Here is a 72089-nt window from a genome sequence, read left to right as displayed (position 1 = left end):
CAGACCTATTTTTGTATTCATATGAAGCAGAATTTATTCAAAAACGTCTACATGAGAAGAAGAAAACCTCATTTAGATGTATCGACGACGCATTATTAATTAATAAGTTACTTCCATTCATATGCCAATTCGATATATCCCAGGGAACTTGACATAAGAGACACCACAAAGTCTGACACATCTGTTTCATATTTGGATATTTTCTAGAAAAAGACCTTAATGGTAACTTAACAGCAAAACTTTATGATATACGTGATGACTTCATCTTTTCTATCATCATCTTCCCATACGTATGTAGCAATATGCCCTTATCACCTGCATATGGGGTTTATGCCTCCCAGTTTGTTCGATACACAAAGCATGCTCTACGTACGATCAATTTTAAAATCTTACAAAATCAAATACAATCTTATATTAAGTAAAATGTTGACTGAGTTTTCATACTAATTGTTAGCTAGGCCATAATTTACACACTGAAATTTCGACAAATTTTTACGTTTACCCGATCATGACAAGGAGCACACGGTGGGTGTGGCCGTTCGGCTGGGGATGTTCACTCCTCCATGGCACCTGATCCCACCTCTGATGTTTAAGAGGTCTGTGTTTGCTCTGCTCCTGATTTGTTTTGTTTAAATGGACTTTTGAGCTTAAATACTGTTCGTTATCACCTTATTTTTCATTCAGTCGATTTTAACCGTTCTCGTTATTCAAATATATAGTCAATTTTAACTGTTCTCGTTATTCAAATATACCAGTCGATAAATAACCAAACTCATTATTCTAATAATTTTATTAATAATTAACTATACTTGTAATTCTAGTATTCCAGTCGATGATCTATCTTTTTCGTTATTCTAATATCCCAGACGATAATTTAGAGGCTGTGCACGGTGTTGGTTCACATTAATGTTAAAATAATGATATTGAAGCCATAACGTTATTTTGACGTTTTAAACGTTATTTATTTTACTTTATTCATAATTTTAATTTTATCAAAATAGAAAAAAATCAAATCACAAAAAATTCGATGTTTAAATCTTCTACTGGAAATATAAAATTTATTAGAATAAATTTAGTCAATCAATATTAAGATTTATAGTAAGGAATTAACAAAGGCATTCAATTCAGAGGATCTCAGTTATCCTCAGGCATATCTTTGAATTCCCTATCTGTCTTTTTTTGTAACTTTGAACACTGACTTGCAGTCTCTTTCGAGTAGCTTTCTCTTTCAACCGTTTCTTCCTCATGTTTGCCTTGGGTCATTCCAAGTTTTCTATTTCTAGCGTCTGCATGTGCCTTGCAATTGGTTTTTTTCACACCCAGATCACAGAAAGCACTCAGAATCAGAAGTCCTTTTATGAAACTTTTTGAATTTTGTCATTTTTTTCCTAGAATATGCCAAATTAAGTAATATAGATAGCATTCACTACCTTGATTTTGCAAAGGAATTATGCTGTCATTATTATTACGACCGGTTTATAGTGCATAGTAAATAAAGTCTTATCAAAATAAATAATAGCTAAAATATTTGTAGGTTTTTCAGAAGAGAATTTTTAGAATTATTTAATACTTCAATTAAAACTATTTTGTTCTAATTTTCTAGCAAATTTACTAGCTATCTAATATTTGAGTCTATAATAAACCCTTCTCATTATTCTCATATTCCACTCGATAATGAAACATTCTCGTTACTGTAATCGAATATTCCCATCGATCGCGATAGTTACCTTACTCATTATTCCAATATTCTAGTGTATAATCAAACACACTCGTTATTCTAATATTCCAGTTATAAATAAACATATTCTAATTCTATTCTATTCTAATGTTCCGGTCTATAGTTAATCATATTCGTTATTCTAAATTTCGGTTGATAACTTACTATATTCAGTAATCTGATATTTCAGTCGATAATACACCGTACTCGTTATTCGAATATTTCACTCTATAATTAACTATGCTGCTATTCTAACATTCCAGTCGACAATTGACTGTACTGGTTTATCTAATATTCGTTATGATAATCGATAAATAATCGTTCTCGTTATTTTGATATATCAGTCGATTACATGCCGTACTCTTTATTCAAATATTCCATACTAACCATACTCTTTAGTCTAATATTCCAGTGTATAATTTACTAAACTCCTTCTTCTTATATTCCAGTCGATAATGAAATGTTCTCATTATTCTGATATTTCATTCAATAATTAGCCTTGATTTTTTAGTAGATAATTTACCATACTTGTTGTCCCCCGCTTCGCGAAAGAGAGGGGATATTAAATCTCATTCGTCTGTCAGTCTGTCTATCACAAAAATTTAACCTTGGCCATAACTTTTGAATGAGAAAAGATAGGGCTTTTATATTTCACATGTCAATTACCTGTGACAAAGAAAACAGTTACAATATGCCATAAATAGTAGCATCCCATCCACTAAGACACCGAAAGCGGGGGACCACACTTCTTTGAATTTGCTTGTTATTCTAATATTCTAGTCGATAATTTACCGAATTCGTTATTCTTATATTCACATTCCATAATTAACCGTATTCATTATTCTAATATCCAAGTCAATAATTAACCATTTTCTTTAATTTCCAATTGAAAACAGTCAATGAAAAAAGTCTCGCCGAGCATTATTTAATGAAAAGTCCTATTTCTAATTTGAACATTTGTGACTGCAAATAGTTGTTTATATGTAATACAACATAGTACAAGATAACATTTGAATCATATCGTATATACATGTAAAACATGAATGCCATAGTACGCAATAACCTTTTCTGATATAACTGATGCGACTGGCAAGCATAAGAGATAGTACATTTTCTGTAAGTAAAAATAGAACTTTTCAGTTGCCAAACCATAATTGTATCTTATCTTTTCATTGTATAAAATGTTTTGTTTTCTACATATCAAAAAACTGAAATTGAAACTAAAAATATAGTGAAAAACATGCAATCAAAATGTGATATCTCTCAAGAACGTGTGACTAAGCGTGCCGCAGCTGTCAGTGTCAAGTTCATAGTTCCAAAATCTGAAGCTCTCAGTGACTGTTTTTTTTTCTACAATTTATATGCAATATGCTTAAATACTCCGGGGTCAGATTTCATCCATAAAAGTTCGATATCTTTGGTTTGGCCTAGATACCTTTCGAAAATAGTACAAAATCTGATTTGGGCAAAAAATAAAAACGTGCCTCACTTTGTCAATTAAGTTGAACTTTGGTTGAATAAAATGAAATAAACCTTTGGTAATTGCATGTCATTTTAGTTTTCATGTCACAATGGCCATTTGAGTGTAATCTTTACTGTTTTATCTACCAAAGGGTGAAGGGTTAATAAGTAAAATTAATATAAAACATGAAAGTGAAAGTGAATCTTTTTTAAAATACAAATTAACTTATCGAGAAGCAGATTGATAATTTTGCGATTTTTTACCTATACTTTTTTCTTCTTAATGCTGTGTACATCAATGGTGTTTAATACATGTAGTTCTTTCGAAGTTTCAATGGTATCCACGCTATCAATTATTACAGAAGAAAATTTTAAAATTCGCTCAAATCTTTTAATCTCAAATTATTACTCACTGGTAATTCAATAAATACATCTGTTCTCTGATTTTTCAATGAAATTTTTGAAACTGTTGTCATGCCCTGTTCAACGTGTTCCCAGTTGGGTTCTTTATCGCGTGTAGCAGGGCTTTAATTATGACTTATTCTACTGCTAATAGAGATGTAAGGTTATGGAGACAATATTACTGCGGCATGAATCTCTACCTATCCCTAAGCCCCTCACCCCAATCATCAGAAACAGCGCTGTACTTATGGGACTCGTTTATATTCGAGATTCACGAAGAACACAAATTTAAATCGCATTATTACAGAAGCCACTATGACATGTGAAGGAATAATTTAATTGATCGCGCGGGCTTTTCTTCATCAGATGCCTCGTTTGAGATAAACTCTTATTACCGAGTCGGTCCGCTAAAATGCCGTCATGAAAACCGAATTAGAGAGAGTGAATGATATTTCTCTTACTCCTCAGGCTAGTTAGTGTTATAAGATTATGCAAGGCTTCATCCATCATTGTCCGATTTGCCCAGGATACAGACTTTTAAGGTCTGTGTCTGTATAATTCCTCGTATCCAGTCCTCCTTTCTTATCTCAGTTGTACGTAGACTGATTTATTTTGGCACTTACTTACAGAAAGACCCGTTATCATATGATGTATATATAACTACTGTGGTCCAAATAATGGAACACATCCAAGGTTTATATAATCTATCACACCCCTCAGTCAAAGACATGGTGTTATTAATTTGAATTAATTGATAGCACGTTTTCAATGCATAATGGGGTGGCAGCCATGAAGTTTGAAATCTTCGTTTCTTCGTACCAGAGATGCTAATAAGCAAAACTGGTTAAAATTAAGGTAAGGAAATTTCTGAGAAAAGATGTTTATACTACTCGTAAAAGATCACTATTGGGTGATGTGAAGACGCAGGTATTATCAACCCCTATATCAACCCCTATAGATTCCCACCTAATTTTACACTTTTAAACGAACAACTAAAGAAAATTAGATTTTCAATCAATTATTTCTAGTTTTTGGTCAAACAGTTAGTCGAGTATTCAATTAGCTGGACTTATTAAGGATGGTATCGATGTATCGTACCACTATAGTAATGATCGAAATAGCTATTAACGAAGGACTGACCTTACCACAAACCACTAATGTTACCATCCACCCTCTTGGTCACAGGGCCTTGCCCCCCCCCCCCCCCCCCAACGATTTTGCATTTATCATTATGTGGTGTGCATTTGTCATTATGTGATGTGCTTTTATCATTATGTTATGTTCATTTGTCATTATGCGGAGTGCATTTGATGTCTGAAGTGTTCTTTCTTCATTATTTGACCGTTCACGGTAGCTCAGTCGGTAGAGTGCTCGCCCCGTGATCCGGAGGTCGTGGGTTCAAATCGCGGCCGCGACTGACCTAAGTCGATCAAAGATGGGTAGCTTTGCCATGCGCTCGGCACTTTGAAGTGAAAGTTGCGGTCCTTCGGATGAGACCTTAAAAACCTAGGTCCCGTGTCACGGCAGGCGTTGGCACGATAAAGATCCCTCACTGCTTAATGGCCCTGAGTGCCGGGTAAAGGTCAAAATTTGAAGCCCAGTTCACCGGTAAATGGTGACGTCTCTATATAGGGTGAGTTAACCATGCATCGGACACATGGCTCTAAATTCGCTCTTGAGTACATCTGGGAGGACAAATAAAGAATTCTGTAGACACGTTTTTTCTTAGATTTCTTCATGTGTATTTGAGGTTTTGACTCTAAATAGGACAAAAAAATGTTTGAATAGATAATCAAGTCAAAAATAAATATTTTATTAATGTTTGAAATATGTGTCACGTAACACATGACAGACATATAACGTAACATGACAGACGTATGATAAAACTTGACATGATTAAATTACATTTCTGATGCTTAACAATACAAATAATCTGTAAAAAATAAAATTAAACAATTCCTTAAACAATGCAAAAACAATTTTCATTCTTACGTAGAAGAAAAAAGATTTTAAAGCTACTTTTGATGCACAAACTGATGATCGTAACACTGACAGACTCCTTTACTTAGCCAGCCAAATAAACCATAAACTTTCATAATTTTATCAAAAAGATAATGTTGCCGTAAGAAATGGACATTATTCAAATTTTGATTCCTTATAGATTTTAAATTTGAATTTTTAAAAAATAAATCTCTGCTATACGCTTTGTAACATACAAAATTTCCACCATGTCTGTCATGTTACGATATTTCTTGAGCAATACTTGTTTGAAATGAGCCAATAAAATTTATCATTCAAAGCTTATCTTTTATTCTTGGAAATTATAATACACAAGACATTATTATTTATGAAAATACTAATGAAATTTTAAAAAATAAATTATTTCATATAGATCAAACCTATATCGTAACATGTACGGATGCACGTAACCCTGACAGACTCGTTTTTAAAACTGCAAGAAAACAACTACAAAATTGTATTGTTTAAGTTATAAAGACAAATTTTGCCTTATGATACACTAATATTCTTAAATAAAAATACTTTTTGGTTTAATTCACTGAACGTATAAATCTGAATGCACCCGTTTGTTTCACGTAACATGAACAGACGTTCGTTTTGTCCGTCACCGTTACGATAGTATTCAGGCAATGTCTGTCAATTGGTGCGTTATGTAAGAAATGTCAAATTTTAAGTGTTTATGTAGTGATGAAGAGCGTGCAAGTTCATATTTAAAAAAAAATCCAAAATACACCTACCAGCTGACAATATTTGATGATATGTGTTTAAAATCTAGGATAAAGACAACTTATATTTTCATGAACGTAACATACTTTGTGTAACGTAACACTTGACAGACAAACGTTCGTGGCTTCTCGGGCTCTCTCTGTAGCTCTTCTTATCGAAATGTAAACACATTTGCATAGAACACTGGAGAAAATTTAAATATTTATAACCTTTAAGTCAAATGTATAAGAAGAAGCATCTCCGAGCTCCATTCTTAAAATAGAACGTAACGTCCACTTGCCATGACAGACACAGGAAGCATCCCACAGATTTGTTAATTTCTAAGCACACGTGCTTCTCTGTTGAATCTGCGATCACTTAATTGATAAACAGGTAAATTTTCTATCAGTAGACAAGAAAGATAAAATAGTTTGCATAAACAATGGCCCATTTTATAACAATGTACCCGGTGTATTGAGTCTGACAGACGTTACGTTCAAAATATGAGAAGAAATAAATTCCTATTTTTCTTCTATTTTAGACATAATGTGCATTAAAATACTTTTGTATGTTAATTTTATCCTTCCTAAACAGTAGTGAATGAAGATATTCTGTGTACAAGGTATTATCGCCGTATATTTGACTTTTATTTTTACATGGTTGAAAATGTCCCCCTACACATTCTAGTGGAATTATGAAATTCATTTCAAGAAAAAAAAGTAAGTTGATGAAAAAATCTGCTTATTTTATCTTTTTTATATATTTGCAATATACTTTTCAATATAAAACATTTCTTATTTCAATTTTTTAAATAATTTATTTTATATTCCTCTTGTTAAAATCATAGGTCAAGATGTACTCAAGAGCGAATTTAGAGCCACATACCTTGCTTCGAACAACTTTAAGCAATAAACTTTCATTGAACCTGAGTCTCTCCGTGTTTTTACTTGTTTCTGTCTTGAAGGTGAAGAATTAAACTTTTTAATGATGTCGATTTTTATTTTCATGTTGTGATAAAAATACCACAAGAATGGCCTTGAAATTACGTCATATTTTGCATCATCAAAGGGGTGTAACCAGATTTTTACGATGTTGCAATTTTTAGAGTTGTCGTTCTTTTAAATAGACGTCAACGGAACGGGTCGGACCTTGGTAAAATTTGCCAATGATTGATAATATTACAGAAATTTTTCAAAAATTTTACTTCAATGTTTGTATAATATATTTTAGAGTTGTTTTTAACTAGTATATTTATTTCACCGTACGTTGGACACAAATTAACCATGCATCGGACACTTTCCGATGCATGGGTAATCACTTCTATTTTCATGTAAAACCCAAATGACAGCTGTTTTTTACGGAAATAGAAAATAGAAACTCTAAATTTTCAGTGAAAATACAAATTATCGATATATGACGACTAGAAGTATACTCAATTTATTTCTTTCAACTAGCTGATTATAACCCACGAGACAAAGGCGCGAGTTCCATATTACTAGCATTGTAAAGCCTTTCTAAGGCGATGTGATGCAACTAAAATCTCTTCATATTTGTGGATCGAAATAGTCATTCAAATTTAATTAGAAGATTAATTTTTAAATAAAAGATAAAAATGTTTCGATATCACTAATTTTAAAGCACCGAGATCAAGGTATGATATTTTTCTGGTTTAAATATCGTATGTCCGATGCATGGTGAATATTGTCCGATCCATGGTGAATTCTGACTTATTTCGAAAAAATCGTTTCTTAATTATATTTTCTCAATAAAAAGGGCACGATTGTGTCAAAAATTTATATTTTAACCACATACTACATGTTAGCTCCATTTTGATAATGTTCGGTCGGTAGCGATATCGCTAGAACTTGCTGAAGTGCGAGGGTGTCCGATGCATGGTGAATTCACCCTAAGTGAAAAATTCTCGAATGGGACGTAAAACAACATACAATCAATCAATCTTTATTATTTGATGTGCATATTTCATTAGATCATGTATTTCAATAGCCATTACCTATACATATCATAATGATAAAAACACATCACAGAATGACAAAAGTACACCACATAGTCACATAATGATAAAAGCACACCACATAATGACAAAAGCACACTACATAATGACAAAAGCACATCACATAATGACAAAAGTACACCACATAGTCACATAATGACAAAAGCACACCACATAATGATAAAAGCACACCACATAATGACAAAAACACATCACATAATGACAAAAGTACACCACATAGTCAGATAATTATAAAAACACATCAAAGAATGACAAAAGTACACCACAAAGTCACATAATAATAAAAAACACATCACATAATGACAAAAGACCACCACATAGTCACATAATGATAAAAGCACACCACATAGTCACATAATGATAAAAACATATCACATAATGACAAAAGTACACCACATAGTCACATAAAGCACACCACATTAATGACAAAAGCACGCCACATAATGACAAAAGCACATCATATAATGACAAAAGCACTTCACATAATGACAAAAGCACATCACATAATGATAAAAGCACAACACGTAATGAAAAAAGCACACCACATTATGATAAAAGCACATCATATAGTGATAAATGCACACCACATAATGACAAAAGCACACCACATAATAAAAAAGCACATAATGATAAATGCACACCACACAATGACAAAAGCACACCACAAAATGACAAAAGCACACCACATAATGATAAAAGCATAGTACATAATGACAAAAGCACATTACATAATGACAAAAGCACATCATGTAATTTTAAAAGTACATCACATAGTGATAAATTTTATTTTACCATGATACGACAGTCCAGGCATTCCATACATACTTAAGGAAGATCTATACAATTCCATTCACACTATCTTCTTTCTCAAACTCCTCTTGTATTTTAAGCATAACCAATTAATCTTTTGGAATACGATAGATGGTGTCATGTAAAAGTGCAATAAGATTTCTAAATTTTCAGTTTTACCTTGTGGGCCGAATGGGGGTCAATAATTACATTTTTTCCTACAAAAACCTGGTTCTCATACGTTTTACGCAGTAGCCAGATCATCTTTTGAAAGATGATTTGTGATGTCCTGTAAATGTGCAACAAGGTTTCGGAATTTTCGTTTTCACCTTAGGGGTCAAACGGGGGTTGTAAAATTTTTTTTTTTTATCATTTTACAAAAACCTGGTTCCCAGAACTCTTCATACATTTTACACAGTAGCCATATCATTTTTTGCAAGATGATTGGAGGTGTCCTGCAGATGTGCAATAAGGTTTTGGAATTTTAATTTTCACTCTTGAGCCGAATTGGGGTCGAAAAAAATGTTTTCAAGTCCCATTTTGAACCGACGTCTTTTTTTCTTTTCTTTTCTTTTTTTTTTTTGGACAGAAAACATTTTTTAAACTCCCTCTTTTAAATTCAGAATTTACTTCATTAAATTCTTTAATCTTAGACTGGAATTTATTATTCGAAATACATGTGTACTAACATAAGAGGCCAATGATCATTTGCTCATCTGTACATTTCATGCTCAATTTGATAAATATATACATATTTTATGTAAATTATAGAATATCTTTTGTGGCTTAAAGCTGAACACGACTCGTAAATAGGCATACGCCATTTTCAATATTATATCTACGATACATCAACACCAGGGTATACTCTTCGCATTCGTTACACCTGACTGCTTTATTGTCACAGGAATCGGCGTGGAATGGCGACCCGTGTTCGTGCTGGTTATCTTGCATTACCTTTGTTTACATTTTATTGTAGTTACATGTACCTGTGTTTGTTTGTATAATGCACTGACCTGTACAACTATAATTGTAAGTTTCTTTTGTATCTACTTTCCAGCATTAGACGAGGTATTACAGTTATTTTTGTCACTACCGAGTGCTGTATAGCATACGTCCGTCTACACCGGTGTCGACTTATTATACTGAACAGTGTCCAAGTCAGGCCCTTTATATAGGGGTCCTCAGATATAGCGAGAATCCGAACAAAAATGGCGGACACATTGCTTTTACGAATCATGTTCAGCTTTAAGATAAAAAAGGAGTTATTCATAATGTTATTATGGTTTTCTTTTGCATGAAAATTGTTTTTATGCCCCCCGTATCGAAGATTTGGGGATATATAGTTTTTGCCCTGTCCGTCCGTCAGTCTGTCTTTTTGTCTGTTTGTCCGCAAAAACTTTAACCTTGCCTATAACTTTTGATTGTTTGGAGCTATGGCTTTCATATTTCAGTTGTATATTCCTTGTAACAAGACCTTTCTTGGGGTACCACCATATTTGACCTTTTGACCTTGACCTTGGAGTTTGACCCAGTTTTGCAAAATTTTACCAAATTTTAACCTTGGCCATAACTTTTCAACGGTTGGTGCTAGGGCTTTCATACTTCACATGTGTAATCCTTGTGACAAAACCTTCCTTTGGATACCAACATCTTTGACCCTTTGACCTTGGAGTTTGACCTACTTTTGAAAAACTTTAACCTTGGTCATAACTTTTCAACGGTTGGTGCTAGGGCTTTCATACTTCACACGTGTAATCCTTGTGACAAAACCTTCCTTTGGATACCAACATCTTTGACCCTTTGACCTTGGAGTTTGACCTACTTTTGAAAAAACTTTAACCTTGGTCATAACTTTTCAACGGTTGGTGCTAGGGCTTCCATACTTCACATGTGTAATACTTGTGACAAGACCTTCCTTTGGATACCAACATCTTTGACCCTTTGACCTTGGAGTTTGACCTACTTTTGAAAAACTTTAACCTTGGTCATAACTTTTGTATGATTGGTGCTGCGGCTTTCATATTTCACCTGTGTATTTCTTGGGAGAAGGCCTTTCATTGGGCACCATTAATTTTGACCATTTGACCTTGATGTTTGACATACTTTTAAAAAAAAAAGTTAACCTTTTCCATATCTATTCAATGCTTGCTTCTAGGGTTTTCATATTTCACAGGTATATTCCTCGAGACAAGACCTTACTTTGGGTACCAACATATATGATTTGCATTTGAGAAAGTTTAACCTTTGCTATAGGTTGCCATACGGGGGCATCAGTGTTTCACAAACACATCTTGTTTTTTCTGAATTGTTTTGCAGATTAAATTAATCAAATTTATTTTGTTTTCCTCTTTTGTGAATTTATATGAAAGGTTGAACTGTGTATTAGGTAAATACCCATAAGTTGTTTCAAATGTATATCCGGATATCCCAGAATCCTCAGTAGGAAGCGTTAATGAACCGCAGGACAGCAGTAAGAGTAAAAATTTGCTATTCATTCATGCACCTTTTGATTTGATATGGCTTAAAAAATTACGAACTTGATGCAGTGTTTTATTTTGTTTCAGTTTCTATATGAACTTCATACCTTTTTGAAGCAACAACAAAAAAATCGTATTTGTTTTTCAAATGAATTTTTACTTCATCAGAAGACATATAAATGTCTGAATTATTAAACCAGGGAGGCAGTATACAACAAGCATATCAAAACATTGACAACATTCTGCACTTAAAGATCACTGATAGATCAGGAATGAAAAGATATATATAAATGGCGAAAAAACACCACAGCGACCCATTGTTGTCCATAATTTCCGTTAGTCAACAAAGAGTATAAAATATAGCCCCTCGTTTTACTCGGGTTGCCGATATTCACAATAAAATGTGTATGAACAAACAGATTAGATATACACGAACATAGTCCCTGGATGACATTATGGCAATACTAGGCATGTAATGATGTTGTTTGACACAAGTCACTGGCCCAGCGAACATGGATTCGTCACCCCCAGCCGCCGGCCTGGACACTGACGGATCTTATCAGAAATGAGTGGCTGCAAAAAAAAAGTAATTTAGCGTTACAGACGAACAAATGGCGGTCTGATGATACTAGGATATTGTCAACGGATGACACAGTGTCAATGAATTGTATATTATCATTCTGTACATCTGCAGGAAAAGCGTTATAAATTGACTCTTATGTGGTGATTATTGCAATAGCGAATGATGAACATGCAAACAATATGATATATATGTTGTGTGAAAACTTCTATAACAAGATTATTTGATTTCAAAATACATGCAATTAGATCACTGAATGTTTTGTGTACTTGTCGCTTCTGAATTTATTCCTGGAAACAAGTGGTTTTACTGTAGTTCATTTATCGGAAACAATCGTCGGTCTAAAAATTTCCATTTTCAATCTTTAAAGCAGAACAATAAAAGGTTTCAAAAGCCTTTACAAGTAAAATGTGGTAGCTTGTTCTGACTGTAGTCCAAGTATTTTATAAAATGTATTAAGGTTGTAATATTTTGCCAGATCCATTGTAGCTTTAGGCGGAAATAAAGAACAATTTACGCTTTGCTAATATCTATGTAAAACTTGTCTAGAGAGAGAAGAAATAACAATAATTTACATTTCTCTTCTTTGTGCAGAGGGATTTCGACCATCTCAGAAGGGTTTATAAGCTCTAAGTGGCTGTGTTGGCTTGTCCGATTGGTTGGCCTTTCGGGAGTTTCCTCGGGTAAATCCATGACACTTTCGTAGTTACGGACAGAATGCGGTCCCAAGTCCTCTTTCATCTCCATGACAACCGCAGATTTTTGTACCGTAGCGTACTGATCCTCCACGAAATCCTCAGTACCAAAATGGAAATCCCCTGTCGTCTGCGGGTAAGAGGAATTATCACAATCACAAACGGAAAAAACAATTCTATAATTAAATTCTGTCAACTTTTAAGTTATTGCCTAACCAATGTCACAAATGCGTAAGAAAATACTAGTAATGAGAGTCATTTCAGGTCTGTAGAACTGGAGGAGGGGGGGGGGGGCTTTTCTATGTAGTTTGAATATGAATTTTTTTTAAAGGCTGTTTGCCCCCCCCCCTTTTTTGGGTTGAAGTAAGGTCGTAGTCTGGTAAATTTTAGCATAAAAAAATAACGGAAATGTTAGAGAAAGTTCTATGTCCCATCACTACCCCTACCCACCAAAATAGGATTTTTGAATTTCGTCATTTTCTTGTCCAATTCTTTTGGAGGCTTGCCCTCCCCCTTTCCTTCCTTTTTGAAAAACGTTGCTACGAGTCTGCTTGTAAATATATGAAAAGCACTATATAAAACTAAATGGGAAATGACCCATTTCAGAAAGTGAATATAGGCATCAAAGAAGGGAATATATTTGTTCATCATGTATTAATTTGCAATTTTAAACGTGGTTACTTTCTACTTTCATTTGAAAAGCGTGGGTCTGGATTACGAAGTGCAAGATCTTTTTATTCCAAATTAAACTTGACGCAAACATACCGTGTAAGTTCCAAAATGTCCGTCCAAATTTCTGAAAAGAAAAAAATGGTTGATATTATAAATTTTGATTATGTTAAGGTATGTAGATAAGTACAGGGAAAAAACATAAGTTGATTTTGCTCACCCGTTTTGCTGTTGCGGTGGTTGCTGTTCTGTTGCAGCTACAAAACCAGGAAGGAGAAGCAACATTTAGCGAGCAACTGGAAAAGGAAAGACAACCCTTGCTGAATTTACTTTTATTTGAAAAGCTGGCCTTTGGATACTTACCCCTCCAGGTGTTGGGGAGTTTGGGTCGGAGTTTCTGTTGGGCTTGCAGCTGCATCTGTTTTTCCTGTTCTTTAGACATGGTGCCTTTAATGCTGTGGGGGCGCTGCTTTATGTACGTTATTCTTGGAGACTTATCAATTCCTCGCTTTTTATAGTATTTTCTCAAGAAATCAGCCCTGAAATTATTAAATATTCTACATTTTGCTTTTGTATGCGCATTTTTTTTAGACTGAACATTTTACATTTTTCGTTGAGTTATTTAGATTTTGGAGGATTGAAAATGAACACTCGATTATTTACATCTGTTTAGAATTTAAAAACAAATACATTCTAAAATAAAACAACACATCAGATAAAAGTTACTGATATTTTACGTGGTCGATTATAAAGACAAGACAAACTATTATTTTGGATATGTGTTAGTAAGAAAATTCTACATGTATTTGAATGAATCAAAATACTTCTGCCAAAGAATCTGCTCATTATACTTGAAAACCAGGCTCACAGCTGGCTTAAAGGGCGTACATATTGCATTAAAATGGTCTGTTTCAGCATGTTCTAATCATTAGGGTTACAAAGGAAAAAAAATTCTACTTTTGGAAATACACTTTAAGATTATAAACAGCAACTGTAAATTAATTCAAAATGACTACATTATGGTAACAAATCAGGAGCATGTCGGCAAGGATATGGAAATGGATTTTAAAAAAATTATGCAATTTCCAGGGAGACAGAAAATTTTCTTTTTATATGTTAATTAATCTAATCAACAAGTGAATGAAAAAAAAAAAACGAAATCTGGAGATTCGTAACAAAGATGAATTGATGTTTGGAAGACAGATGCTTAATATGCAGTAAGTGTGTTACTTATGTCATCACAATCGGTTTGCATAAATTTTATTTTTTATTTTTTTTGTTTTATTTTGATATATCCACAGTACTTAATCTGGTTGATGAAAACGTACAAGACTGCACACTTACCACACGGTGAAAAAGATAGCGACGATAAGCCTGAATACTTAGTACATAGTGAAGAAGATAGCTACGATAAGCCTGAACACTTACTACACAGTGATGAAGATAGCGACGATAAGCCTTAAAACTTACCACACGGGGAAGAAGATAGCGACGATACGTCTGAACACTTACTACACAGTGAAGAAGATAGCGACGATAAGCCTGAACACTTACCACACGGGGAAGAAGATAGCGACGATACGCCTGAACACTTACTACACAGTGAAGAGGATAGCGACGATAAGCCTGAACACTTACCACACGGGGAAGAAGATAGCAACGATAAGTCTGAACACTTACTACACAGTGAAGAAGATAGCGACGATAAGCCTGAACACTTACCACACGGTGAAGAAGATAGCGACGATAAGCCTGAACACTTACCACACGGTGAAGAAGATAGCGACGATAAGCTTGAACACTTACCATACGGTGAATAAGATAGCGACGATAATGACGACGATAAACAGTGCCACTGCGCATACTGAGGAAACCACGAGTCCCGTCACTGTATAGGAATCTCCATGGCATTCTGATAGGGGACACGATTAAAAAAAGTAGAGTATGAGTGTTGTCCCAGTATTATGTTATAAAAATAAATAATCACACCAGGCAGACAATATTTTTGTCAAAATGCAAATACTCCGAAATTATGAACATTAAGGATGCAGGAAACCTTAAGAAGGCTGGGTGGTTGTGGCCATTTTCAGACTATATTGATCTCCTTTAGAAGAAGAGCTCCATATCGAGATATACAAAAATGATCAAATTTTAAAACTAAAATTTATGAAATTTTTCTTTGCCAAATGAAAGTTGACAACTTAAGATACGAGGGGCATTTGAAAAGTTCTGAGAACTGTTTGATAAAAATTTAACCGTTTAACAGAAATTACTGAATATGATATCATTGGACAGATCACAAAAATATACACATACGGTGACATCACTTTGTAATTTTTATTACGTAATAACTCCGAAAATGACGTCAGAATCTCGAATGTCTAGCATAATGACCATAAAAATGACGTAACAAGAGACTCAATTTCAATGAAGTAAAATTTTAAAGTCAACTTTTGTTCATTACTCGGATGCACGCTAACGGACACAACTGACAGTTGGAAAAATGTTTACATAGACTACAGTCTATTATATGGAGTTATATTCAGGAGCTCCTATAGTTCTAAGGTGGTTTAAGCGTGTGTCAAACATAGCATGTTATTATCGAATCTCGCGCAAAATATTTGGTAAAAAAGACGCTGCTGTATGTAAATGACAAAGTTTACAATCACAGGAGAATAGTGGACGGTGTTACAGAATTTGCTGGCATTAATTCGTCAGATGTTTTAACCAATTTTGCGGGAACGATTAAAAATCAAGAGAGGTTAAGCTAAGGCGTCCTATATTTTCTCGTAAAAACCAAAATGGCGCCGGTGTAGTTCTAACCCCACCGTAACTCGATATGTTCGAAAATTTTAAATCATGGAAAATAAATAAGATTGTATATGGCAATGAAACTCAGATTTATATTTTTGAGTCGAAAGTCAAAAGCAATAGTGAGTTTTGGATCGCCGAAGTTGAAATAATGTGAAAAAATGCGCACAGAAACAAGTCCGGGGGAAGACTTTCGTGCGTCTAATTCGTAAACAGCAAGAGTCTTGATACTCAAGATACATTTGTGGAAAACTGCATTGTTACACTTCGGTTTTATATAGAATATCTTTATTTAATATAGTGGAGAGCTATATAATAGATCGAAAATCCAGCTATATCATATAAATAAAAATCTTTTGTGGATGCCTAAGATAACATTACCGTGCTTATTAACCAAGCAAAAAAAATAAAATATTGAATTGCTGATTTACCGTACCATTGTTACAGCCATGCAAATTTTCTTTAAAATATCTTTTCAAAGAAGCCTTTGACAAAAAATATTCGATGTTCTCATGCGGACAAAAAACGCGACTTTTCAGTATGCTAAACATTCGAGATTCTGACGTCATTTTTGGAGTTATTACGTCATAAATATAAGAAAATGACGTTGATATAAGCGCAAATTTTCCAGCTCTTTTAAATGGCATCAAACTTATTAACTTCCGCGAAATGGTTAATATTTTAGCAAGCAGTTCTCAGAGCTTTTCAAAAGCCCCTCGTATCATACCTAAAAAATTAAGTTATATCCGATGGTTAATTTGTTGACCCCCCAGCCTCTTTAAGAATCTAAACATTTCAAATGTATATTGTGACACAAGAGCTTTTTATTTATTTAGCTCTTATCCCCAAAAAAAGAAACATTATATAAAAGTTCATTAGTCTGCTCTGAAAAAAAAATACAAACATTTGTATATTACATGGCCGTAAGAACCGGGGGAGGGGGGGGGGCACGGGGGGGGGGGCGGCCCCCCTCCCCCAATATTTTGCCGATATATAGATAACTATAGTAAACATAGATACTATATACTTGTGCCCCCTCAATAAAATCGCCTGATGACCTTTTTTTTTGCTTGTCAAGGAATTTTAGGAATTTTGGGTGGTTGATGACCTGTTTTTTTTTTTTTTTTTTTTTTTTTTTTTTTTTTTGCTTGTTGGGAAATTTTTGGTAGTGCCACCTCAACTGAAAATGTATGACTGTGCCCCCCCTCCCCCCCCCCAAAAAAAAAAAACTGAAATTGCTTCCTACGGGCCTGTATTATATAGTCGTATGCCATTAAGAAGGCTGGGTGGTTGTGGCCATTTTCAGACTATATTGATCTCCTTTAGAAGAAGAGCTCCACATCAAGATATACAAAAATGATCAAATTTTAAAACTAAAATTTATGAAATTTTTCTTTGCCAAATGAAAGTTGACAACTTAAGATATCATACCTAAAAAATTAAGTATTATCCGATGGTTAATTTGTTGACCCCCAGCCTCCTTAAGTTAGGAGAAAATGAGCAAAAAATGAACTAAAATATCATTACCTACAATGTCATTTACATACGGAGAAAATGAATAAAAAAGTATTATTAAGAACAAGGTCATTGTGATAGTCTTGAGAATTGTTAGTTATACATAACCACACTTTAAAATTAACAGGTCTTTTTTGAAAACCATGAATAAAATTGTTATTATATTGAGTGATTAACATTTACATGTAACTTGTTTATACCAAGTACCTGTAGTCTACGTGTTGCAGACTGAGTCTAGTAGTTAACAGCTATACATAGGTCAATCAATATATAAAACATTTACTTAAGTAAATAAAAAAAAAAATACTGGAAAACCCCAAGCACCGACAGACACTTAAATTACTGGTCAATGCGTACCAACATATGTTTTCTACGGGAAATTAATCAATATAAAAATTCATTCCTATTTATTCGGGACCCTATAGCTCTAGGCATAAAGGATTAATGGGGTTTTTTTTTCTCTTTTTCGTAGTGTTTGGTTTCTTTACATTTCTGAAGTTTTGTTTAGTGACGTGTTTTATAAGAAAACACGAACCGCCATGAAAATTGTCGGGGGTCATGAGAAATCCTTTAAAGAACAGTCTGTTTGAAATTTAATACGGTTCATTGTGAAGTTTATATTGTCTGGTCGAATTAATATAGAGAATATAGTCCAAATGTATCATTTTTATAACCATAAAATTGTGAAGTTTATATTGTCTGGTTGAATTAATATAAAGAATTTAGTCATAATGTTTTAATAATAATTTTTACAATCACATAATTGTTCTAACATATTTCTAAAATTAAATATAAAAAGTGTATTGTCTTCGATGTAAATTTTGTCTGGTTGTAACACATTTACGGCTGTGTAGACCTCTACACCTTATTCGTGTAATTATAGCTTGTATTTTTGACCATTACCTGCTAATTACTTCCTTGACTGACTTTGTCTATACCAACCCTCCACTACACAAGCCTGGACCACTTGACACTTGAAGTAGTCATTAATTAATACACAGAAACACGTGTGTGTATATTGTCTGAACAAGAAACAAACCTTCAATTGATTATGCAACAGCTGATCCAAACAAAATATATAATTTGATCGCATATGCCTTAAATTTAGAGCTGTAATTCGATTTCTGAGTATGAGTATTAAATCATCGATATACCACAAAAAACTTGTTCAAATGTTTTTAAGTCAATAAAAAAAATTGTATAATGTTTAGAAACTCAGTTTACGGTTAAGAAAAATTATTAGTTGCATATTAAGTCAAATTTATAACTTCTTTGTACATTATTTGATTATTATATTCTTAAAAAGTGCACATTTAACATTTAGAGATTGGTGGTTAAAAAGTACAATGTCTCTTCCTCTTTAAAGGCGTGGCTCGATAGTATGTCAGTCAATATTCATATTTAAAGTTTAAGAGACAAAGATAAACCGCACGTACCTCTAACAAGGTAAATAAGAAGAAAAAGGACGGACCATAAATAAGTCTCCATAGCTCTCCGGACCAGGTAATGATGACCATATAGTCCTACACCGGGTGTTACAAACAATCCAAGTTCTGTTTTAATTAAACATCCTGTATCCGTGCGAAATCTGAGACAAAAACGATACACGAAACCAGGGCGAAATTAGCCATATATCGTCACAGCTATGCATGAATGAATTGTTTCCACAATTATATCATTAATGCAATGATGGCATAAGAAAAGGCAATTTAATAAGACCGTAAAGTCTTTCCAAGGTCGTAGAAGAAGGAGGAGGGAGAAATTGTTCTGGAAATGGACTGCAATGTAAATGTACATCGAACTGTACAGGTTACCTAGAGCTTGTCCTTGCCGTAGTGCCTGCAAGTGTTTGGTTTCTTTTGTAATATATCGTTACAAATTTGTGAATCAGTCAACACACGTAATTATCTCGCTTGTATTACCAGTTAAAAACTGAAACAAAATTTTATTTATTAAAAGAACAAGCATTTAAAAAATCGCAGTGACAGGTATCAAACTTTATTACCTGTTACGCTCTGCAAGATTCATAGGAGGATCCAATGGGGTGGCTGCCCCCTTTTAATTAGCCTTCTTCTTTGGTCAAATTTACAAGGTATGAACCCACAGAATATCTCAAATCTCTTTTCAGGAGAGGAAAAATGGGTTTTAACGGCAATTAAATTTACCCGTATTAATAAAGTCACTTATCCATAATATATTATAGTAGAATCTCTCCCAAACTCCACCATCAAAGCGCATGGAATAGTTGTGGGTGTGAGTGGAACCACTTGCTTGTATTTTTTAAAGTTGTTTGATGTATTTAGTGCCAATTTTTTCATTAAAGCAAAATAACACAAAGAGTTTAATAATAGTATTTTTTACCAATGGTAAGAAATGTAACACGCATCAAACGATCAAAGATCAGGGTGGGTTTAAACTTTACACCTAACTTGAAACTTTGGGGATCAGCTCTGTGGCTACTGAGCTACTCGCTTTTACGGGGGATCTGACTGGAACAAGGATTGTTATAGTTTTGAATTTATTTTTTAAATTGCAAAACTTTAATGTAACATGTTTTAAAACGCCTTAATTGTTGCATATTAGTCATTACCACTATGGTGGCCGGATAAAGGACATGACTTATATTGAATAAGCAACCTCTTGTATTTACACTTGAATAGATGAAGACGCTTGTCTGTCGGTAAAGTGAAATAACCAGTTACTTTTACGTACAACCTTATTATCTCTATAACGTCACATAAAGTAATTCCAATCTGTGTAATAAACATAGATAATCAGAGATTACAGAGCCACCTCAACAAATGTTGTCTTTAAGTAAAGCAAAGTCCCATACTAATAATCTAGTGTTGTGCATCCCTAGATGTAAGATTCATGCAGTTTTGGTCCGATAAGGCTTGCAGTTACTTGGGAATGGACTTACCTAAAACTCATCCAGAAAATGTAAGTCATATCCAGCATCTGAAGCAAGTTTGAGAGTGTTCATCCTGTGATGCATCATCCATGCAAGTTTGGTTCAGATAGCCCTTATAGTTTACTTTAACCTGGTCACTCATCTGGAAAATGTCAGTCAGATACAGCACCCGAAGCAAGCCTGCTAGCATGCATCTTTAGATGTATCATCCATGCAAGTTTGGTCAACATATGGCTTAAAGTTAATTGGAAATGAGACCTGCTCTAAAAACTTTAACCTGGTCACTCAACCGGAAAATGTAAGTCAGATCCAGCATCCAAAGCAAATCCAGTAGTGTGCATCTTTAGATGTATTATCCATGCAAGTTTGGTCAATATTATTGTTACTTGGAAATGAGACCTGCTCCAAGAACTTTAACCTGCTCCAAGAACTTTAATCTGCTCCAAGAACTTTAACCTGCTCCAAAAAAACAAAACAATAACCTGATCATTCTTCAGCTGAAATTGCAGCATCTGAAACCTTGACTGGTACAATGAAATATACTAGAAGCATCCTCCAGGCATCTCTGATTAATATAGGACATAGAAGTACTCGAAAAGAAATTTGCTCCAAAAACTTTAACCTGGGACGCCGAGAGTATTACATAAGCTCCCCAAACTTTGTTGAGGTGAGCTAAAAATGATATGATTAAACCATTACCCTTACAAAGTGACATAAAACTACAAAACATTAAGTACATGTAGTGTTACCAACTGTTCAAAACAAGATGTATATTTGTGAAATTCCTGAATATACTCTTTGTGAAATTATGTGGGATTGTATTCATGGTGCTGGACAGAAAGTTGTTTTTCATTGAAAATATCGAATTTGTCAAGAGTCAAAGGCTTGATACGCCGCCGCTATCCAGAACCCGGCTGCGTTGCAAAACAACCGCGCTTACATATTCATAAAAGTAGGACCGATGGAACAAAACATCTATTAACCTCCAACCTTCTGGGGAGGGGGGGGGTAAATAAAGTTTCAATAAACAATGTGCGCGTATAAACATCTTTTCAATCCTATTATAATCTGATGTTTCTACAAGAGAACTTCTCTTTTAACATCAGTGAGTGTGAATTTTTATAAAAGGTTAGTTTAAGGCTACATATTTGGGGTTTTTCTATTATTTTTCATGTACGAGGGGTTATCAAAAAGTTCGTGGACTAGCGCTATAAAATTAAACCCGCTTTAGGTACATCTATGAATTTTGATACATTCAGTAAACATCATCTTTTCTATCTATAAGATAAATTAAATATCATAAGTCTTATTTTCTAACAAATCATGTATGGTTTAGTAAGCAATGGCATGACCAGGCGGTGCAACCTCAAAATACGACGTAATTTCTACTCGAGTCTAAAGGAGAAAAATTGTTTTATTTTGAGTAGTCCAACAATCATGTGGTATGAAACAATTGTTCTGTAAAATGATCTTTTAAAGTTTTATGAAATCTTATCGGTAATTTTTTTATGAAATGTCCAAACAATTAAGGGGTTAAAAATGACGTCAGAAGAGGGGTGGGATGTACATTCTATAACGTTTTACCCCTGGAAAAACTGGCATAGACCTCTGAAATGTTTAAACAGGCTACAGAGAAATAAAATGTACCCGTTTTTAAAATGCCGAAAAAGATTCAGAGAGAGAAGAGACGAACAATTAATTGTCGATTTGTATCTCGGGTGCCGTCAGTCATGTCAAAAAGTGACGCTACTCGTGTGCGTTTGACATGGAACTCCGACAAGAAAATTGTGGCATAATCAAGCGAGTATCATCACCTATGTATACATCCTTTTACAATATTATACATTGAAATTACTTGTTCAGAACATTATAAAGTCGTATAAACAAGACAGGTTTAAATCTTTACTTAACTCCAGGGAATGTCATAAAAAGGTGAATTGAGGCAGAGCGAGTGGACATTGAGAAACAATGACGTTGTCGGATGATACGAAACTCAACGGTGACAGCGCCAGGTGATCATATGGCGTTTTTTGTATTTAATGATAATTAGGCAAATTATTAACGTATCAAGCTGAAAATTTCAACACTTCATAAAGTTTTGTTGTTTCATGTTTCTCATAAATTTCATCAACACCCGCTGCATAGTACTAATTCTATCACATCAGCCCACGAACTTTTTGATAACCCTTCGTATGTCATAGAATAATATTCTATTTAAAAAGTCAAAGAACCCTTGGTGGTAGGAGGCGGAGGAGGGAGGGTCCCGTCCCCAAGCACCAGTGCATTTTACAGCTAGGTTCTTCCTAATAAATTTTGGATATTGATGTTAGAGAAAGAAGGAAACAATGATTCGATTGGATAATCATCATGCACATAGATTTCGTTTTTATTCAAACTGATGAATGCTATTTTATGAAAGCAAACTTGAAACGAAATCCTATACATACATTTATGAACAAAAGCATTATAGATATCACACTTCGCTTATTAAAATTGTCAAATATAATATCCGTGTAGATCTTGCGCTAAAAAAAATCTTCCTCTTTTTAGCTTGTGTTTCCTTATGATCACAACTATTTGGGTCACTTGAACAGAAATCTATAGCTATTGGCTTAGTTTAAATTCACTATTTTCTGTCCTATTACGTTTCTTGTGGTCCTTTATCTGAGTTAACAATAGTGTTGTCTAATAATAAAAATTCTCATACTTAACTTCCTGAAGTCAGAAATAAGGTTTTGTATCATTTACAGAGACTTAAAATTAATTAACACAATCTGTGTAAACTTCCTCTTTGAAAAATCAGAATTTTTAAAATTAAAAATTTCTGCTCAAAAAAGAATTCCTAGTAATACATGCCTCAATAAAGCCTCATCGAACAGCAAATAAATAAACGTTCCATTATGCTTACTCTCAGACAACTACAAATACAATACATAAACAAGACAGCCTAGAATGGCCCCTCATCAGACGGTTGTCTGCCGGAAGTCCTTAATGAAGACGTTCGTGTTGAGATCTGACGGTTCCGGTTCTATTTTCGCTGTATTCACTTCTTCTTCCCCTGTATCTCCCAGGGTCACGTGTATCTCTACCTCCTCCGCCTCAGTTCCCTCTTCATCCTCATCAGACTCTCCCTTGTCCTCTTTCTCCGGAGCTTCGGACTCTTTTCCCTCCGTAATCCTTTCAGTGCTGTCACGCATGCTGTCGCGCATTTGTTGATACGGATTCTTTTTGGAGATGAGTAAGGAAAGCCTGGGAGGTTGGTGGGTGACAGCTTTTACGATTAATTTTCCGTCGCTTTGGGACTTCTGTAGAGCACTTGTTTTAAATGCAGGGTTCACAAAGGCTGAGTCCTTGTTCGCCATTGCATTGCTTGCCCCTGGTTGTTCTAGAATACTGAAATTGGAGGCGGCACAGGGACTAACGTATTTATCCTGCAAGCTCTTGGTGGAGGTTTGACGTACTAGCCCTGGGGTGGTATCACAGTCAGGCAAGACCTTCTCCTCGCTATAGAAACAAGAGCAGTGCAGACACTGGTAGCAGAAATTGTGTTTCAAACAGCGTTCACATACAGCATCGTAACAAGGCAAACAGCAGATACAAGAAAAGGTCCGAACACAACATTGCTCACAGCCACTGGCAAATCTGTCGCGCTTTGAATCTTTAGTTTGTAGATCATGCTGACCGTAGCCAAAGCATCGTTTATAGCACGACTCCAAGCAAGTCTCCCCTATAGCACTCTCTTCCTCCATAGTCGTACTGAAATAAGACACAATACTAGTATTTCGAAATCCAAGATAAAAAGCATCTCTGTATTGGAACACGATTTACCCTGTCAAAGCAACAGAAAGACACAAATGGCTGAAATCTGCTTACTTTTACGTACCAGTGGGCCAGTTTTCACCTTCCTCCATGTCCATGATAGCAATATTTACATCGCTAGACTGAATGTACGTAAAATTCACGAGAATTTCCGCTGTATACTAATACAATTTCCTTTATATAAGTAACAGGACGTAACGTCATTCCGCTTTGAATTGCATTTTCAAATACAAATCATTGCTATCTATACCGATGAATCCTCGAGCTTGGACACATCTTCTACAGGTTCTTATCCAAATACATGTACATGTTTTTGATTTTTTTTCCCTCTCTCTATTTTCTTATCGTTATTATTAAATACTCAATAATACTAAATACTTCGGGGATACATAAGATTTTCATAACTGGTGTATTATTGTAATAAAAGGCGGAAGAATAAAGTGGAATATTATCGCTGGATGATCATTGAGTAAAAGTGGCCTCCGATAATAATATAAAGTAGCCAGAGATCTTTTATGTGTGTAAACTTGTCAGACTTTGGAGAGAACACATCCTTTTTTTTTTTGGGGGGGGGGGGGGTAAATGAATTAAAACATTCATCATTACCCTCACCAGATACCAGAATGCCACTGAATGAAAAAGGTGAAGATAACAAACAGTGATCGATCTAAAATAATAATAACACAAATATGTAAACATGGCATAAAACACAGACCCTCGAAAATAACAGAAGTAAGATTAAATGCCAGGAGGAGTAAGCATCCCCTGTCAGGCGGTCACACCCGTCATGGGCCCCATGTATCGATCAGGTAGACGGAATATTCCGTAGTCAAAATTAATATAAAAATAAAGGCTTAACAATTGGAATGGAAAAACATCACCAAAAATACGTCTCAGTTTTAGGTGATATTTGCTAAAAAGTCATACATGTTTACATGTCATACAAAGTTATACATGTAACAACCATACAAAAAGCAGACTTTAAACGAGGCTGTTGAAATCATTGTAACATCAACTTTTCTGTTAGTAGCCTGCTTCGGTTTAAAAATTGATGCTTGAGTATCAAATAAGTTAGGAAACAAAAACACCATATGCAGGTGATTGCGGGATATTACTACATAAATAAGGAAAGTTGACGATGGAAAGGTTGAAGTCATCTCGTTTGTCATACAATTTAGTAGTTAGTTTGCCCTTATCGTCTATAGTCAGTAAAACATCTAAATATGAAACAGATGTAGCAGACTCTGTGATATCTTTTATTTTGAGTTCACTGGGATAACTCGAGTTGACATATGAATGGAAGTAATTACATGGTATTGTTAATTGATATATCTGAATGTCAAATTGGCCACAGCAAGTGTTTTAATTTCTTCTCACATAGAAGTTTTTGAATAAATTCTACTTCACAGGAATATAAAAACAGGTCGGCAAATAAAGAGCACAATTTGTTGGAGGACCTGATTGATTCTTAGAAAACTTTCTTCTCTCCCCCGGTATATTTAGCACATGAAGTGCATGATTATGATGAGCAAAGTTGCCTCTTCCAAAATTGTGAAAATGATGGCCCCTGGGTTAGGAATGTTGGTGTAAGGTCGGGGCTCTATAGATTATATAGTGAAAATGTATTAATGCTTTAAAATCTTCTCCGCTCCTTAGTATTTAGCAGATAAAATAAGTGGTTGCATAGTTATGAGAAAGGGTGCCTTTTCTCAAATTGTGAAATTCATGGCACAGGGGTGCGGTTTCTGGTGTTACATGTACGGAGGAGCTTTATTGATTATATAGTGAAATGCATCATTTCTTTATAAATCTTCTTCTCTGTCCCAAGAATACCACTTAAAAAAATCAGAGTGATTTTTGCCGAAAGAATTTTCCGCAGAAAAGTTTTGTTTGTCATAATTTCATACCTTTCAATTATAAGAACTTTACTCTTTGTGTACTAAATTCAAAAATTGGATAAGACTTTTATACATTTGAAGCTATAGTCATCTTGCTTGTGAATTTCATGACCTCTGGGTCAGGGGCTCTGGTGTTAGGACACGGTTCTGTTTATATAGTGAAAATGCATTAATTCTTTGAAAATATTCCTTTGCTCCTATGTACATATATTTAGCAGATAAACTGCTAGTATGTGCACAGTCATGATGAGCAAGGGTTCCTCTTCCAAAATTGTAAAATTCATGGTCCCTGGGTCAGGGGTCCTGGTGTTAGGGTGGGACTGGTTTTATAGCTAAAATGCATAAATGTTTCAAAAATCCTCTTCCATGCTCTTGGGCATCTAGGAGGTAAAGAGTACAAAGTTGTAATGGGCAAGGGTATTTTCACGAGATTTGTGAAATTCTGGACCACTGGGTCAAGTATTCTGGTGCTGGGCAGGGCTCTATTGATCTTATAGTGAAATTTGTATTCAACTGATAGAAGATATCCCCCTTCGTCATTCACCTATGATAATTAATCACTGTAAAAAATGTGATAGCCCAATTGGTCATAGGTCAATTGAAAAAAAGAATTGTACAAGAATTTTTAATGTATAATACAATACTTTCATACTTTGTAATGGTCAGGTAGACTTCTAAATAATAGATAATAAAAATGAAACAAAAATACCTTATTTTTGTACATTAAAAGTTCTTCAAAGACCTAGAAAGGCCAGTGTGACGTAACAAACGGATAAAGGAAGGGCTCCTTATTATTTACGGACAATTAGATAGGCACACAAACGGATATGTTCTTACCAGAGGTACACTCTGAGGTAAAATGTGCGTATATTTTTCCAGAATTCAAGGGGTTTTTTTTGTTTTATGGATTTAAACTCTCAATAACATGGTTTATTTGTGCTTGATACGATTTGTTTGTTTTTTTTGTTTAACGACCCTCTCGAGAATTTTCACTCATATGGAGACGCAACCACAGTGGAGGGCTGCAAATTAAGAGCTATACTTGGCACTCAGAGCAATTGAGCAGTGAGGCCAGGAATCTTTCTCGTGACATCACCTACTGCGACACGGGGCCTCGGTTTATACGGTCTCATCCCAAGGCCCGTTTCCAAGTCCCGCAGTGGGATGCTTGAGACGACTGTGCGAGATTAAAAAAAAACTAAAAATAGACCTAACCCCGAGGATTTTCAGACATGCTATGGGACTTGTCTATAGTAGGTTTATGGACATGAGGAATCCCCTACTGAAATTCACCTCACTCTGTGAAAAAATTGCAGAATGTATAAAAAAATCATTTGAACATATGCATCTCACTATAGACAACTACCAAAAGTAATTCCATCCTGTTTTGCACAATGTATCCCTCGTCTGTATGAATGTAAGATAATTTATTATTTACAGACAGTTAGACATGTATACAAATGATAGATGAAGGATACACTATTTACAGACAGACGAACAGGTACAAACGGATAGACGAAGGACATTTTAATATTGCATAAGCTCTTCTGGTCTTTGACCAGTATAGTTAAAATGCAGAAACACACAATGCATGGCAAAAGATGAAAACAGAGAGTAGAATGTTACATGTATGGGGGATGAATGTCTGAAAAGTGCTTATTTTCCCTGGCATTGTAAGCATGTACAAGTTTTCATGAAGTGACATTCAAAAGATGACCAAAAATGAAGCTCGATGCTCACCCGAGTCACTATGGCCCTGTTCTTCAGTGGAAGATTTTTCCCTATATATGTATATTCCTATGTAGAACTTTGATTGCCTATTGTGGTCCATATCAATATGGCTAAATATGCCTTTGCTGTTCTTAAAAGATGTTTTTCTACATATCCCTACGAAAAATTTGATCACCTATTGAAGCCCACCCTACCGCCTTGGTATTTGAACAAATTAATCTACACTACCTGAGCATACTTCCATATAAATAACATATCATGCCTTTGCTGTCTTGAGAAGAAAATTTTAAAAACAATTTTTCTATATATTCCTACGTAAAACTTAGTAGTTGGTTGGCCCTTATCGTTGTTGCTAGGGCTCAATATCGATATTGCGGTATATTGCAATTCGTTAACAAAAAATATCGTATTGCGATACGTTTTTCCAGTACCGATATACTGGCAAAATGCTTTGGCTTTAGATTTATGAAGTAAAACACGTAATTTAAGATGTCAGAAATGTTTTAAATTGTGCCAAACAGTACCAAACGGTAAAGGTTTCTGTTGTATGGTTGTATTTCATTGCCAAACTGTAATGAAATCACCTAGAACTGTTTTTGTTACAACGTATTTATAAAAGTTTTATACACTCTGCTTATATATGGAGGCTAATAAAATAAGAAGAGCATTTTAACTCTTATTAAAAATATTGCAATACATATTGTACAATTAAAAATATCGCAATGCGAAATTCCCAACCGATACCCAGCTCTAGTTGTTGCCCATCCTACGTACCCCAAGGTGTCATGAGTTAAGAGTCATTCTCTGTAACGACTTGAACTTTTATATAGGAGCTGTGGCACGCATAGTCTCAGAATTTCTCCAAACTCTCTATGATAAAAGTCTTTGATACAGTAAACTTAAATCAGGCAGAAATTGGTTGCTACGTGTCATGGTTACCATGGCAACATGTCCTAAAGTTTGAAAAATGGAATTTTTCAACATGTTCAGAGTCTCACAGTTAACGTTTGCAGAAAAGCAAACAAGTGTCAATGATTGTTTCTGAAAGTTGAAGGCCTGATATCTTAAATGCATGATAAACATGTTTGGTAAATCAACTATTACATACGTTACTATGGAAACAAAGTATTCAAAAGTAATAATTTTGCTCATTTCAATTTATAAAATCATACACTTAAGAATAAAAAAAAATTATAGGTTGAAATGCAAGCAAATAATAGACAAAAGATCCTTGTAACATATACCAAGGAAGAAATATGATATTTCTTATAGGTTGACAATGGTTGCCATGGTTTTAATACCAAGAAGGGATTTTAAATTTACTCTCTTAGTGTTTAAATCTAATCCTATCTTTTTAAAAAGCATATTTCTATATAACTAATGATCAATTTTTAAAGATGTTCATGTGGCCCTAATTTTCACATTTCAAAAAATTCAAATTCAATTCTTTAAATAGAGCGTTGCTATGGAAATAAGCCGAAAAAATATGCATAAAAATCTGAAAAAATATTCTGTTTCCTTGGATACGTACCCTTGTATGTGGATTCCCAAAACTTTTATGATTGATAATTATGAACAACTAACCTGACTTTCAATTTTGACTGCCACCCAATCTCTAACTGGATGCAAAAAGCTGGCACATAGGGTTTAATATTGATATAAAATTAACAAAATCGAACATATTCCCTTCTTGGTTACCATAGCAACAGTGTTGTATTTTTCAACAAACGTTATCAATATATGATATTCAACTTTAGTTCTACCAGATAAGTACTATTCAAGGTGAGTCAAATAATATGTTTCTTGAATGATAGGTAAGTAAATTCCTAAGGCAGCAAAAACATATTACTTTAAACAACTGGTTCATTGTTTCCATGGTTACACTGCAAAGTAACAATTAATCCCAATTTTTCTTATATTGTTGGTGTTGCAAGGTCCTAAGGATGCATATGTGCCAGTCATGAAATTTATTGTTTTTCCTGAAGATAGTAGCATTAACCCAATCTTAGCAACACATTTTGCATGCTAACACTGTGTTACCATGGCAACCATGAAAGTTATTTTTAGAATAATATTGCCAATACCTAATTACTTAACGTAGAACCTACGTCGTATGACGTCATATCAAGTAAATCCGTTTAGACCGTCTTTTTGATGCTAGATCCATTATGACGTCATAATTAATTTAATGTTACTTTTCCCCGTACTTTCTCCAAGAATGTCTCTTGTAATGAAGTTACACAACTGTGATAATGTGAATGGCATGCAACTATTTTGAAGGAAATCAAAAAACCTAAGAAATCTAAATAGTACAATATCTTGATAAAAATGTCTCCAAGTCAAAGATCTGTTAAATATTGTGTGTAAATTTTGTAATGTCTATCATGAAATGATGTACATTCCCTTTCATAATTATTTGTTAATTATTCATAATGGTTGGTGTATAATAATAATGATTCCCTAAAATATCTTTTTAAATAGAAAAAATTACATTTTTTGATAAATATTTACATTGTAAATCTGATACAACCGCAAAACAGTCAGTTAATAATTAAATCCTGTGTTAGTGCAGAAAGGTCAACAAAAGAAGTATTGATAAATAGAGTGTCTCTCATTCGTTTGTGGCGAAAGGTATATATTTTAATCACTTTTTGTAATTATTTGTGTATCTTCTTCACCATATTAAAGATTGAAAACATTCTGACAAAGACTTTTGAAAAATATATACAAATTTAGGTGGTAAATTGACTCAAAAAAATATTGAGCACATTTGCCTATAATCGTTGAAATGTGGACTTAATCTTTTATGTCAATTGAATAAAAAAGAATTTATTGATGAATAATATTGCTTAATACGGTTCAATTGATAAAGTCTATAAAAGACGATGTTTGAAGAAGTATTTTTGTGATTTCCTATATTCTCTTTATGACCAGTACCCCTAAAAATGACTGAAAATATGAAGTCGCAGTGTAAAATTCTCATTCCAAGTTGCACAGGCTGTACTACATTTAATTACAAGGAAACATACCATATATTTTTATCTGATTGACAAGCGAGTGCTAATTTATCATTTTGAAAAGTTTGAAAATCTTGTGACAAAGACTTTTCCGACATAGGTTCTACCTTAAGGTCAAATATTTTTATTGTTTTTTCTTAGGTTGTTGATTGAGTTTGATCATTTAACACCTATCATTAGTGAATATTGAGCGTTTTTCTGCATTTTTCAGCATCTAAAATGTATTCCGAATGTACCCATGGTTACCACTTATTTAGAGATAAATTCTAAATAGTTTCTTTATAGCATAAGTGGCAACAAGGTGTCAGATTTTTGTGAGAATGGTTTGTTTGTTATTCTTAGTCTTTGTTAAGGCTTAATAAAGATTCAAAGTAGCTGAAAATCTCAATTTTTCCAACTTTTCTGGCTGTTACCATGGCAACCAAGACACATAGCAACGAAATTTTATTTGATATATGTTTCTGATGTCAAGTCGTAATAATGGGCAAAGTTTCATCAAAATCGCGGTGACCATGCGTGGCAGAAGTTTAAGTGGTTACAGAGAATCGCTATTAAAAAAAAACAAACTTGAATCTACACTATGTAATGAAGCTTTCAAATAAGTTTAAACTTTACTGACCCAGAAGTTCTTGTGAAAAAGATTTTTGAAAGATATGCCATTACAGTTTCACTAATTCTTAATTATCTCCCCTTGAAAGAAGGTATGCCCTTATTAGGAAAAAAACTTGAATCTCCTTCACCCAAGGATGCTTTGTGGTAATTTTGGATGAAATTGGCCAAGTGGTTCTGCACGAGAGGATGAAATTGTGGAAATTCATGACGACGATGACAGACAACAAATTTTGATCCATAAAGCTCACTTGAGCTGAAGGCTAAAGTGGGCTAAACATGTCATTTAGAAGGAAATACACTGTATCATGTTATCATTGAATATTACAAAGAAAAAAATAAATCATCAACAATTTTATTTCTCAAATAGAACTGTCTTACAGTTCCTTACAAACTGGAAGTACATTTTATCAAGTGAGCATTTATCACATCATGACTGTGACATTGATATTGTGCACGCATGTGATTATATCTTCATTTCTTTATACAAATTGAATAAGTATATCAATCAGTCATCTATCAATAAGGTCTAAAAAAAAAAAAAAATAGAAATGGTGATCATTAAATGCAAAAATATGTTAAGTTGTGATATACATGTATTATTAAAGATATGATGTCCAGTTGTTCAATCTCGATTTTGAAATAAAGATAGTCAAAATTTAGTGATATGTCTGCTTTATAATATAATATACCAAGTTTGAAATGTTCTTACTATATTGATCTTCAGCACATTTTTTTTTACATTAATTAGGAAATCCAAACATTAAATCAAGTACAGATTCCATTGAACAGCTCACAAAAAGAAACATATTTATATTCCAAGACACAATTACACAGATGAACAAGCAGACAGATTCTATATTCTAACTCCCTACTATCATGTAGAAAGGAGGCATAATGAATAAAAAATGAGGATAAAGAAATGGAGCCTTAAAATGTACAACAAATTGTCATTCCTTCTACATATATAAAAATATATACTTCAGGATACATGAGGTCATTTAGAAATTAATAAAGCAAATATACATGCAAATATTTGGTTCACTAAGAGGTTAAAAATATATAACAATTAAATTTAAAACTATATCCATATTCAGTCTTCCAGACTTTTTCTAAATCTACCACTTGCAACAAATATTTTTTTAGGCATCAAGATATGGTACTGATTGACTTTTAAACTTAGGGACTATAGTTTACTCTAAGATTTGAACTGTATGTGGAAGACGAAATGTCATTTCACAATGTTTGTTACACAAAACAATCCAACGATTAATTAATTATGGTTTAATAATACATATGTATATACCTTTTATAAAGCACCAATTCATTATGAAATATGAATAAAACAAACAGAATAAAATTGCAAATAAAAAAAGAAATTTTATAACCATTTGAGAATGTCCTGCATGCTCTTGGCGTCATAAAATTATGTATACTGTTAATGTGGATATTCACTCAGTTAAGTATGCTAATTACAAAAAGTAGAAAAACCATAAACATGGGGATTATTTCTACGGTTATCAGGATAATTATTGTTGATGAATAATACACAAGCATTATTCATAACTAAAATAAACTCAACAAATGACAATGGTTAGACATTTGTATCCGCAGATTGGCTCTTGAATTTGGATCTAGGGGTGAAGTTTTTCTGACTGAGCTGCTCCAGTGCTTTCAGTACTTTATCAGGGAAGTGATCATACACCATTTCTGGACAAACTAAAATCTCTGTGAAATCCTTGGGATCTTTCCACTCAGCAAAGTAAGAGGGCCCCCATATCAAAAAATAATACATAAAAGTATATTTTTAATATATTTTTAATACAATCATTTTCGTATTGTTTAAAATTAATACAGAAAAAATATATTATTTTTGTATCACCAACAAATAGGTAGATTATTTTTGTATTAAAATCTGACTTTGATTTTTTACAGGGTATTATTTTTGTATTTTTTGGGACTTAGATTATTTTCAGTATATCATTTTTGTATTTTTGTGGACTTAGTTTTTTTCAAGTGTATTTTTTCTGTATTAAAATTGAACTTAGTAATTTTACAGAAAATTACATACAGTTAATCTGTATTATTTTTGTATTAAAATTGAACTTAGTAATTTTACAGAAAATTACATACAGTTAGTCTGTATTATTTTTGTATTAAATTTGGACTTAATAATTTTTCAAAAAATACTATACAGTCAGTATGTATTTTTTTTATATTTATTTTGGACTTAGTGTTTTCTTTTACTGAAATTTGTATTTCTTTGAACTTAGGAAAATTTACAGAAGTTCTTGCAATAAGTCTGTTGGAATTAATATTTTTTCTCAGATTTTATTAATTAAGACCACTGCTATAAAGGTTGCTTTTATACTATTTACATTTAATTGCTATTTAGAACAGAAAACTTCAGTAGTTTAAATTTGTTAACTAAACAATTTCATTTTTAAAACATGTCTTTACTAGGTGTGAAATTGTCATTTGGAAAGAGATAGATACGTCTAAGGGGACACCTGTGCTGTACATGATACTTGTAAACACGCGGTAAATTTTGAAGTTTCAGAGTTTCAGACTTTCTTTTTGTGTTGAAAATTTTACAGCGTGTTTACAACCGAGTGTTTACAACTATCGCCAACAGCACAGGTGGCCACCTGCAGGCTAACAATAGACGAGTACATGTTATACTACTCAAAGAAATAACATGATTTACCCGTGAAAACACATCCCAACCAAAACCAAAACCAAAACAAACAACATGAAGAGTTCCACTAAATACAGTACCTACGATGTTTTCTTGACTATACAACTCAACGTAGTATACATTATATATTTACTTCAGTACGTATTACAATTACATGGAATAGAACTATTTAATTATCCGCTTTTAGAAAAAAATTAAATAAGAAATTATTACGAAAGAATATCATAAAATAATATAGAAAATGTTGTGAAATTGGTGTAAAGGATAGTTGTTAAACATTATTTCAATCTCTGGTACCGTATGTATGAGTTAAGTTGTCCATCAAAAAGGCTATATATTATGTATCTCCCGCTCGTTTTGATCATTATATTTGAACTTTATGGTCTACTTCACAGGTCAACTTGAATATAAAAATGGCTGCTCTCAGCGGAAATAATGACCGGAAATAACGATGTTTCGTAATCGGTAAATTCCGTAAGGAATAAAAAATGATTCTGATAATTAAATTGAACATCGTTTTTTTCTAACATAATTTTAGGTTTGTTCAATTGATTCAAGATATTTAAAACCATGTAAATATGTTTTCTCTAACTGTTCCGTTCTGAACATCGGTAATTTTCGTATATGTGACACAATATGATTGGTCAGATTTTAAAACTCTTCCGTACTCTTCTCTGATTGGTCAACAATATTTCACCCACGCCATTTTGAAAATTCTTCCCGGGACGTGTTGAGAAAGCTGGAGGTGATTTTGAATAAACTCTCATTTGCTCGCGAGTAAAATGGATTGAAAAACAGAAGTGCAGCATAATAATGGTACACAGGATCATATATATGAACCAAGGAAAGCAAATACATAAGGAGACTGACGTTTTTTAGGCATCATATCTGGACTTTTCTGGTGTAAACAACGACAGTTGCGGTAAGATTATGTATATTTTAGCACATTAAAGTTTCAGTTTTTTAAATAATAACTTAGTACAAAGATAGAGGAACAAAGAATGCCTTTTTTACCCATTTTGTAGTATTGTAGAAAGATAAAATAGTACGGTTATTGGCCATATGGGGAACAAGGGTTTTTGTGATAAATTCTGATTGGGGAGAGAGGGGTGGAAGATGGGGGTAATTTTCAAGCCTTTGGCTTCCTAGTTCTATTTCATTCCAATTTTTTCAAGTTTACCATAGACGAATTATTTATTTTCCCTTCAAAAACAATTCTGTAATTTGTATAAACTCAATTTTTTCGGGGGGGGGGGGTAGGTTGGGTTCGGGGGGGGGGCAGTTTATTTAAATAACATTGGGGCACACATTTTGTTTACTCTTTCAACATTTTCAAGGACAGATTGTTTATTACAAATATTTTTTTAAAAATATTTTATAAATCAGTCCCCCCCCCCCCTTTTTCTTCTCCAGATTGTCAAATCAAATGGTTGTCCCCTAAGAAACCCCAGATTAAAGAAAAGTAATTTCAATGGTACAATTGTATGGAATTTGGTGAACTCCGCTGGATCTTTTGGAATTTCAATTTATATTTATTGTTAATTTTAGTCAGCAGAACATTGAAGAAAAGCTGATTAGTCATGGAGGAAGAAGATCCCTCTCAAGAAAGTATTGCAGGTGTGTGAGCTAAACAAAATCTATATAGAATTATTTTGGATGTGAAAATGTGTGTTTTGTTGAGGTAATGGTTCATTAAATTTTATCATTATATCATTCTGTTCTATATTTCACAGTGATGAAGTCAGATGAGATGACAGGTTTTGTGATTTGAAGATGGACTTCTGCAACAAAGTAAACACTCCTCTACCTTTTCCATACAAAAGAAACAGCAAAGCAGAGAGATCGAAACATGTGGTAAAAATACAAAGAAAACAGGATTAGTTAAACTTGTGAAAAATATCAAGACTATTGAAGAGCAGATTATATGTAAAAAGAAAGACTACAATTGGTAGCTGAATCAGTAGCCTGGCCACATTAATTACTTTTTAATTAGCTATTTGTACATTTAAGGTAATCTGACTGAGTTACTAAAATTGTTATTTAACAAATATTTCAAATAAATAAAAGATTTTTGAATAACAATCAATAGATGCTATTAAGAACCTCAATCTCCAACCCCTTTTCTTCAAATAACAATTTTTGCCCATGATCATTTTTGTAGTTTTTAAAACTCTGTTTTGTATTATTTTAAGCATTTAAATGTATTTTTTGTCTATCATTCTTGTACTTTTTTGATATTTTTGAAATAAAATCCTTCATGCTGATAAAAATACAAAAACAATACAAATTAATACAAAATTAATACATTCTATATTTTTTTCATACTTTTTTTGTGTACTGTATTATTTTCATATTTTATATCTTTTTTGTACTTTTAATTTATCCAGATGAAAAAATACAAAAATAATATATGTGATACAAAATTAATATATTCTATATTTTTTTTGTATTTTAATTCTTAAAGGTGAAAAAATACAAAAATAATATATGCTAATACAAAATTAATACATTCTGTATTTTTTCTATACTTTTCTATGGACTGTATTATTTTTATACTTTGGAGAGGAAAATAGAGAAATAATACAAAAGTACAAAAACAATACGTTTTTACAGGTCATGTGTATCATTTCTGTATTATTTCGAAAAAATAAAGTATATTAAAAATATATTTTTCTGTGTTTGGCTTTTAAAAAGTCTATTATTTTTGACCTAAATTGGAACCAAGATTTAGAGGGTTCCAAATTTGGTCATTAAAAATATACTTTTTTTGTATTATTTTAGTATTTTTTTCTTGTATTATTTTTGTATTCATTTTCGATATGGGGATCCGGATCTTCAAAACATTTCCTGAAAAAGAATCCTTTGTTATTGTTTGCACTGGACAATGTTTTACTCATACTGTGCACTAAATCATTTCTCTTTGAATATTGTAAAGGCAGAAATATTCATTAGGGATTAAATTTCATTTATTTCATTGTTAACAATTTCACTTTTGATAACAAATCAATGAAATTATCCCAGTGCAACATTATCAATATCTACAATATTTATTTTTGTTGTTTTTTGTGGTCGAGTCAGATCATGGAGATCAAAAATCTTCAAATTTCACAAATGATAGAATAGGATGTGGTAGCGGTCCTTAAATTCACATTTCAACAATTACTTTCTTTTTAATCCCTAAGAATTAATGAAACCAGAGTATTGGGATGTCACATTTGCCAGTGGAAGGATCCAGATTTAGACAGTGCATGCACTCAACACTTTTGGCCATTGAGCTATGAGGCTCTTTTTCATGCCAATATTTACAGTGACAAGGAAAACAACCCTTCTCTGTTTATTTTTCCTAGAAAAGCCCTTTGCATCATTCAGAAAATAAATTTTTCCAATCTAAACAGAAGGCATGGAGAAGGATAATGAATGTTTTCTATAAGTGTCACACCTCCATTATTCCCCACTATTTACCTGTCAGATACATAGGTGTTTGTGTTATCTATTTAAATTATCTATAAATGAAATGCCTCCATCACAACCCACTGTTTACCTGTCTGTATCCACTTCCTGTGTGTGTAGGACCTGTCCGGGGGGGGGGGGGGGGGTTACATAGGTGTGTGTGTGTTATCTATTTATATAAGTGACCCACTGTTTACCTGTCTGTATCCACTTCCTGTATGTGCAGGATCTGTCCCGGGGTGCATAGGTGTGTATGTTATCTATTTATATAAGTGACCCACTGTTTACCTGTCTGTATCCACTTCCTGTATGTGTAAGACCTGTCCTGGGGGGTACATAGGTGTGTGTGTTATCTATTTATATAAGTGACCCACTGTTTACCTGTCTGTATCCACTTCCTGTATGTATAGGACCTGTCCCGGGGGGTACATAGGTGTGTGTGTTATCTATTTATTTAAGTGACCCACTGTTTACCTGTCTGTATCCGCTTCCTGTATGTGCAGGATCTGTCCCGGAGGTACATAGGTGTGTATGTTATCTATTTATATAAGTGACCCACTGTTTACCTGTCTGTATCCACTTCCTGTATGTATAGGACCTGTCCCGGGGGGGTATATAGGTGTGTGTGTTATCTATTTATATAAGTGACCCACTGTTTACCTGTCTCTATCCACTTCCTGTATGTGTAGGACCTGTCCCGGGGGGTACATAGGTGTGTGTGTTATCTATTTATATAAGTGACCCACTGTTTACTTGTCTGTATCCGCTTCCTGTATGTGTAGGACCTGTCCCAGGGGGTACATAGGTGTGTGTGTTATCTATTTATTTAAGTGACCCACTGTTTACCTTTCTGTATCCACTTCCTGTATGTGTAGGACCTGTCCCGGGGGGTACATAGGTGTGTGTGTTATCTTGTACTCTTCACGTGCCTGTATTGTGTTTTGGATTGCTTGCTGTAAATAAATCGATTACAAATACATGTAAGTAAAACAAGCTTATAACCAAATGCCACAGATGAATAAATTTGATTCATTATAATTATAATTCATTAGATCCACTAGTTCATACTACTGGGAATGAAAATCATAGCTATAAGGGTGAATTCATTATAAGAATGTTCCTTGTAACCTTGTTTTACTGTAGTAAGCAGATTAATTTTTTTTATATCTAGAGTATCCTGATCTAGATTGTACAAGTCATTCAATAGTTCTGATACCCTTATGAAGTCAAAACTTAAGAATTTAACTTTATATACTGTTATATACTGCAAGTTGTTGTTAGATCTAATAAGAATGAATGATTGAATAAATTGACTCACATTTTTGAAATTGCTATCACAAGTTTGTTCTTATAATAAGGAGAATATATAAAATAAACCGTATTTTGTTAAACACAACAGCTCATTGGTGGAAATACATTTTTGTTATTTTACCTGTTTGTATAACCTAAATTTCAGAATCAGACATCTTCAATCCAGACAATAAAATTTGGAATAAACATATAAAATTTCTATAAATAAATTTATATAAAATTTAAAAATCCATTCTGGTTGTAATGCAAAATCTATCTGCATGGTTAGAAAATTAGGTTATATATATATATATATATATATATATATATATATATATATATATATATATATATATATATATGAAATCATTTTTAAGAAATAAACTTAATATCTACCAAAGTTATACATGTACATGTATAACATGGGTTGGGACAATTTACACTTTCTATAAACCATTCTGTGGTTTAAAAAGTGAATACTGCCCCAACCCAGGTTATAAAGTATTACTTGAGAAGCTATTAAATTCATTCCCTAAATGAAAATAATGTCATCAGTAGTTTATATTGGACTTTCAAGCTATTTTATCTAACAGATTTAACATTAAGATTTAACAGATTATTTTTCTTATACCATCAGAACTCAGATTACCTCTATTGATTTCTTGGAGGAATTTGTCCTGTTCTCCTCAACAAGATTTGCTGTGTCCTCCAGATCCGAGATTGGACTGTCATCCTTACAGCTACAACACAGCTCCCATACCCCGGCCACTAAAATCCTGTACTGTAACAAAAATCCCACAGAGTTAATAACAGAGTACAGGTTACATACAATAACAGAACAATTAATGCTATAATGTCATCCTTACAGCTACAACACAGCTCCCATACCCCAGACGCTAAAATCCTGTACTGTAACAAAAATCCCACAGGGTCATTAACAGAGTACAGGTTACATACAACAACTGAACAATTACCATTATAATTCATTCTTAAAGCTACAACACAGCTCCCATACCCCGGCCACTAAAATCCTGTACTGTAACAAAAATCCCACAGGGTCATTAACAGAGTACAGGTTACATACAACAACTGAACAATTACCATTATAATTCATTCTTAAAGCTACAACACAGCTCCCATACCCCGGCCACTAAAATCCTGTACTGTAACAAAAATCCCACAGGTTCATTAACAGAGTACAGGTTACATACAATAACTGAACAATTACCACTATAATGTCATCCTTACAGCTACAACACAGCTCCCATACCCCAGCCGCTAAAATCCTGTACTGTAACAAAAATCCCACAGGGTCATTAATCAGGTCTGGGCGGCCTCCGTTTTTGGAGGATAGCTAAATTCAATATGGCAGCCAAAATTTTTACCATATATGGAAACCCCGTTGCATTGTGGGATAGTTTATCCTCCGATTTCAGAGAATAACACAGGTAATTTTCAAACACCCCGTGCCTACCTTTAATCAAAAAGTGCAAGCACCAGAGTACATGCAAATAAAAGTTCAAACATTGAACTATCGATTGTATGTGGCGATTTGAGATCCTATGTCTAGATATTTTGCAATTTATTTTCAAAGTTAGCACTTTTTGCGCTCCATTATTACTGAATATTTCTTGTTAATTTGTTTTATTTTTTATGCTTTTTCCCTATTTAGACAAATAAAAAAGGACTTTAATATTTCTGTTATATTTTCTTTTAATTCAAAAAAAGGAAACACAAAATGAAACGCATTTTAAGCGTATTTAAAACGCAAAATATACTCTGCCTTATAATTTAAGCAAATAAAAGTATAAATGGATTGAATGAATAATTATAAAAATAAATAAATAATTTGAATAGCATAAGTAAATAAAATAAATAATTTGACATATTTACTAAGAAATTAACATATATTCATACAGCCATGTGTATACATAAACAAATAAAATATTACAAAGTGATGTGCTAAAGAATTATTAAATGAAAGAAATAATACATGACTAAACTTAATTTTTCAAAAAAAAATGTTCATCAAAATTTCTAAACTGCTTATCACATAATTACGGTACTGGAAAATCAGCGTGGTTATAAATTGACCTCAGTCGCAGGTAAGTAAGTGCAATATTTGTTTTCCAAGCTGTATACTGAATAACTGATTGACGGCAATTACAAAAATATAGTTATATTGATTTAATATCTGAATTATCCATCATCATAGGAAATTGTACCTTTTATTTGTTTTGATTTCGAAATCATTGTACGGTTCATATATGCAAGAGTTGCTGTTATTTGTTTGGTTAAGAGTTAACTGCCCTTAGTTTTGAAAATTCCGGTAGGTGGCAAGACCGCTATCCTCTGTTTTCAGAGGATAAAATCTATCCTCCAAAAACAGAGGCCGCCTAGACCTGTTAATAGAGTACAGGTTACATACAACAATTGAACAATTACCATTATAATTCATTCTTAAAGCTACAATACAGCTCCCATACCCCGGCCACTAAAATCCTTTACTGTAACAAAAATCCCACAGGGTCAATAACAGAACAGCTACCACTGCATTATATAATGTATGTGACATGATCTGTAGTGTAACATGAACAATGTCAATAAAGAACAACTATCAATAACAGGACAGATACAATTATAAATAACAGATAACTATTAATAACATAACAACTACCATATCAATAACAGAACAGCTAACATTAACAACAGTCAAACTACCTCTTGCAATAATAGAACAGCTAACACTACCAATAACAGAATAGCTACCACTACCAATAATAGAACAGCTAAAACTACCAGTAACGGAATAGCTTACACTAACAATAACAGAATAGCTAACACTACCAATAACAGAATAGCTTACATTCCCAGTAACAGAATAGCTTTCACTACCAATAAAGAATAGCTAACACTACCAATAACAGAATAGCTTACATTTCCAGTAACAGAATAGCTTTCACTACCAATAACAGAATAGCTAACACTACCAATAACAGAAAAGCTAACACTACCAATAACAGAATAGCTTACACTACCAATAACAGAATAGCTAACACTACCAATAACAGAATAGCTAACAGTACCAATAAAGAATAGCTAACACTACCAATAACAGAATAGCTAACAGTACCAATAAAGAATAGCTAACACTACCAATAACAGAATAGCTAACACTTCCAGTACGGAATAACTAACAATACCAATAACAGAATAGCTAACATTTCCAGTAACAGAATAGCTAACACTACCAATAATAGAATAGCTTACACTACCAGTAACAGAATGGCTAACACTACCAATAACAGAATAGCTTACACTACCAGTAACAGAATAGCTAACACTACCAATAATAGAACAGCTTACACTACCAGTAACAGGATGGCTAACACTTCCAGTAACAGAATAGCTTACACTACCAATAACAGAATAGCTAACAGTACCAATAAAGAATAAGCTAACACTACCAATAACAGAATAGCTAACACTTCCAGTACGGAATAACTAACAATACCAATAACAGAATAGCTAACAATACCAATAACAGAATAGCTAATATTATCAACCACAGAACAGCTAACAATACCAGTAACAGAAAAGCTTACACTACCAGTAACAGAATAGCTAACAATACCAATAACAGAATAGCTAATATTATCAACAACAGAACAGCTAACAATACCAGTAACGGAAAAGCTTACACTACCAGTAACAGAATAGCTAACAATACCAATAACAGAATAGCTAATTCAACAACAGAACAGCTAACAATACCAGTAACGGAAAAGCTTACATACCAGTAACAGAATAGCTAACAATACCAATAACAGAATAGCTAACACTACCAATAATAGGACAGCGAACACTACCAGTAACAAAACAAGAGGCCCATGGGCCACATCGCTCACCTGAGCACATTGGCTGGGCAAAAGCACAAATCAGTTCAGTATTGAAAAGATTACCGGGAAGGGGGGGGGGGGGGGCTTGAATTTTAAACTACCTGATGATGCTTCCATGTCAATATAACAAATGGCTTTGTTGTACTTGAGAAGATTTTAAAAAAATTTCCCATATATTCCTTTGTAAAAATTTGATCCCCCATTGTGGCTCCTCCCTATCCCAGGGGTCATCATTTGAACTTGAATCTACACTACCTGAGGATGCTTCCATATCAGTATGACTAAACATAGCTTTCCTGTTCTTGGGAAGAAATATTTTTTCTATATGTTTCCATAACAAAATGACTAATCATGGTTTGCAGTTCTTCAGAAGATATTTTCCTTTACATTTCTATTTAAAACTTTGATCCTCCATTGTGGCCCCATCCTACCCATGGGGGCCATGATTTGAATAAAATAGAATCTACACTACCTGAGGATGCTTCCACATAATAATACATCAATCAGGGCTTTGCTGTTCCTGAGAAGAAGATTTTTAAAATTTTTCCAATATATTTCTATGTAAAACTTTGATCCTCCATTGTGGCCCCGCCCTACCCCCGGGGGTCATGATTTGAACAAACTTGAATCTACACTACCTGAGGATGCTTCCATATAAATATGACTCATCATGGCTTTGCTGTTCTTGACAAGAAGATTTTTAAAGATTTTTCCTATATATTTCTATGTAAAACTTTGATCCTCCATTGTGGCCCTGCCCTACCCCCAGGGGTCATGGTTTGAACAAATTTGAATCTACACTACCTGAGGATGCTTCCATATAAATATGGCTCATCATGGCTTTTCTGTTCTTGACAAGAAGATTTTTAAAGATTTTTCCTATATATTTCTATGTAAAACTTTGATCCTCCATTGTGGACCCGCCCTACCCCCGGGGGTCATGATTTGAACAAACTTGAATCTACACTACCTGAAGATGCTTCCATATAAATATGACTCATCATGGCTTTGCTGTTCTTGACAAGAAGATTTTTAAAGATTTTTCCTATATATTTCTATGTAAAACTTTGATTCTCCATTGTGGCCCTGCCCTACCCCCGGGGGTCATGATTTGAACAAACTTGAATCTACACTACCTGAGGATGCTTCCACATGAGTTTCATCTTTCCTGGCCCTACGGTTCTTGAGAAGAAGATTTTTAAATGATGCCATTATTTTTTCACTAAACCCTAATTATCTCCCCTTGAAAGAGGGCGTGGCCCTTCATTTGAACAAACTTGAATCCCCTTTACCCAAGGATACTTTGTGGCAAGTTTGGTAGAAATTGGCCCAGTGGTTCTTGAGAAGAAGTCGAAAATGTGAAAAGTTTACAGACAGACAGACAGACAGACAGACAGACAGACAGACAGACAGACAGACAGACGGACAGACAGACGGACAGACAGACGGACGCCGGACAAAATGTGATCAGAAAAGCTCACTTGAGCTTTCAGCTCAGGTGAGCTAAAAAGTGCCTCGCCACAGCATGATACGCCCGTCAAATATTGTTCAATTATCACAAACAGTTTAGAGTGCAAGAAAATCAAGTCAACCTTGATACAAGGATTTCCATGATTTTTCCATTCCTTATAACATTTGTTGATACATTTCCTGTGGTATAGGCATGAATTATAACAAATATTACATTATAGATCCTCATCCTCAACTGGTTGTGTTAGAGCTTGACAAATGCCCCCCCCCCCCCCCCCCCCCCCCACACACACACACACAACAGTGACACACACATCTTTCATATTTGTGAAACATGATACTCTGAAATTTGTTAGTTGATATTTTCAAAAAATTAAATAAAAATATCATATTAAACAATATGAATTTAGTCTTAACAACTTAATCTATACCAAATTAATTTCAAAATAAAAGACTGGCCATCAAATGAAATAATTGCTATAAACTGACCAGCAGTTCTTCTGTTTAATTCCCAAAGGATGCAGATAAGAACTGCTTGATCAGATATGCTCTAACAGAAATGATTGAGACAGCTAGCCTTCCTACACTGAACTCATTAATTAATCTTTAACTGGATGCATGTCCACTCATTACTCCCAAGGGATGAATGGATCTGCACTATCTGCTTTGCAGTGCAAATAAAATGTATATTTATGTCATACTGAAATTAAATTTGAAAACAAAGATTTTTTTTTTCAATTTGTTACAAAGATTTATAAAAAGAAAAAAAAATTGTAATCTTGATGCAACATTTTTAATAAGGTTTCTGCTTGACTCTTAGATTTGTAGGGACTATCTACCATAATTAAAACTTTTTTTGAAATACTTGATTTTTTTTTTTAGACTCAATGTCGGACTGGTTTTAAGCTGCAATTCATATGGACAACCCGCATGCTAATTCCAATATCACCCCCCCCCCCTCCGAGTATAATTAGTTTTAATTTATTAGTTTAATATAAGATATCAAATTAGTTTATTATACAATATCAAATTAGTTTTAATTACTTTTCACCAAATTCATTTTAAAAGTTAGGCTAGCCCACAAAAACTATGTAATCCAACATGGCTGATTCCCCTGCCCAATTCCCAAGAGATATAGATAACACCTGCATGATCAGAGATGCTCTACCAGTTAGCTCCTCACACTAAACTCATTAATTTCTCTCTAATTTGACATGCAATTTTCTGTTATCAAAATTCTCCTTGACCAGTGCTTGATAATTACACCCATGGGAGAGGTGGAATTTCTCTTGTAACATTATATTTGTTATAGATTGCTGTAAAGTATATAATGAAAAAAATAAGTATTTTCTTAATTTTAACATTTTTTTAATAAGGATACTGCAACACTTATACATTTTTTGGGATTGTGTAACATAACAGTAAAAAGACAGTTTTTTTTTTAAAATTTCACTTAAATTAAAGGTCACAGTGACCTTGAAATAGGTCGCAACACACCTTCTACCTAAGATGCATAAACTGGCCAAGTTTGATGATTCTAAGTCTAATAGTTTTCTAGTTATGAGCCGGACAGGATTTTTCCATATTTGGCCATAGCATCTTAATTAAAGGTCAGAACGACCTCCTCTTTGTGCGCGACACACCTTCTACCCAAGAAGTATCAGCTGACAAAGTTTGATAATCCTAGGCCTAATAGTATTAAAGTTATGAGCCGGACACGAGAAAAGCTAACAGACAGACAGATGGACGGACATGAACGCCATAACATAATACGTCCCGTCTAAAGACAGGCGTATAAAAAGCTAACACTACCAGTAACAGAATAGCTAACACTTCCAGTAAGGGAATAGCTAACACTTCCAGGTACGGAATAGCTAGAATGTGTGGTGTTTTTTTTTCCCCTCTTTTTAATTTTTTTTCATTACTTACAATATGTATTCTTTCTTATTTTTCTTCTCACACTATGATTAATTTATAACTTATTTAAGATACAATTGCCATGTTAAAAAATCTCTGTAATAGAAGAAATAAAAGATGAATGAATACTACCAATAACAGAATAGTTATAATTACCAATAACAGAAAAGCTAATAATATCAGTAACAGAACAGCAAACACTACTTTTGAGAGCAATGCATAGGAAATACTAGTCCCCTAAGGGCAGGTGTAATATTGTTTCCTTTAAAAAATTAAGAAGGCTTTAATTCCATAAAAAATCATCCAAGCAAAACGAAATGCAAACTTCGATCTGTAACTCAGCAAAGAAGTCTCAAAAACCAAAATCAGCTTAATACTGCAAATGTGTAGAAAAAAAGTGTGGAAAAACAAAGTGGGACAGACAGATGGACAGGCAAGGTCCCCTCCAGTTTCACCAGTGGGGACTTTAACAGAACAATAACATAAGAACTACCACTTTCTATAACATAACAACTTCCACTTCCAGTAACAGAATTTACCGATTACAGAACAACTCCGACTACCAATAACAGAGTAGCTAGCACTCACCATACATGAAAGTGTTGTACTATTGAAAGAAATAAAATAGTATTTCACAAAACATCATACAATGTTAGAAGTGAATAAAAATTAATGGCAAAGTTTATCCAAATAAGTTGGTACAGAATAATATTACAATAATCACTGATAACTGTGTACTAAATGGACATCACAAGAATATGCAAGTGAGTTAAGGCTAGGTATGGGTGTTTCTACTCATATGCAAATAAGTTAATTAAAACACAGTTGACCGTGAAATTCTCAATCCTTTGAGCCCTACCTCCCATAAAGTGCCCTTAGTGCAGTAACTTTTACATTGAACTCAAGCTTAAATATACCATTATTGAATAACTTCTTAAAAGTATTAGTGAATTTTCGATTTTGCGAGTAAATAATTTTGCAAGTAGCTAAAGTTTTCTCATGGTAATAAAAGTTAATTTTGAACCCAACAGACAATTAGAGAAGTAGCATAGTTTATGAAAAAATTACAAAAGTGTTAATTAATCAATTTTTTGGTAGATATGTAATGAAATGATTTACCTTTGGTATTTTGGAATTAGCTATGCATTGTAATGTCTTTGCTTTTAAATCCTCCATGGAAACAAGACCTAATCTTGGAATGAAGTCCTTTCCCAGAATCACAGAACAAATAAAGTCTCGACAGAAAACACTAGCATTGTAACTGGAACAAACAACAGGACATGGAAAAAGATTCAATATTTATAATAATATCCAATTAAGTGTCTGATTTGTCCTAAAATTTCTAGCTCTTTTCTTGGTATAAGCATGCAACCAATTTTACATGTATATGTCTAATGTATTTTCAAAAGCCCCACCCTAGAACTTGATCTCTACACTCAACAGTGAGTAATTTAACAGTTTTTGGCAGTGTTCATCACAGTCAAGCTGACAGTATGACTGCTGGATGTCAGGGAGTAAAGAAAATGTAAATGATAAATTTTACTTTCAGTATAAGAGGAACTTTTCCTCAGTCTGCCTTTTCCATTAGCCAAGCTAGGAGACAGGTTATAAAATTCTGGACTGATAGCTCATTACAGTCCTGGACAACAACTCTTAACGAATGTGAATCTGAATTACAAGGGGATCTTGTCTTAATTGTACTTTCTCTACAAGATAATTTTTAAGGTATCTAATTCTATATATCCCTGTTTATAATGTGAACCCATACTGTGGTCCTACCAGAGCTTCCAGTGGCCCTGATGTGGAAAAATGAGACTTTATAGTACATCAGAATATTTTCCTATAAATCTAAGCAACTATAGTTCTGTTGTGATTTTTTTTTTGCTAAAGACACCTGTACTAAACTTGTCGTTTCATACCTAAAAATAGACTAAAATCCTAAAGTCCAAAGGAGAAAGTATCTTGAATTCAAACATCTTGAGAGATTACTTACTAGAATTTCTCCTTTACAAAAATGGGTTGTACCTTTAACTCTTAGAGAAATTACCTAATATTCTACCTCTAAAATCTCTGATAGTGATCTCTAATCATACCTTAAAGGGGCCTGGACACAGCTGTATTGTCATTTGGTTTACAATTTTAATTTTCTTTTTTTTTCCCAAAAATAACTTCAGTTTAATGAATTGAACTTATCTGCACATTCTTAAAACATTGATCAATGACAATGACATTCTTCAAAAAATTAGGTCAAACATCTGTCTTTGTATACATGGGCACAAGATCTCTTATTGTTTATGTTTACATTTTACCAGGTGTGTTCAATTTGTTAACTCAGCACACATCAATGAACACAAACTGACAATGCTTGTGTGTTGGTTTTGCTTTCTAACATTTCTACTTTGAATTTTCTGGATAATAGTTTTAATATTTTTCATAACCACACAACAAATTTTCTAATTTTCTTAAACATTAAGAATAAATTATACTTCCTGAAAGTGTGGGGGTGTGTGTCAATCAAATGTATCCTGAAATTTGTTGTTTTCAAAATTTTCATATTTATGAAGTTTGTAAATGCACTTTTACAATATATTGGTCTGAAATGCTTTAGAAACATGTAAGTCATGATATTATATCAAAAAGTTTTGAAAAATAATATTAACTTCAAATCTGTGCCTAAGCCCCTTTATAAGAAATGACTTTTAAGCCTACCTCAAAAGACCTCCAGGTGGAGAATAAGCAAAGCACCGCACATCTGGATAATCAGACTTCAGTAACAGAGCTAATAATGAGGCTACACCAGCTCCTAAACTATGACCACAAATCATCAGTCCAGCACCCTGTAATATATATATATATATCAATGTAATCCCAGACCTTGGTTAGAAATATTTCCACAGGATATTAATGAAGAGTTTATTCTAGATAACAATGAGAGTTTAGTGTCATATGTTAGGTTGATTTACATGTATACTCTCAGCAGAAATCATTGGAATGCTGTGTCTAGAATAGCTTTAGTCAGCAGTTGTTGATATACAGTACATTCTCACCTGAACTTGTTGAAATGCTGCATCTAGAATGCTTTTAGACTGCAGTTGTTCCTGGATGTATTTAGCTGCCTGGAGCATGCCTCGGTGTGCCTTCCCATCCTCTAACATTTCAAGAGGGTCACATTCTGCAGACATATCTGTCACAGCGTCCTGTGTCAAAAAAACACATACAACACAATCTTAAACAATGAAAAAATTAAAGGAAACTGGATGTGAATCCACATTTGGCAATGATTTCTGTGCACAAGCTTTCAAGACCAATGCCAGTTATGGGAATCTTCTCAGAGCTATTAACTTTGGATATACAGTGAAACCTGTCTATGGGAGACAAATTTTACGGTGGAATAGACAGATGTCAGATTACACAGTGTAAAAACCACTCAAGATAGTAAAATGGGAATGAAAATAAAGGTCAGAATTCACAGTGGAACAGATTGTACAGGTGTCGGATAAGACAGTTTTTACTGTATATAACCTATTATATCGGAAAAGGTGATGGTAATACTCATATCGTCATAAAAAAAAGTACTTGTATATGGCTGTAAATTATGAATTACAGGGCCCAAAATAATTGATGTCCCACTGGTCTGGGGCCAGTGAATTTTTAATCTGGGCTAGTACATTGTAGAGGGCATATGCCCTTTGGGTCAAGTATCTTTAAGCACAAAATCAATTTTAAATTATCTACCAAATTATGAAAAGGGTATATGTATATAAGCCATCATTTAGATATAGTTTCAAATTTCATAAATTAACAAACAAATGTGTTACAAATGATCTTAATAAGAATTCTGATCAGAACAGGTTGTGTTTACCTTCAGTGATAAAGTTCCTCTGACGGACACGACCACTGTCTGGTGAGCTCTGTCTATTGCTACATAGAATGGGATCTGAAAAATCTACAAACCAACAGATTGTCTTATAACATGGAATGTAACAGAAGTATGGTGAAGCAATGCATCTTAACCCTCAGATTTTACATCACTGCACAATAGACATCAACAGTTCTTGGAATCATTCCTGTGTGTTTATAAAAAGACATAGGAAAATACCCCTTTGTACCGCTTACACTAAAATTCAGCAGGTTTTAAAATACATGATGCATAGTGGGTGGGGTTCATTGTTTCTTATGATTTAGAGTTCACCAAAGCTAAATCACTTGCCTTGTTATGGAAGGTGACATAGGGGAGGTCTTGATCTGCTATGTTTGTCTGTCGCCTAATGGCCGCCGTGTGACATTGACAACAGTTGTCATCTATGACTTCACCTCCATGGTAACAAGTGTGGCATCTTAGTGTAAAACAAAATTGGTAATTAAGTCAAGAGAGCCCAGTATTAAATGGGTCATCATGTCAGAACATTGAACATTGCATCATACTGTATTTGTTCATTCTTTCTTTACCTACATGCCCCACAAAGTCAAGAGAGCCCAGTAATCGGTCTCATATCAAAATACTGTAAACCAACTTTTATTCGCATGCGAAAAATATCCGCGAGTTTTGCGACATACTTTAAGTCGCGAATAATAATTGCCGCAAACTATTTATTTTGCTTTGTATTTGTATAGAATGTTTCTTCAGTCGCGAAAATTAATCGTCTCGGATTGATTTTAAACTGACGAATCGCGAATAAAAGATGACGCAAATAATAGTTGGTTTACAGTATACATTGTGTATCCTAATATACTGTACCCCCTTACCTACATGCCCCACAAAGTCGACAGAGCCCAGTTGCTAGATGAGTAAACATATACATAGGCCACCCATAACTGCCTGCTGCATACTTCATGTAGTGATGCATGTTTGTGGAAGTCATCCAGGGGGTAGGGCCTATGGGGGTATCATTGCTGCTGCCAACAGGTGCTTTTACACTAAACAACATGACAAATATCTGCTAACATAAATTCATCATCGTAAGTCACAGGTTTTGTGTCCATTCTATTTCTACAAAGGTCGCAAACCAAAGGTTTTGCATCCATTCGAATGGACACAAAACCCATGGCTTGTTTGTAGAAATAGAATACACATAAAGTGCCTCGCCACAGCATGATACGCCCGTCAAATATTGTTCAATTGTCATAAACAGTTTAGAGTGCAAAAAAATCATGTCAACCTTGATACAAGGATTTCAGTGATTTTTGCATTCCTCATAATATTTGTTTATACATCTCCTGTGGTGTAGGCATTAATTATAACAAATATTACATTATAGATCTTCTACTGGTTGTGTTAGTGCTTGACAAATGCCCATCTGCAGCCCCCCCCCCCCTTTCCAGCTTTCAGATTTGTGAGACATGATGCTCTGAATTTGTTGATTGATATTTTCAAAAAAATAATTAAAATATCATATTAAACAATATCAATTTAGTCTTAACAACTTAATCTATATCAAATTAATATCAAAAATAAAAGGCTGGCCATCAAATGACATATGCTATAAACTGACAAGCAGTTCTTCTGTCTAATTCCCAAAGGATACATATAAGAGCTGCTTGATCAGAGATCCTCTAACAGAATGATTGAGACAGCTAGCCTTCCTACACTGAACTCATTAATTAATCTTTATCTGGATGCATGTCCACTCATTACTCCCAACGGATAAATAGATCTATATTGGATACTATCTACTTTGTAGTGCAATAAAACTGCATATTTATGTCATTCTGATATTAAATTTGAAAACAAAGATTTTTTTTTTATTTGTTACAAACATTTATAAAAAGAAAAAAAAATGTGTAATCTTGATGCAATATTTTTAATAAGTTTCCTGCATTACTCTTAGATTTGTAGGGACTATCTACCATAATTAAAACATTTTTTTAAAAATACTTGATTATTTTTAGATTTAATGTCAGACTGGTTTTAAGCTGCAATTCATACAGACAACGGACATGCTGATTCCAATACACCCCCCCCAAAGTATAATTAGTTTTAATTATATTATACAATATCAATTATTTTATTATACAATATCAATTTAATTTATTATACAATATCAAATAAGTTTCAATTACTTTTCAACAAATTCATTTTCAAAGTTAGACTAGCCAACTATTTAATCCAACAGGGCCGATTCTTTTTACCCAGTTCCCAGGAGATATAGATAACACCTGCTTGATCAGAGATGCTCTACCAGTTAGCTCCACACACTCAACACATTAATTTCTCTCTAATTTGACATGCAATTTTCTGTTATCAAATTCTCCTTGACCAGTGCTTGATAATTACACCCATGGGAGAGGTGGAATTTCTCTTGCAACATTACATTTGTTATAGATTGCTGTAAAGTATATAATGAAAAAATAAGTATTTTCTTGATTTAACATATTTTTAATAAGGATACTGCAACACTCTTGCATTTTTTGGGATTGTGTAATCAAATAATAAAAAGACAGTTTTATTTTTAAATTTCACTTAAATTAAAGGTCACAGTGACCTTGAAATAGGTCGCGACACACCTCTACCTAAGATGCATAAATTGGCCAAGTTTGATGCTAATAGTTTTCTAGTTATGAGCCGGACAGGATTTTTCCATATTTGGCCATAGCATCTTAATTAAAGGTCAGAGCGACCTACTTTTAGTGCGCGACACACTTTCTACCCAAGAAGTATCAGCTGACAAAGTTTGATAATCCTAGGCCTAATAGTATTAAAGTTCTGAGCCAGACACGAGAAAAGCTAACAGACAGACAGACGGACATGAATGCCAAAACATAATACGTCCCGTCTAAAGATGGGCATATAAAAACCTGTGGCTTACAACAATGACATAAATTATGTTTAAACAAATGCCCTACTCAAGTTTATTATAGTTTCAAAGTGCATCACTGCATTTTCTGCCAGTAAGAAGAATAGCTTGTTGCTATATTTTAGAAGAAGTGTTGAATTATTTGAATCTGACCTTGTTTGAAGCTCTGCAAACGTGTTGTAAGACTTGCCACCACTGTTGAAGAGTTTTTCCTGATCCCTTTGTACTAAGATTAGACCAGCTGCAATATCAGTAGGCACCAAGTCCAGGTCCTGAAAATAAGACATCAAAGTAGTTCTCAACTTTCAAAAGTTTGAGGACTATAAATATATATAAAACAAGTGTGCATGTAATTTAAAAGTTTCATATTGTTTGAAATGGAAAACAACTATACAACCTTACTCACTCAAACCATGTTCAATCAAACTTATTCATAATTCGAGCTAACCACAAGAGGTACAGTGATTCAGAAATAAACTTGAAGTTGATCAAAGAGATTGTACCTGGAATAAATCTGCTTCACGTTGACTAAAAATTAATTTAGAGTTACCAGGTATTTAAGTAACCAGAGAGATTGTACCTGGAAGAAATCTGCTGGAAGTTGACTAAATATTAATTTAGAGTTAATCAATAATATTGTACCTGGAAGAAATCTGCTAGAAGTTGACTAAATATTAATTTAGAGTTAATCAATAATATTGTACCTGGAAGAAATCTGCTAGAAGTTGACTGATTTCATCAAAAGCATCCTTGCTCTGTTCATCCCCCAGTACACAACAGCATAAAAGTCTACATCTGGAAAAGAGGCTTGTTACATAAAAGTCTACATCTCGAAAAGAGACTAATGGTACATAAAAGTCTACATCTGGAAAAGAGGCTTGTTACATAAAAGTCTACATCAGGAAAAGAGACTAATGGTACATAAAAGTCTACATCTGGAAAAGAGGCCTGTTACATAAAAGTCTACATCTGGAAAAGAGACTAATGGTACATAAAAGTCTACATCTGGAAAAGAGGCTAATGTTACATAAAAGTCTACATCTGGAAAAGAGGCTTGTTACATAAAAGTCTACATCTCGAAAAGAGACTAATGGTACATAAAAGTCTACATCTCGAAAAGAGGCTAATGTTACATAAAAGTCTACATCTGGAAAAGAGGCTTGTTACATAAAAGTCTACATCTGGAAAAGAGGCTAAAGTTACATAACAGTCTACATCTGGAAAAGAGGCTCGTTACATAAAAGTCTACATCTCGAAAAGAGACTAATGGTACATAAAAGTCTACATCAGGAAAAGAGACTAATGTTACATAAAAGTCTACATCTTGAAAAGAGGCTAATGTTACATAAAAGTCTACATCTGGAAAAGAGGCTTGTTACATAAAATTCTACATCTGGAAAAGAGGCTTGTTACATAAAAGTCTACATCTGGAAAAGAGGCTTGTTACATAAAAGTCTACATCTCGAAAAGAGGCTAATGGTACATAAAAGTCTACATCTGGAAAAGAGGCTTGTTACATAAAAGTCTACATCTCGAAAAGAGACTAATGGTACATAAAAGTCTACATCTGGAAAAGAGACTAATGGTACATAAAAGTCTACATCTGGAAAAGAGGCTTGTTACATAAAAGTCTACATCTCGAAAAGAGACTAATGGTACATAAAAGTCTACATCTCGAAAAGAGGCTAATGTTACATAAAAGTCTACATCTGGAAAAGAGGCTTGTTACATAAAAGTCTACATCTCGAAAAGAGGCTAATGTTACATAAAAGTCTACATCTGGAAAAGAGGCTAGTTACATAAAAGTCTACATCTCGAAAAGAGACTAATGGTACATAAAAGTCTACATCAGGAAAAGAGACTAATGTTACATAAAAGTCTACATCTGGAAAAGAGGCTTGTTACATAAAAGTCTACATCTGGAAAAGAGGCTTGTTACATAAAAGTCTACATCTCGAAAAGAGACTAATGGTACATAAAAGTCTACATCTGGAAAAGAGGCTTGTTACATAACGTTTCTATACACAGGTGAGTTAAGGCTACATATGGGTGTTTCTATGCAAATGAGCCAAACAAAACACATAAGAGGTATACCTTTTACATGAAGAAGGTTTAGACTCTATTTCTAATACATTCTTAGTACCAATGACAAACTATAGTCAGTACATTATCATAGTATGTCATTGTTTTTTACTACTACAGTCAAACCTTGTTATCTCAAACTCAATGGGACCGAGGAAAAAACTTCAATATATCCAAGGGGTTCGAGATATTGAGGGTAAAATACTTAAGAAATACATGGTAAGGACTTCCCAGTCACTTCCACATATCCATGATATTCAAGATATCCATGTTCGAGATACAGAAGTTCAAATGTAGATGTTATAAAGAACATCAACAATACAGCTTTAGCACAATGACATAACATTTTATTTTTTATATACATATGATATAATAAGAAGAATATTCTAAAGATTGACAGAACTACTGCATAAAACCTATGCATTATCTCTTTTATTGAGAATTTAATAAAACTTCAGGCTGGGCTATACATTTTAACCAAGTTTCAGCTGAAAACTCTACAATAAGTAACTTAACAATTTAATTAACAACATTTGTATAACTGAATACTCCAAATCTTTGGAATATTTTACTCCTTATTAAAACTGCTCCTGTAAAATTAAATAGGATATGCCCTTATATCAATGCTGTTTTGTTGATGTTTTTTATTTCTTCAAGTAGTAGAAAAAAACATCTCATGTTTTTATTAGCTATTTGCAAAAACTTTATCACACTTGTGTAGTAATATGTATTTATTTAGTTCATTTTGTAAGCCAAAAAGAGATTTAAATTTATACATGTATATACTGTTACAGTAAAATCAATTAAAAAGAACTTGCTTAGAAGGAAATCCTGGTTATAATGAATTTTTTGTGAATCCCATAGAAGGCTACACTATGTTCCTTATACGGATAAAAAAAATCTTGGTTATATTAAAGGAAGTAAAATTGGTGATCCCATTGACTCCCTTATAATCAAGTAATCCATGTAATCTACTAAATCTTTTCCTTAATTAATTCGTATCATTTACAGTAAAAATGTATTGGAAAGAAGAGAACATAAAAGCTTACTAGCTTGAAATATATTCATTTCAAAACTTAAGTTTATATATACCAACTACACATGTAGAAAAAAAGTCTTAATCTAGGATATCAATTGAACACATTCTTTCAATGGAAACTATATGCATGTGAACAGGAAATTTGAGTAACAAAGAAACAGTGTTACGATAACTTAAATTAAGTATTTCCTGATCTTTCTTACCCTTTTGTAAAATGTAAATGCATGTGTGCACATTGTGTGTAAATTATCAAATCTAAAAGTGAACCTTACCTTTTTTCCCAGGCCTTTTTGGCAGCACTCATAGCACCTTCTAAAAACTGTGTTGATTCTTTGCTTTGTAATTCACCAGAAATCCTAGGTTTTATCTTATTTAATTTTCCAAGTGGATCAAACACTACTATTATCCCTATAATGACCAACACTCCTAAAATCCATCCTGTGAGGACTGCCCCCTGGACGGTCTTAACAACAAAAACCTGGCAGTTACTGGAACGTAAAAATGACCAGTATGTTCCTAGAATGTTCCAGACAATTTCTGGAACTGTGATGACTAGTTTTAAATACAGTAATTTGGCAAGCTTTTTTCTGGGGCCAGTTATCATGATAGTGCCTCGGCTACTCACATACACTATACATGCGCATATTATAATTGCCACACTTAGCAGAGCCATGAAACCAATGTAGTAGATCTTCAACAGATTTCCATCTTTGCATTGATATATGGATTCACTGTGCACACTATATACAATCGCAATCACTGTTAACCTGCAAAACATATTTAAGAATATACATGTACTCAATATGATTCATCTCAGTTCGAGGTTCATTTCAGCTTAATTAAGAATTATGTACAGGTGTGGAGGTCAGGTAGGTTTGTTTGCCAGTGTAGCCTGACCAGATCATTTGGTAGAGCACTTGCCTAGGGGGACCAGGTTAGAATTCTGGTCCATCACATTTTCTCCCTTGTTTCATTTGGTGCCATGCCCTGGAACTGACAGCTAGGTGAAAGACCAGATAAGAAAGAGTCTGGGTTGGTTACACATCTTTAGGTGGTGTTGGAAAAGGGGGAGGGGGGAGGGAAGACATTTAAGTAGAGTGGAATGTGTTGGTCATTCAGGCATGTTCGTTCAGCAGTGGCCAGATAGCAGGTCAAGTTCTAGTGCCCCCTAGATTAAATCCTGGGTCTTACTTAGAGTTTTCTCCATTTCTGTTACAGTGTAACACAGTAATAGCTAGGACAATACTGATGTGAATTAAGGAGGATATGAATCGCAGAGAATATCACTAATCTATATGATTTACATATTAATTAAAAATTGATGCTTAACTTCATATTGGTAGAAATTTGGCAGTCAGATGGGTTCAATTGCTGGTGGCCTGAGGTAGCTCAGTTGGTAGAGTACCTGACTGGTAATTCAGATCAGATATTTTTTCAGTAACCGGAGAGCAGAAAAATGCCATGGACCAGACCAGGTTTCAAATCCTGGCCTGGTTAGCAGCATTTTTTCCTCTCCGACTACATTTGGTGTCATGACCATTCCCTGAAAGTGACAGGTGTTCTCAGGAGTGAAGACGTTTACGGAGGATCGAGGAACGTGGCAGTGAGACGGCCAGATAGCTCAGTTGGTAGAGAACCTAATTACTGAGTAGTTATTCAGGAGGCCAGGGTTTGAATCCTGGTCTGGTCTGTTGCATTTTCTCCTCTCCGTGTAAAATGTTTTAGTGCATATTGGGAGGACAAAATGAGATAATAGCTTCCTAATTTGTTTCTGGTATATATGCGTCTTCAATAAAAGAAGTGTTTAGGAGACTTAGATTTAATATCCTCTAGTTTTGTTTTTACTCATGAACTGCATATAAATTATGGCATAGCATTTACACTAAAGAGAAGAGCAGATTTATCATGTTAAACTTTATATTTCATACGAGCTACATATATAGGCTACTCATCCGAGATTCCTCTGACTCTAACCCCTGCTTTTATATTGTGACATGTGCAGGGGAGACATGTCACAATATAAAAGCAGGGGTTAGAGTCAGAGGAATCTCGGAATAATAGGCTACAATATACTTGGTCTTGATATGACGCATTGGTGTATGATCATCAATTATGAAAATAATTTACCAAATTACACGCAAACATAACTCGAGGAGTTCTGGGAAGACGAAATCATCTGACCCTATTCCCCATCTTCTGTTAAAAGCAATCAGTCCAGGCATCTTGCAGTTCTGTGATATTACATCGTCGTTCGTTTGACACTACTATTTGACAACAATGCGTTTACCTCCCTTGCCACCGGAAGCACGTGCTTGTACGATTGCATCGCCGATCCTGCATCTTATAGTTATAACATGTGTAAGTAGAGAAACTCATTGACATGAATTTTCAAGACAGTGATAAACAACTTTGATACCTTTAAATCAAGGAAAATATTGGTTTTCATTTGAACAAACTCTTAATTTATCAATTTCCAAAGAGCTTTGGTCCCATCACTCCGCCCCCCCCCCTCCCCACTTGCCCTGTCCTAGTCTCCTGTAAGCCTCGCCCCAGTTGCCCTGAAAAGCATCCACATTATTTTCACCTAGTTATGCCACTGGATAAGTTAATTTAGATCTACTCATTAACTTACTTACAATATTTAACCCACATAACATCCCTAGCTTCAACAATACAATATTTTTTTGTGAATTAATTTAAAAGTTAACAAATTTTGATTCACTGCATTAATTCACTGTGAATTGATGCAGAATTCCTCCAACTCTGGCTTGTATCTGTTCATAGGGATAGTGCATTAAAGAGTCAGAGCACATGCCTTATTAAAATTAACCTAGCTGCATGTAGTTAAAATTTATTCTTACCCATTCATTTTTATTTTGCACTGAGATCATGGAGATGCTGTATATATTGGGTGCAGAAAGACAATGTTGTTTGTTATTATTTACAAATCTGTGTGTGACTGGGCATGGCAGATTATAAGAATTTGTGAAGAAAAAGACCTGTACTGGTTGGTACAAGTGGATTCCCTGTATTTCATTGTGTATGCCACCAGATCCTCTCTCAAACATCAGTATCAAGAGGCCAGACTAGGAGAGTTATCAGATTGACAGAGAGTGTGATGGCTGTCATGTCACATAGGGGGAGAATCAATCATAGAACTGAGAAATTATGGGTCCCATGCATAACCAATGCTCGTTATAGTAAACAGTTTTTCTCAGACTCTCATTCTTTATTTTTTTTTTTAATTTTCAGGAGACACAAGGCTAGCTGAGTGTCTCTTGAAAATCAAAAAAATTAAGGAACGAGACTGAGTTTGAGAAAACAGTTAACTAATGAGCATTGGTCATGGGACCTGTTTTTCTAAGTTCTATGATTGACCTGTTTTTTTCGTATTACAACCTGTGTGTTTGGGTGAAATAAACATGGCACTGAAGAGTTTGCCAGATCCTGATAATGTGTGCATCCTGGGTAATATACCTCGACAGTCTGTCGAAAAGAAATATACAAGGGAAAAGATAAAAGAATAAAAAATTTAATGATAGATGTTTACAAATATGCACTGTACCCATGTCATATGCCATCATAGGCATGATCTTTGAGAGTAGATCCTGGAAAAAATAGCCAATTAGAATTGTTGTACTTAGGTATAATCAGAGTAGACCTAGGTGTGTCATAACATGTTATGAACACAAAAAAAGAACAATCACGTGGGAGTGATGAAAAAGTTGATAATGGGAGAAAGTGAATTACAATTGTCAAAAATTGTGTATATTTCAGATCAAGTTTAACGCATATCAAAGTACCAGGTATTGACAAATTTTATGATGTGTTATGTTATTGCAGGCTAAGTGTTTGTGGGTTATATTAACTAATTTTAGAAGTTAATCCACAGTTTGTTTAAATCATAATACTGCATATTCTCCTATAGATAATGATATACACTAGTGCTATCATAATACATGAGGTAACCAAATGGGCAAGGTTACGGCAGAACAGTGGCCAAAACTGAAACACCTTCTACAACTCCGTGGGTTTGTTACTCAGAAGTCGGCAGACCACAGTGGAAGCAGCTATAAATTTGGACCAGCAGGGACTTTACTGAAGAGAAATATTAGACAAACATGGTATGTTGAGTAACAATGCTACCTTTTATGGTAAGCTAACAAAAATACTAATGTTAGTACAGAGTGTATGATTTATACCTTGGTTCAAGTTTATTTCAAATCATGACCTTCCAGGGAAGGATTGGACCCATTTGAAACTTTTATCCCTACTGGGATATTAGAAAAATGTGTTTAAAAATTTTCCTCTCAAGTGTAGCAGGTCCATGATTAGTGATAATAATATGCTAGCATCCTCAGTAAGTGCAGATTTTACTTTGTTTAAAACATTGCTGCATCAAATAGGATGGGCCCACAAAAAGGATATCAAAGTTTTACGTGGGATTTATATATATATTAAAAACTTTAAAAAAAAATTTAATTCATGATCAGGTCCTTGATTAGTGATATACATGTAATTAAATATGCAAACATTGTCAGGTCCTGTAGATGCAACTTTTTGACTGCTGGGGCCACAAAAGAAAAACAATGAAAAATCTTTGAGAGAATCTTAATCATAGTAAAATATTGGAAGTATCCTCAGGTTGTTTAGATTCAAGCTTGTTCAAATTATCACCCCTGGCACTAGGATGGGACTGATGTTTTGAAGAGTAAGCGTTGTGGCCCGTGAGCCTCTTGTTCTGTAATCTGTTAAATGTAAATGAATATTTCCACATATATTTCTGCTAGAGTATAATAATCTTTACTTATAAACATGGCCATTCTGTTATAGGTGGGACTGGGTGGTGATTAGACAAGATTGGAGGGTTTTCCCAGTGGAGGGAGGAATTCTGAAAACGGACAAGTAAGGTCAAAATTTTTCCAGGTGTTTTGTTTGTTGTTAATAGCAAATGAAAATATTACTACATTCTCCATGGTTTTAACCACCACTATTGTTTTTTAATCAGGTCAAGTAATTCTCTGAGAGAAAGTTTTCAAGAAGGTAAGACTGTATAAGATAATCCCAAGATCTACATTTTCAAGGGTAGAAAGCTCATTTCAGGCTAGTGATGTTTATTATGTATTATGACAGAGTGTTTGGATCATTTTGGGGACATTCACAAGATGTTTAACAGTGCTCTCCCTTTCTCTCTGGCTCACACTGGAGTCTGCTTCAAACACTCAGTAAAAGAACCTCATCATTTCCTCTTCGAGTGAGTATTGTTATGTATTTTATAAGTATTTTTTATATTTCCTCTTAGAGTGAGTAGTGTTGTTATGTATTTTAAAAGTATTTTTTATATACATTGTACTTATCAGTATTGTACATATTAAGTTTTTTATATAGATTGTATTTTTGAGTATTGTTATATTTTAAAGCTATATATGGCATATCTGAGCTAAAAAATAATAACATGAGATTGAGTGTAGATAACCATGATATATGTTATTTACGTTTAAATTAAAATTTTCACCAATTTTGAACTTAAATACCTCATGTTTCCGTAGTCAATTTGACTTTAAACTGTGTCAGTTATTTACAGTGTAATTGCGGAGTCAGTAAATAAATCGGTTATTGTTTTAAATTTCTAATATCTTTGAAACGTGATTGATTTAGATTGTGTGAAAAGTCCTATCTTTATATGAAGTAAAGCTAGGGCTTTCATACTTCACATATGTAATCCTTATGACAAGACCTTTCTTTGGATACAATAACTTTGACCTTTTGACCTTGACCTAGGAGTTTGACCTACTTTTGAAAAAACTTCAACCTTGGCAATAACTTTTGAACGGTCGGTGCTAGGGCTTTCATACTTCACATATGTAATCCTTGTGTCAAGACTTCCTTTGGATACCAACAACTTTGACCTATTGACCTTGACATTGGAGTTTGACCTACTTTTCGAAAACTTTAACATTGGCCATAACTTTTGAACAGTTAGTGCTAGGGCTTTCACATTTAACATGTGTTTATTCCTTGTAACAAGACCTTCCTTTGCATACCAACAATTGTAATCCATTGACCTTGACCTTGGAGTTTGACTACTCTTGAAAAACTTAACATTGGCCATAACTTTGTTATGGTTGGTGCTAAAGCTTTCATATTTCACATGTGCATTTCTTTTGAGAAGGCCTTTCCTTGGGCACCATTAATATTTACCATGTGACCTTGACCCTGATGTTTTACTTACTTTTGAAAAACTTTAACTTTTTCCATATCCATTCAATGATTGTTGCTAGGGCTTTCATATTTCAGAGGTATATTCCTCGATATTTCTCGAGACAAGACCTTACTTTGGGTACCAACATATTTGATTTGCATTTGAGAAAGTTTAACCTTCACTATAAGTTGCCATACAGGGGGCATCAGTGTTTCACAAGCACATCTTGTTTTCATATAAATGTACCTGATACTCCATAATACTAGTAAATCTTTACAGTTCCAGAGAGCTGACCAGTCTGGTGACCTTCAGTTTCTGTAGACCTCAGTCCTCAGTCAAACAGTTTGACCAGCTGGTGACCTCTCGTCTTATGTGGTGGCGTAAGGTAAGACATGGAAAGACTATTTTATTTATGTGATGGTGTTAGTTAAGACATGGACAGACTCTAGTATTTATGTGGTGGTGTAAGGTAAGACATGGACATTCTCTAGTATTTATGTGGTGGTGTAAGGTAAGTCATGCACATACTCTAGTATTTATGTGATGGTGTAAGGTAAGACATGGACAGACTCTAGTGTTTATGTGGTGGTGTAAGGTAAGTCATGCACAGACTCTAGTATTTATGTGGTGGTGTAAGGTAAGACATGCACAGACTCTAGTATTTATGTGGTGGTGTAAGGTAAAACATGCACAGACTCTAGTATTTATGTGGTGGTGTAAGGTAAGACATGGACATACTGTAATATTTATGTGGTGGTGTAAGGTAAGACATGCACAGACTCTAGTATTTATGTGGTGGCATAAGGTAAGTCATGCACATACTCTAGTATTTATGTGGTGGTGTAAGGTAAGACATGGACAGACTCTAGTGTTTATGTGGTGGTGTAAGGTAAGTCATGCACAGACTCTAGTATTTATGTGGTGGTGTAAGGTAAGACATGCACAGACTCTAGTATTTATGTGGTGGTGTAAGGTAAGACATGGACAGACTCTAGTATTTATGTGGTGGTGTAAGGTAAGTCATGCACACACTCTAGTATATATGTGGTGGTGTAAGGTAAGACATGCACAGACTCTAGTATTTATGTGGTGGTGTAAGATAAGTCATGCACAGACTCTAGTATTTATGTGGTGGTGTAAGGTAAAACATGCACAGACTCTAGTATTTATGTGGTGGTATAAGGTAAGACATGCACAGACTCTAGTATTTATGTGGTGGTGTAAGGTAAGACATGGACAAACTCTAGTATTTATGTGGTGGTGTAAGGTAAGTCATGGACAGACTCTAGTATTTATGATAATGTCTGAGGGAGATTAATTTGTTACAGTTTGTAGCATCTTACTTCAAAAACTTTATGACTTCTGTAAACACTTGAAATTTTAATACGTTTTAATAGAAGGTTATTTGTTGATTGAGGATTTCATGTAAAACAACAAAAGAGCTGGAGATAAATAAACTGTAATGTTAACACCTCACATATAACACTCAGTCACCTCTGTCAGTTTGCAGGAAGTCCCTCCAGTTTTACAGAGAAAGTGTCAAAAGATGAGGAGAATGTCATACATATACAGTACGAGTTTCCTTGGGGACCTGATTCAGTGGAGGTCATAAAGAATCATGGGAGAAATTTTCTTGAATCCTCTTCCCATCCAGATATCAAGGAATTGATGTCATCTAACCAAATTCTAAAAGTAATTGAAATAGGCAATCATATATGCTAAATTTAATTTAATTTAAAAAAACAAACTATTTTCTTGTCATTACATGTATAATCTGTACATGTATATTCTGTACATTTACTCTCTGTACATGTACATCCTACTACGGATATATTGAAATTCAGAGGACCATGCAAATTATTTCAATATATCCGTAATTCAATATATATGAAATCGACTGAAATGAAGCGGCCATTTTTAAAAGTTCAATCCCGATCTAAAATGAAGAAGAATAAACCCAAACAAATTAATTTGGTTATCTATTACAGTGAATAGATTACATGGAATACTGTGTTTGATGGCTATGTTTGAGGATCTTGCATTTGTGATCCATTTGAAAAGACAATTTTCAACCTCATTATAATTCCCCGAATGCATTCTTTTACCTTTTGGAGAAAAATCACCAGATTTAAAAGCTTCAATTACTGCTTGTATATCATCATAATTGTACTCGGGTTAATCCCAAAATCCTTAACTATTTCGGATTAAGGCTTTGTCTTCTTACTGATAGCCATAACTAGTTCGTATTTAGTGTCTTAAGACAGTTTTTCTTTTCTGTGGGGTTCCCATATTACGTCTAGCCTCAATACGTCCGTATACGTGAAAACAAAGAATTCAACAGTGAATAAATTTTATTTTGTAAAAGCAGTATAAAAACACATAAGGTGAGAACTTATTAATTCACACACTTGTATATCAAGCGGTCAGTCAGGCATAATTACTGTCACCAACCGTAATGACAGCCGCCAGGGAGTACTTCAATATAACCGTTATGAAAACAACTCATTATCACCTCTAGGGACCGATCGGTGGCTTCAATTTAATGGATATTTCAAAATAGCCAATTTCATTATACCCATTATTTTAATGCAAAGAAAATGAGAGGCTAAAACTGGGGATTTATTTTTATTTGAAAATAAGCGGAATTTCAAAATAAGCGATTTCAATAGAAGTGGAGTAAGCTGTATACTCTGAACACGAATATGCTGTACATATTACTCTGTACTTGTACTCTGTATACTATGTAATACTCTGTACATATATACTCTGAATATGTACATTATGAAATACTCTGTACATGCAGAATCTGTACATGTAAACTATTGTAATAATCTGTACCTGTATACAGTAAAACTTGGTTATAGCGAAGTTCTGGGGACCTGAGAATTTACTTCACTATATCCGTAATATCTGTATAACAAATTCGTTAAAGTATACATAGCGACTTCGCAATATAGATTTTTTTTTCCTTGAAGTATGACTACCAAATGTATTTAGGAAGTATAAAATATAAAATTTACCTTGGAGTTCAAATATGTTCGGATGAATAGTGTTCTAATATATATACTTACAAAGTAAATGTCAGTTCAATATTTTAAAAACTAAATTCTTTAAAAATTCGCTATAAAAGATGTAAATTTCGTTATTTTTAACTTCTAGGGGACACAGAATCAGTTCGCTATAACCGTAAATTCATTATATCCGAGTTCGTTATATCTGTAATATTTTACAAGGAATTGTTAAGAATTTTGCCGGGGATGAATTTGTTATATCCGTGTTCGTACTAAACAAGTTTTAATGTATTCTATACATGAATACTCTGTACATGTATACTTTGTACATGTATACTATGTAATATTCTGTACATGTATTTTCTGTACATGTATTCTCTGTACATGTATAATCTGTACAGGTATACTCTATACATGAATACTCTTTACATATATCCTCTGTACATGTATTCTATGTACATACATGTATATACTCTGTTCATATATACTCTGTACATATATACTCTACATGTACACTGTGTAATACTGTGTACATGTATACTCTGTACACTATGTACATTAATACATGGTGTATGTATATTCTGTACATGTATTCTCTGTAAATGTTTACTCTGTAAATGTATAGTTATACAAGTATATTTTGTACATGTATTCTCTATACATGTATAATCTGTACACAATGTACATGAATACACTGTACATGTATATTCTGTACATGTACAGTATTCTGTACATGTATACTCTGCATGTGTTTTCTGTACATTTTTTCTGTACATGTATACTCTGTAAATGTATATTCTGTACATGTATATTTTGAACATGTATATTTGGTGCATGTATACTCTGTACATGTATACTGTGTATATGTATTCAGTATTTTGTGTGTTTTTTTCCAGCCTTCTAATGGACAGGAGAGCTGTGTGCCTTCAGTGATCGAGAGCAATATGTTCCTGGAGGGAGGCATGCTGGCTTACATATTAGATGCTTACACAGAGAAAAAGACTTTCTCCCTGGACACTGAACATGAAGGCAAGGGAACAAGAAAGGTAAGATTGCAGGGATTGTTTGGGGGGTCATGGGGTCAAAGGATGTGGTTCCTGTGTTCTGAGAGCACTTGTACAGCACATATACCCAGAATCTTAAGTATATAATGGATTTGTAGCTCTTTTCATTTTAAAGTGTGGTGTAAACCAAATTAATTACAAAATCTCTCCCCTCCCCCTCCCCTTCTCCCCAAAAAAAATCTTGAATTTATTTTGGGATGTTCCTGTAAATCTTTATGATTCTTCCTTCCCTCGGGCAGATTTCCAAAGTGTCATCAGAATCTTTGGATAAATTTGAAAGAAACATATTGCTAGCAGTTGTTGAAAGTCCCCCTCCCCAAAAGGGGGTGGAAAAAAAAACACCATCACACTTGACATTAGCTTGACCCACGTTAAAGTTTTAATTCTTTGTCCTCCCAGTGTGCCCTACATTTTAAATATTTTGCAAAGACAGACATGATGAATATATACATGTAATCTCATTTCAACTTTGTTGGTAAAGTTACATGTTAAAGAGAATTTTTGTTCTACATGCAATTACTTGAAGTTGAAAAAAAGCTTTGCTGGGATTGTTGGAGTCATATGGACAAAGGTCATGGCTTCTTCAAAGGCAGATTTCTGGTCTGTTTGGATGGATTGGGATGTTTATATTTGCTCTGTTTGTTTAAATCAAATATTTCAGCTTTTTTTGCTCACCAAAGCCATAGGCTCAAGTGAGCCTTTCTGAATGAAATTTTTCCATTGTTCATATCATTGACGTTGTTGTAAACTTTTCCATCTTCTCTAGAGCCAATTGGCCAATTTTAACCAAACTTGCAAAGAAGCATTCTTGGGTGAAGAGGATTCAAAATTACTCAAGGGAAATAATTAAGAATAAGTGAAAAGTAAATGGCATCTTTCAAAAATCTTCTCAAGATCCACTGGGCCAGAAAAGATGAAACTTTTCTGAAGGCTTCATTACATAGTGTAGATATAAGTTTATTCTAATCATTTCCCCGGGGGGTAGAGTGGAATCAAAGTTTTGCATAGGAATATATAGGAAACCATCTTTAAAAACCTTCTTCTCAAGAACATCAAAGGCATGATAAGTCATATTGATTTGGAAGCATCTGCAGGTAGTGTAGATTCAAGTTTGTTTAAATCATGAGCTCTGGAAGTAGGGTGAGGCCACAATGGATGATCAAAGACAAGTAGGAAAAAATCTTTAAAAATCTTCTTTTCAAGAACAGCAAAGGCATGATTAGTCATTTTGAAGTGAAAGCATCCTCAGGTAATGTGGATTCACATTTGTTCAAATCATGGTAATCTGGGGTAGGGTGGGTCCACAATGGATGACATAATTTTACATAGGAATAATAGAAAAAAAATCTACTTTTAAAGAACAGCAAAGGCATGATTAGTCATATTGATATGGTAGCATCCTCAGATTTTGTAGATTCAAATTTGTTCAAATCATGACCCCCAGCCTAGGGTGGGGCCACAATGGGGGATCAAAGTTTTACATCAGCAAAGGCATGATTGGTCATACTGATATTGAAGCATCCTCGGGTAGTGTATTTTCAAACTGTTCAAATCATGGCCCTTAGGATAGGGTGGGGCCACAATAGACGATCTCAGTTTTACAAAGGAATATATAGGGAATAATTATGCTGATGAAAAACAGTAGGGCCATAATGACTCATGTGATTGTTGTGGCCCAACAATGGCCCTCTTGTTTACATTGGAATGTACAAAATTAGTAAGATTTTGCAAATAGTGGGAAACTCACCTCCTATTGACAATTAGATTTATGTTAACTTATTACCAAACATTTTGCATTATTCATAGGTTCTGCAGCTTCATCCTGCTTTTGCCCCATACAACTTGTCCATTGCTGTGACAGAGAATGGTAACCCAGTTCTTAAACAGGTCATAAAACACATCACCAAGGAGATCCACGATGCCAACATCCTCTCTCTGGATGTCAGTTCCAGTACTGACTCCCTAGAGCACCAGTTTATTAGGTACATTTACTGTAGTTTACCAATGAACAGTTTACTGATTTTTCTGTCTCACTGCCCTTCTAGTTTATATATTTTTCATGAATAGGAATGATGAATTAGGGATCCCCTTCAGTGTAGTGATAGATGATACTACAATAGACATGGCCTGTATTGGTGTAAGGCACCGTGACAGCACACTGAAGGTAAGACAGAGGGAGTTTACTGAACAAACTTTGTTACTTCAAATGCTTGATTACACAACTACTAATATATTTTTCAGGAGAAAATCCATATCACTGAAATAAAAGATTTCATACAGAGACAAATTCAGTGAGGAGAGGTAAACAGAATTCCCATATACAAGAAAGGGCGAGTTCAGGAATCACTTCTGAACTGTAAAAATTATTATTTGTAGTCTTTAGTAAAAAGCTGTTTTCGCATTCGTTATACATAAAGTACATGTGTACTAGTACTCATTCAAAGCTAGTGGATATGAAATTTACATTTACTGTTGGCAGGTCTGTTAAAGGTTGTAAAGTGACATGTTTTACGTTTTTATACAGAATTTCATTATTGTGTTCATGCTTTACATGCAAATAGATTTTGTAAATTACCAAATAAATTGTTGAAGTATAGATTAACTGTTTTGTCTCATTTTACAAAATGTAACACTACTGGTGACTTCTTGTTTTTTCACTGTTTAAGACTTTAACATTGAAGTTAAAGCGAGTTAATGTTTTGTCCTACATAGTGCACTGCAATATACTTTTACATTTGCTAATAATACCAACTTTTTGACCCTTGAAGAAGTACTAGAGGCCTCAAAATCTTTAGATATCTCTTTTTAGCTTGTAGTGAAGTCTGCATGTTGACAGAGAGTAATTTTTAGCTCACCTGAGCCGAAGGATCAAGTGAGCTTTTCTGATCACATTTTGTCCGCCGTCCGTCCGTCTGTAAACTTTTCACATTTTCAACATCTTCTCAAGAACCACTGGGCCAATTTCAACCAAACTTGCCACAAAGCATCCTTGGGTGAAGGGGATTCAAGTTTGTTCAAATGAAGGGCCACACCCTCTTCCAAGGGGAGATAATTAAAGATTAGTGAAAAATTAATGGCATCTTTTAAAAATCTGCTTCTCAAGAACCACAGGGCCAGGAAAGATGAAACTCATGTGGAAACATCCTTAGGTAGTGTAGATTCAAGTTTGTTCAAATCATGACCCCCAGGGGTAGGGCAGGGCGACAATGGAGGATCAAAGTTTTACATAGATTAAAAAAAAAAACTTTAAAAATCTTCTCAGGAACAGCAAAGCCCTGATTGGTCATATTTATATGGAAGCAACCTCAGGTAGTGAATATTCAAATTTGTTCAAATCATGACCCCTAGGGGTAGGGTGGGGCCACAATCGAGGATCAAAGTCTTACATACAAACATATAGGAAAAATCTTTAAAAATCTTCTTCTCAGGAACAGCAAAGCCATGATTGTTCATATTTATATGGAAGCATTCTCAGGTAGTGAAGATTCATGTTTGTTCAAATCATGACCCCTGGGGGTAGGGTGGGGCCACAATGGAGGATCAAAGTTTTACATACAAATATATAGGAAAAATCTTTGCAAATCTTCTTCTCAAGAACAGCAGAGCCATGATTGGTCATATTTATGTAGAAGCATCCTCAGGTAGTATAGATTCTATTTTGTTCAAATCATGACCCCCAGGGGTAGGGTGAGGCCACAATGGGGGATCAAATCTTATATAGGAAAATATCTTCTTCTCAAGAACTGCAAAGCCATGATTAGTCATTTTGATAAGGAAGCATCCTCAGGTAGTGTAGATTCAAGTTTGTAAAAATGATGACCCCAGGAGATAGGGTGGGGCCACAATGGGGGATGGAAAATTTTACATAGGAACATAGAAGAAAATATCTTCTTCTCAAGAACAGAAAATCATGTTTAGTTATTTTGATATGGAAGCATCCTCAGGTAGTGTAGATTCAATTTTGTTCAAATGATGACCCCCGGGTGTAGAGTGGGGCCACAATGGGATCAAAGTTTTACAAAGGAACATATAGGAACAAGATGTGTTTGTGAAACACTGATGCCCCTGTATGGCAACTTATAGCAAAGGTTAAACTTTCTCAAATGCAAATCAAATATGTTGATACCCAAAGTAAGGTCTTGTCTTGAGGAATAAACCTGTGAAATATGAAAGGCCTAGCAGCAAACATTGAATAGATATGGAAAAGTTTTTTTTTCAAAAGTATGTCAAACATCAAGGTCAAATGGTCAAAATTAATGGTGCCAAAGGAAAGGCCTTCTACCAAGAAATACACAGGTGAAATATGAAAGCCTTAGCACCAATTTGTTCAAAAGTTATGGCCAAGGTTAAAGTTTTCCAAAAGTAGGTCAATCTCCAAGGTCAAAGGGTCAAAGCTGTTGGTATCCAAAGAAAGGTCTTGTCACAATGATTACATATGTGAAGTATGAAAGCCCTAGAACCAACCGTTCAAAAGTTATGGCCAACGTTAAAGTTTTCCAAAAGTAGGTCAAACTCCAAGGTTAAAGGGTCAAAGTTGTTGGTATCCAAAGGAAGGTCTTGTCACAAGGATTACACATGTGAAATATGAAAGCCCTAGCACCAACCGTTCAAAAGTTATCGCAAAGGTTAAAATTTTCCAAAAGTAGGTCAAACTCCAAGGTCAAAGGGTCAAAGTTGTGGTATCCAAAGAAAGGTCTTGTCACAAGGATTACACATGTGAAGTATGAAAGCCCTAACACCAACTGTTCAAAAGTTATGGCCAACGTTAAAGTTTGGTAAAATTTTGCAAAACTGGATCAAACTCCAAGGTCAAGGTCAAAAGGTCATATATGGTGATACCCAAGGAAAGGTCTTGTCATAATGAACACTCATGTCAAATATTAAAGCCTTAACCTTGACAGTGCAATAGTTATGGCTAGGTTAAAGTTGACAACAGACAGACAGACAGTCAGGATAAAAACAACATACCCCCGGGAACTTTCGATCCGGGGGCATAAAAATTTTTCTTCTCAAGAACAGAAAATCTATGTATAGTCATATTGATATGGAACCATCCTCAGGTAATGTAGATTCAAGTTTGTTCAAATGATGACCCCTGGGATAGGGAGCAGCCACAATGGTGGATCAAATTTTTACAAAGGAATATATAGGATTTTTTTTTTTAATCTTCTCAAGTACAACAACAAACCCATTTGTTATATAAACACGGAAGCATCAAGTAGTTAAAGATTCAAGCCCCCCCCCCCCCCCTCCCCGCCCTGTAATCTTTTCAATACTGAACTGATTTGTGCTGTGCTCAGGTGAGCGATGTGGCCC

General features: G+C 34.1%; 4 protein-coding genes and 1 long non-coding RNA gene across 7 annotated transcripts; 2 read left to right on the top strand and 3 right to left on the bottom strand.

Moving 5' to 3' along the window:
• Positions 1-11738: 11738 nt before the first annotated feature.
• On the bottom strand, positions 11739-19497 carry LOC133174853 (uncharacterized). 2 transcript variants are annotated; one of them, XM_061309953.1, is made up of 7 exons: positions 19309-19497; positions 15353-15458; positions 13910-14085; positions 13767-13803; positions 13643-13673; positions 12758-13007; positions 11739-12175 (listed from the first exon to the last, which is right to left on the bottom strand). In XM_061309953.1, the coding sequence occupies exons 1-7, from the start codon at positions 19358-19360 to the stop codon at positions 12162-12164; spliced, it is 666 nt and encodes a 221-aa protein (XP_061165937.1). In that variant the 5' UTR covers positions 19361-19497; the 3' UTR covers positions 11739-12161. The 2 variants fall into 2 exon arrangements, with proteins under 2 accessions (XP_061165937.1, XP_061165938.1); XM_061309954.1 differs by lacking the exons at positions 15353-15458; positions 19309-19497 and adding an exon at positions 15059-15086.
• Positions 19498-23626: 4129 nt separating this feature from the next.
• LOC133174843 (uncharacterized) lies at positions 23627-24830 on the bottom strand. Of its 2 annotated transcripts, none has more exons than XM_061309943.1 (2): positions 24667-24830; positions 23627-24539 (listed from the first exon to the last, which is right to left on the bottom strand). In XM_061309943.1, exon 2 carries the CDS (start codon positions 24530-24532, stop codon positions 23747-23749), a length of 786 nt encoding a protein of 261 aa, XP_061165927.1. In that variant the 5' UTR covers positions 24533-24539; positions 24667-24830; the 3' UTR covers positions 23627-23746. The 2 variants fall into 2 exon arrangements, with proteins under 2 accessions (XP_061165927.1, XP_061165926.1); XM_061309942.1 differs by having other exon boundaries at positions 23628-24539; positions 24657-24829.
• Positions 24831-32196: 7366 nt separating this feature from the next.
• Positions 32197-58785, bottom strand: LOC133174858 (diacylglycerol lipase-beta-like). Its single transcript, XM_061309965.1, has 14 exons — positions 58624-58785; positions 56769-57263; positions 54080-54170; positions 53529-53647; positions 51328-51498; positions 50792-50918; positions 50444-50527; positions 49629-49778; positions 49291-49418; positions 47701-47842; positions 39945-40076; positions 38852-38958; positions 37383-37402; positions 32197-33624 (listed from the first exon to the last, which is right to left on the bottom strand). The coding sequence occupies exons 1-14, from the start codon at positions 58716-58718 to the stop codon at positions 33452-33454; spliced, it is 2034 nt and encodes a 677-aa protein (XP_061165949.1). The 5' UTR covers positions 58719-58785; the 3' UTR covers positions 32197-33451.
• LOC133174859 (uncharacterized) lies at positions 35235-36750 on the top strand. Its single transcript, XR_009719199.1, has 3 exons — positions 35235-35477; positions 36104-36172; positions 36289-36750. It is a non-coding gene; the product is annotated as an uncharacterized LOC133174859 (long non-coding RNA).
• Positions 58786-60413: 1628 nt separating the features above from the next.
• LOC133174869 (DNA polymerase subunit gamma-2, mitochondrial-like) lies at positions 60414-69371 on the top strand. The gene is made up of 10 exons (XM_061309976.1): positions 60414-60620; positions 61330-61401; positions 61505-61539; positions 61630-61750; positions 62978-63083; positions 64202-64390; positions 66606-66755; positions 68580-68755; positions 68841-68937; positions 69015-69371. Exons 1-10 carry the CDS (start codon positions 60469-60471, stop codon positions 69066-69068), a joined length of 1152 nt encoding a protein of 383 aa, XP_061165960.1. The 5' UTR covers positions 60414-60468; the 3' UTR covers positions 69069-69371.
• Positions 69372-72089: the final 2718 nt, after the last annotated feature.

This window comes from Saccostrea echinata, unplaced genomic scaffold (assembly GCF_033153115.1).
Source record: "Saccostrea echinata isolate AGI-Se365-2 ecotype Australia unplaced genomic scaffold, CSIRO_AGI_Sech_v1 ptg000060l, whole genome shotgun sequence".
NCBI classification, from domain to species: domain Eukaryota; kingdom Metazoa; phylum Mollusca; class Bivalvia; order Ostreida; family Ostreidae; genus Saccostrea; species Saccostrea echinata.
Note: the sequence above shows the minus strand (reverse complement) of the source record. Positions and strands in the feature narration are given on the sequence as shown.

Coding starts and splice junctions, on each gene's coding strand:
- LOC133174853 (XM_061309953.1), bottom strand. CDS start 19,360: ATGGAGACTTATTTATGGTCCGTCCTTTTTCTTCTTATTTACCTTGTT. Junction 13,804..13,909: donor ACTCCCCAACACCTGGAGGG/GTAAGTATCCAA, acceptor CTGGTTTTGTAG/CTGCAACAGAACAGCAACCA. Junction 13,008..13,642: donor GACATTTTGGAACTTACACG/GTATGTTTGCGT, acceptor TCTTACCCGCAG/ACGACAGGGGATTTCCATTT.
- LOC133174858 (XM_061309965.1), bottom strand. CDS start 58,718: ATGCCTGGACTGATTGCTTTTAACAGAAGATGGGGAATAGGGTCAGAT. Junction 54,171..56,768: donor AAAAAGGCCTGGGAAAAAAG/GTAAGGTTCACT, acceptor CCTCTTTTCCAG/ATGTAGACTTTTATGCTGTT. Junction 47,843..49,290: donor CCACCTGGAGGTCTTTTGAG/GTAGGCTTAAAA, acceptor TGTTTGTTCCAG/TTACAATGCTAGTGTTTTCT.
- LOC133174843 (XM_061309943.1), bottom strand. CDS start 24,532: ATGGAGGAAGAGAGTGCTATAGGGGAGACTTGCTTGGAGTCGTGCTAT.
- LOC133174869 (XM_061309976.1), top strand. CDS start 60,469: ATGGGCAAGGTTACGGCAGAACAGTGGCCAAAACTGAAACACCTTCTA. Junction 61,402..61,504: donor GGAATTCTGAAAACGGACAA/GTAAGGTCAAAA, acceptor TTTTTTAATCAG/GTCAAGTAATTCTCTGAGAG. Junction 68,938..69,014: donor ACCGTGACAGCACACTGAAG/GTAAGACAGAGG, acceptor TATATTTTTCAG/GAGAAAATCCATATCACTGA.